The sequence below is a fragment of the Hevea brasiliensis genome, chromosome 6 (genome assembly GCF_030052815.1).
Source record: "Hevea brasiliensis isolate MT/VB/25A 57/8 chromosome 6, ASM3005281v1, whole genome shotgun sequence".
Lineage (NCBI taxonomy): Eukaryota > Viridiplantae > Streptophyta > Magnoliopsida > Malpighiales > Euphorbiaceae > Hevea > Hevea brasiliensis.
The window spans coordinates 2104032-2175827 of record NC_079498.1 but is presented as its reverse complement, the minus strand read 5'-3'; the positions used below and the strand labels follow the sequence as shown (position 1 = coordinate 2175827).

Below are 71796 nucleotides of genomic sequence, written 5' to 3'. Positions count from 1 at the left end.
ATTTTGGGGGAAATTAGGGTTAAGTACAAAGGAATCAAGCTTGAGATCAAGTTTTAATGGAGGAAATGCATGGAGGGAGAGAGTGAGGGAGTTTGGCCGAAGATGAGGGTGGAGAAGAGAGTGATTTTTCTTTTAATTTTTATGCCTTTTTATGTTTTATTAAGTCACATTTGACTTAGTCAAAATTTGGGTAATTTAAATTTTATTTATGATGTCATGGTGAGGTCACCAACATTGTGTAATAAGTCCCATTTTCATTCTTTTTCTTTTTCCTAAATTTTTTTAATAGTTCTTTAATTTAATTTTCCATTCCGAAATTTTCATTTCTCCAATTTTATTGGACAATTAGGTCAGGAGTCACCTCCAGGTGTGAATTGACCAAATTGCCCCTAGCCGGTTTGACCCGGTTTGCAAGTAATTTAATATTTCATCCGGATTTTTGACCTAATTATTTGGCCTACTTATCAACTCTTTTCTGTGATTTTCTCTTTTCCACTAGGTTCGCAATAGTCCTTAAGACCGCGGCGTCACATTTTCCGGTTCAAAAGTAGGGTTAGGACTGACCTCACAGTCACTTTCCGGTAAGGTCACCAATCGCTGACCCTTGGCTCATTTAACTTTTTATGCTTTATTTTTCTTGTTTATACTTAACTATCTAGTAATCACTATTTTTTTTCATTCAGGACTTTTCTAAGTATTTTAAATGTGATTCTAATTCCCTTAATTGTATGGACCGATACCGATCACCGGAATAGTGAAATATACGAGGATATGCATATAGGGGTATTACAATAAGAATTAACTATAGTGGTTTTTAAAATGTAGGTACCAACTAATTAGTTTTACTAAAATAGAGGGATAAATAGTAATTTGACAAAAAAATTAAATAATTTAATGAACTAAAAAAAATGAATAATATTTTTTTAAAATAGAGCATCTAAATTTCATTAAAATTCAAATTCATATTTTTTTAACCCTCCCAATCACAAACACAACATAAAAGAAAAATCAGCTGTTATTCATCTGTAATTTAGAATTTGACTTATGTTTGTCATAAATATTTTGCCAATCTTTGGTTTTCTTTTTTTTTTTTTTTCTCTTTTCAAAATAATAATATTATTTATAAGATTAAAAATTTTAATGCTATAATAAAATATAATTTAATTAAAAAATAAAAAATATGACTAATCTTTTAAAAAATAAGAATTGTATTTCTTAATACAATATTATCCTAACTTCATTATATGTGTTGGTTTGGTGAACTAGTATCTTGTCTAGATAGTTTAAGTTAACGCTTTGGTTATTAAGTTACAAGAAATTGAAGTCATGCCTTTATTAATAATTTCAGTTTTTAATACGGTGTTCAACACTCGATCTTATAATTGGTATCAAAACTAATGTATGAGTTCGAATCCCTAATAGGTGTTATGAGATTGTTGATAAGATGATATAACTGTCCTAGATCTACTATATCTTTTGTTTCATTTTATTCTGAATTTATATATTTCAATGCAACAACAAAATGTTATTCGTAACAATTAGTTTTGGTAGTTGATTAATTTATCACATTCTATTCATAAAATGGGTTGAATTTATATTATTCTGGATATAGTAAAATAATTCTATTAGATCTAATATGCATTTTCGATCTAATAAATACCTTGTGTCAAAATTGAGAAATTTTATGTCTCAAATTTTTAATATTCTCTTATTTATTATCTAATCTTTAATAAGAAACGGTTGGTAAGGTGATATAGACATGCATTAAAATAAAGTTAATTTAAATTTAACTCTATCGTGATAAAGAAATACTCTCATCACCTTACCTATTTATATCTACCGATGAGGTTCAAACTTGTCAACTAATATAAATACCCTTAAATTTTTATTAAATTGTATAAAATTAATTAAATATATAAATTGATTATTAAATGAAATTTATTAATATTCTATAATTTTGATTAAAATACAAAATGTATTTCTATATAAATAAAACTCTATATATAATTATTTTACTTTATAAATTATAATTTTCAAAAGTCACGTTTTTTCATGATTTTCCCTTCCATATGTAAAATATTTTCCATTTTTTCATTATTTACCTTTTAAAATAAATTTAAATAATATTTTATTATTAACTTTAGCATAACAATAAATGATTTAACATATCCACAATTAAATATTATTTACATACTTTAATATAATATTATAAATTAATATTTTTAGAATAATTTAAAATAAATAATAATAAAATTAAAGTTTAATAGATAAAATAAAAATAACAAGTATCTTTTTAAATGATAGAGGAATAATCTAACGATGATATTTATTATTCAAATATTTATTATAATATTTTTACATATATTATTTTTCTAATCTCATTTACTTTGATTTAATATTTTTTTATGATATCTTATTACTCCATCTACTCACAAATTCTAGACTAAAAAAAATTAACTTTATGCTATTATAATGTAACTTCCACACACTTATGGGAGGTTATTAATCAATGGAAAAATGCTATCTGCACCACCTGTTAGTCGAGTGGTTTATCTGGTCATTCCAAAGGATGCCTTATGAGGACCATTGCTGAGATTCATATGCATTTATAGTAGATAGAAATAACTTTGTTGGGAGCACTATAATTGTACAAGGAGAGAGAATCAATGCATGTGTTTTCTTTTTTTTTTTTTCCTTCTTCAAGTAAGTACATAGTTTGCATGGATTTTGAATGCAAGAAATTTTAAAAACTTGGGTTGTAAAGCGAAGTTTTTGTATCAGGTCACAATCTGAATCTATCAAGACATATCTAAAATTTAAGTTATATAAAATAACAACAAATTTAGATGAAATGGAATGAAAGCACCCATCATTAATTTACTTCTTTTAAGATGCTGATGACTCTCTTCTGTTTTGCTTGTGCTTGGTTAATCCTATGAATTGATGGATAGAGGGAGAAGGGATATTTTTTTCCTTTTAATGTGTATTCTTTTTTTTTTTCATTAAATTAGAAATGATTTGTTTATGAATGTGATGTTGAGACAGTGGGTGTAAAATTAGTTTTGAGTCGTGATGAATCGCTATCTTTAATGTATTAATTGTTCTCATTAGATTACTATAAGGTTATGGTAATATACCTCCAGGATATAATAAAATTTAAAATTTACAGATAACAATTTTTGATGAAAATTTTTCTTAAGAACTTTTTGTACGAATAAAATTTAGAGAGACTGTAAGAGAAAAAAGAAGAAAACAGAAGTAGTAAATTAGATAACAAAAAGTCAAGACACCATTTTAGACAGACACATCTATCTATTTTCAATAGATATGACTGTTTATTTTAAATTCACACATCTTCTAACAAGTGTGACTGTTTATGTGTAACAAATATGTCTATTTATCAACAGACACATCTGTTATGACATATTTCTCAGCAGTTGTGACTATTTGTGTGTAATAGATATATAAATTTATTAACAGACATATCTATTTGTTAATAAATATATTTTATTATAATTTAAATGACTATTTTATTTCACGCACGTATATAACAAGTGCCATCATAGAATAATATATATTTATTTAAATATATATAATTTTATATATTTCATTTCTTTTCTATATTTTTTCTCTTTGTATTTTAAATATGTGGAAATTCTCTCTCTCTATTATCTAACATACAAACTATTTAAAACAAGTGAGTGAGTTGACAATGTTCTGAAAATGCTCAAAATCTGTATATACCTATATATAAGTCAAGTCCAATTATTCCAGAAACTTGCATGTGGTATTTTAAAAAGATGTCACATGAGGTGCTTAGACGTATTTTAGTTCCTTGAACGAGAAATTTGTATTAATATTTAATTTTTTTATTATTTTTTAATTTTTTATTATATAGTTAATAAATGATTAATATTATTACTTTAGTTAATTTTAATTATGTTATATTGTTTTTATAATTATTTAAAAATTTATTATATATATTATTTTCATTGGTTATGTCACATATAATTGTGAAATTATGCCATGTGGTAATTTATGTATATAATATAATTTATTTAATTTCAATAGATTTTTTTTTCCTTTTTTTACTACCTTTATATATTTTAGGTTATTAATATTATTTTTAGAATAATATTAATATTACTAAATAAAGATAATATTTAATATATTATATTTTTCAATACATTAAGAGGATATAAAAGACTGATATTTTAAAATAGTGAAAATGATTATATGACTTAAGCAACATTAAATTATTCCATATCTGTAATTAATATTTTTATTATATTGATGTATATTTGTATTATTTTTATTATAAAATTTTTATTAAAAATTTTAAAAGAACTTTAATTTACATAAAAAAATAAAAATAATAGTTGAAATAACTTATAATAAATTTAAAATACTATTTTATTTTTATATATTAATGATAAAAAATTTATAAATTAAAATTATTTATGCTTTTAGAAATTAAATTCCTTAAATTATTTAAAAAATCGTAAAGATTCATTTGTAACAAATAATAATTAATTGAATACTGAATTACTCAAAAAATATTTGATTTAATATATTAATTAATGCAAATCCTATCTCTTTTATAATGATTAAAAAACAAATAAATATTGTAACCGCAAAAATATTAAATAATATAAAAAGACAAAATCAAATTAATAATTTTAACCATCATTCCATAAAAGCCAATGTAGTCACCTAGTCTACTTTGAAAGGGCATTCATGGTATAAAATAAAAAACAGTCAAGATTTCCTTTATGGCGTCTTTTCCATTCCCAAACTTGTATGTTCAAAACCCTTTCTTCCTCTCCTCACCTTTCTTTATACATATTGATTATAGAAAGATAAAGATTTATACTTTTTCTCTATCTCTCACTATATATGTGTATTTGAGTTTTATGTTTGTGTTTCTATGCATAATGGCAAGGGAAGCTGCTGTTGCATGCATGGAAGATAAAAACATGATACCCACAGCCTCACAGTTGTCTGTAATTGGCATAAAGCATGATACTCAGATGACCCAGGTGGTGCATGAGGAAGAAAAAGAGCCAAACCATGCTGGTGGTAGTGGTGATAGTAGTGGTGGTGCAGTGGTAGCAGGCTCAGAAATAACAGGTAAAAGGAAGAGAGGGAGGCCTAGGAAGTTTGATATGCATTCAGAAACAATATCGCGGTCGGTGTCTCCTCCTGACTTTCCTTGTTCCCTATCTAGGACTTGTGAGAAGCGGGGTAGAGGCCGTCCCCGTGGTTCCGGTCGGCTACAACTCTTGGCTTCCCTTGGTGAGATCTCTTTTTTTTGCTGTTTGATAATAGTGTTAGTGAAATTTTGACATATTTTGGCATTTGATTATAAAAGAAGGAAATTCAATTATGAGGGATTTGTTTATGCTTAATGTCTTGTATATATTTTCTTCATTGGAGAGCTAGCCTTCCCCCACGGTAATGCTTCCTTCATAACACAGAGAGAAGACTGCATACGATAGGCAACTATTTCTTGATCCTCACAATGTAGAGAGTCTTGTGCATTGGATACACCTCAACCCTCACAAAATTGAGATCCTTGTGTACTTGAATGTGGTTTTATCTTATTTTCTCACGATCTTTATTGCCTGAAATGGAAAATTGGTAATTCTCTGAGAAGTTGTCAATTAGTTTCGCCACGCTGAGATTGAATGAAATACCACCCCATTAAGTTTCTTAGGATTAGTAAGGCTGAATAAAAAAATGAAATTGCACAAGTGAAAAGGCTCAAGCAAATTTGCTTGATATATATATATATATATATATATATATATATATATATTGGTTAGTTTAGTTGCTATACAGATTTGCTTTATTCTTCTCCACAATTGGTCTAAAGAAATGAATTTTTCATCCAATTTATGAAGATTATTTTTGGGGTTAATGCATATAATTAAATAGGTCTATTTGATCCTCATGCCACAATATTCTGTTTGTTTAGGTGTTTTAGCTGCAGAAACTGCAGGAGGAAGCTTCATTCCTCATTTAATTCCTGTGAAAGCTGGAGAGGTATTGTAAGATATTGTTTTGTTGGTATTTTAACAAGCTAATTTTCCTTGCCATTATTTGTCTTTTTTATTCCTTCTGTTTGGCTTTCATTTAAAGTAGATCTCTTTTCTTCACTATGATCAGGATATTGTAAGTAAGATTTCATCATTCGCCGAAAGGGGTTCTCGAGCGATTTGCATTCTTTCGGCCACTGGTGCTGTCTCAAGTGTTATTATTAGTCAGCCTGGTTCTTCTGGTGGAATTTTGAGATATGAGGTTTGATCTCAATACTATTCTCTCTAGAACCTGCAATGCGAGAAGCCTGAACACACATTTATTTTTCATGTATAGTTTGCTGTTCTGGAAGGCTCCAATTTCTGTCTTTTTTTTTTTTGTATGTTATATAAATTTTTCTTGAAGATCCCTATCATTTATATACTAGATATATACTAATATCTGGTTTCCAATATATTTAGTTACGTCCGTCATGTTTTTGCTGTGTAGTACAGTAGGTAGGCAGATCCTCACCTAGCCATTCGTACAATTCTGCAGGGCCTCTTTGAAATTCTCTCCCTGTCTGGATCATTCACAGTTGATGAAACAAGCGGTGCACACTGCAAAACTGGCATGTTACATGTTTCCCTGGCAAAACCTGATGGCCGGGTTTTTGGTGGTGGTATTGTTGGGTCTTTGATAGCATCTGGTCCCATTCAAGTAGGTTCTGCCTTTCTTATATCTAATTCTCCAAGAAAGAAATGATCTTATCTGCACCTTTTTCTTGTGAGACTTAAATTGGTTTTCTTTCAATTTATCAGCTTATTATTGCCAGCTTCAAGCAGAATATCTGCAAAGAACTAAAACTGAGGCAATTGGCACGATCTGCAGCGGCAGCAGCAGCAGCTAGGAGAGTGCTTGGCAATTTAGAAATGGTAACCACACAAGCTGGAGGGCATTGCACATCACCAACATCTCATCTTTTAGAACGAACAAATCGTACTGCAGCATGTAACACATTCACAGTTGATCCTCAAAATGTCTTCAAGCCAACGGAGCCCATTTCAGACTCCAGAAATGAAGATATCTAGATGTTTGTCTGTGACTAGTTTAGTTGTTAATAACTGAAATATGGGACTCCTCTTGTCTGTGTAACGACTCTTATCACATTATCCCTTAATTTGGTCTTAAAGATGATCTTAGGGAAATCTTTTCCTCATGGAGACTTGAGTAAATATATCATTTTCTGAGATACTATGGGATGAATTCGTTTCGCAGGAAATGAAATGTAATTGCCTTCCCAATGTTTCTATGCCTACGTACAAGATTTTAAGATAGGCATGAAACAGAAAGACAATATAAGGTGAGCTCGGAAAAAGATCAGAGTATTATTTGCAATTGTAGTAAAGATTCCCTGCAGCACTAAATCACATACACTGGCGTGATCAAACATTAGCGAAGAACCGATAAGTTTTGGCGTCGAGACTTTTTTGTCTGACTGCTGCAATTGCTGCTATAACCCCCAAAACTGAGAAAACTGCTGCAATAGTTGTATTCAACCAGAAAACATAGCTCCTCTTCGATGGCTTAAATGTCAAGTTGAAGAAAACAACAGGCAAGATAAAGTCTAGAGGCATGAAACCGAAAGCTCCAATCAATGAATTGATGTCTCCAAAAAATGGAAGCATTGCTGCTATTGTAGTTGCTATGATCACGGACAATGACCTTGAGACGACCCTTGGGATAACATTACGAGCAGAGAATTCCTTGCTTTCAGGGTCTGCAAACGTTCGTTCCAGCACTTAATTTGTAGGCTGCAAGTAAACCTGTGTAACGGAAAGCGAACTCATAATTAAGATGACAATGTAGTACGATTTTAGAGGAAGAGGCAGAATAAAACAAACCATTTAGGCACCAAAGGCTTCCCATTACTTATAAAGTTGCTCAGGATGAGACCTTCAGCTTGGTTACCAAATGCCCAATATCCAGAAATGGCAACACTAAGGAATGTCACTAGAATTACTCTAACATACACACAGTCCTTTGAACATCTTCCCCTTCAGAGGTGCTGCTATGGTTGCCTGCAACCATCAATTATTTCATTAAATTGAACTTTTCATCTATTTATCATATAGTTGAAGGGAGATGGACTAACTCACACCTGAATTTCTGGGATTATCCCATTGCCATATGTTGTAGCAATTATGGCAATGGCATTAAACATACCAAAAATTCGGTCTTGGGTGTCTCCATTTAGAGAAAAACCCTTCGGTTCTTTCAACGAATTTCCTACGAAAAATAAGCCATGCTATATAAAAATGTAATCTCTAAAATAATATGAATCTATGTCGCTGCTCATTCTATGTTAAAGAACCACTAAAAGTCAAGTTTATACGTAGGATTTGATAGTACATATTAGGATAACAGGGTCAATTTGATTCTTGCTCTTGGCAAAGAATAACCCGAACGCATACCGATATGGACGGAACCGCCCGTGGCACAGGCACTATAAGCTAGGCAAAGAAGCAAGGATATCAAATTGATGTGCCTTAAAGACTGAAAAGATGGGACTTGTGCCAGTATCAACACTAGGCATCCAAATATGATTACAAACTCATAAAGCTTCATAGTCCCAGTTGGGTTTGACAGCAAGTAAATTGTTTGCAAGATCAAAGGTAAGTAAATAAAAAGGTTCAAGCTTCTGATTTTAGGTTCATTTGAAATAGATACAAACTTGAATTTTGTGTAATCAAAATCTTCTCACCTTCATGCATTGGCCTCCAAGAAGCGTACAACCAACAACAGCACCATAGCACACTATGAATTGAATAGGACCCACAAAATACAGTCCCCATCTTGGCCCTACTAAACCAAAAATAATTGAATCTTATTGTACATTAACAACATGGCAGCATAGTGGTTTGATTCCATGATTAATTCGTTTTGAAATAAGCAGAATTTTCATTAAAAGCCAGCAAAAGCATAAATAGTTAAAATTTTATAATACAATTATTATTTTTTAATGTATTTTTTAGGATTAACACGTGGCATTCTCTATTATATATAAATTATTTAATCATTACTCTCTCAGTGTTATAATAAATAGAGATTATTATAAGATTGGTTACAATAAATTAATATAAAATAATTACACATATTTGTATTTATTATATATATTTATATCTATATTATATATAAATAGATTTTAATTATTTTTATTATAAAATCTTTATTAAAAGGTTTGAGAGATGAAAAGTAATAAAAATAAAATATAAAATAATTAATAAAAATTTAAGATATTATATATATATATAAATTAAAATTATTAATAATTACATGCATTAATACGGATAATCTTAATTTTATTATAATCAAAAAATAAAATATATTTATTATTCATATAATTATTATATCGAATCATAAATACTGAAGTTGAAAATATCTTTTTTAACATTTTTTAAAAATATTTTCTCTTATTAATTGATTTATATGAATCTTTTTGAATTGAGTATTTTTATTCTTTTATTATCAAGATTTGAGCAAGTTAGTAGTCCATATATATATATATATATCATTTAGTGATTACAGACAATAAAAGATAATTGTCTTTTTTTTTTTAATTTAATAAAGTCAAAATTTTTGATAAAATTATCAAATCTTGGAGTGTCCAATAGCTGATAGGAACTGAACTTTGCGGCTGGTGGTGGTGTTTAATTCTCTCAATACTACACCCATCACCACAAATAGCAACAAGTGCAAGGTGGGGGAGAAGGGTCTCTATAATCCACCACCACCCCATAATTACCAAATTAAAAAGAGCACCGATCTTGAATCATGTTTCACGTGTATAATTGTGTATGCATAAGTGTACCAGAGAGTATAAGGGTCTCACGATTTGGTTTTAATCAAAATCAAATCGATTTAATTTAAAATTAAATTGATCAAAATTGATCTTGAGCTGAATCAAAATTAAATAGAAATTGATCATTTTATTTGGTTTGATTTCTATTAAACTAGACTTTTTCTTTTAAAAATATAAAATTTTCAATCATTAAATTTTATCAAAATTAAAATTGAACAATAATCGAATTGAAATCACAAAATTAAAACCTGAATTGAAAATATCTTGCAATTTAATTATAATCAACTTAAATCATGAATCGAAATCATTCGACCTGAAACAATCTGGTGACAACCATGCATATTTGTAGCCCTTTTAATTTAAAAAATGCACGCAGAACATCTGATATTCACTTGCATGATTTTGGTAATTTAAAAAATTTATAAAGATTTGGATTTTTTTTTTTGTTATTTTGCCTTTTATATTAGTAAAAGTATCTAAATAAACAATTATAAAGAAATAGTTAATAAAAGAGGAGAATTAAGAGGGTTACCCAAGATTTGATTAGCCATGTCTCTGAAGCGAAGTTGGCGATGACCCAATTGAGCATTGTGTTCAAGAACAAGAGACAACAAATTGTACGAATAGAAAGTGACCAGAGCTCCAATAACCAGACATGAAATTCCAGCAGCCCATCCAAGAAATGTGAAGGCATATGGGAGACTAAGGAGAGGCGGAGCTACTATTGATGTTGTCAAGTGATATCCACAATGGATCCACGATCCTATTCACATTATTTCATTTTTACTTTTATTAGCCTCCATTTCATTGGTAAAAAATAATTTATATATAAAAAATATTTTTTATTATTTAATCATCGTATTAAATTAATAATATATATTTATATTATATATATATAAATATTTTTAAAAAAATATTTATCAAACAAATGTTATCTTTCCTTTGTCTTTTATAAGCAATTGATTTAAAAGTCTAAACCACCTATCTTGTAGGTAAATAGTGAAAAGGTAATAGAATCAACCAATTAAAGGATGTACAAAGAAAGATGATAATTATTAATTATGTATTTTTATTGTGTTCAAGCAGCCATTATCATGGATATTTCCTCTCTAATTCGATAAAAAAATTGTTTATATCAAAATTAATGAGTTTATAAAAGAAATTCTTTATAATATAATTATAAAATTTAAATATTAATAAACATAAAAATAAATAAAATTGCTAACAAATACAATCAAAATTTTTTGATCAACTTCACCATATTAATAAGTTTTAATTTAAGGGTATTAAATTGGCTATTGCCAAAATTGACATGCACAACATTTTCCACTGAAAAGACTAACTAGAAAGAGATGTGATAAAGACAGATTATTTTTATTTTTATTTTTATTTATTTATTTGTTTATTTTACTAAAGAAAAGAGGAGCAAGGAAGAAGAAGATGAAAAATAACCAAAACGTTTATATTATATCAAATAAAAACAAGTTCTTGACTCTATATCATAGGAAACAAGAATTCAAATCTTGATATAGCAAAAGAAAGAAAGAAAGAAAGTGTGCGTGTGTGTGTGTATATATATATATATATATAATTGTTATACCTTCGGATTTGAGAACAAAAAGAGCACCAGCATCAAGCTCCTCCTTTTGAAGATGGAGAGGTTCTTGTTGTGGAGCTCTATAATTAGCATCCTCCTCTGCATGCACTACCATTATACTCTTCTCTCTCTGTCTCTCCCCAAGACTATAGAAAAACAGACACTAGAGAGGGAGAGAGAGGTGACGATGAATGAAAATTCAAGAGCAAAGGAAGGAAATATATAGTCAACAAGCTTGACCTGCCTTTCAAAATGATGACGATGAATAATAGTACTTACCAGTCCAACTTCTGAGTTTCACCAAAACTGGCAGAGAGCGAGAAGATATATAAATGGACATCAATGCCCCTTTGCCTTCCTGCCATTGCCAGCCACATTTTTTTGGAGTGGTACACGGCACTTTAGCGGCCAATGCAACAGTTGCAACTTGTATGAACAATAGCCCACTCCGTATATTAAAAAATTAAAAAGAAAAAGCAGCCAATACTCCAATGACGTCTGCCAAAGATTTTCAAATACAGTCGTTATAATCATTAATTATGATGATGATTCATATGTAAATCTCATAATAATTAATAATAAAAATATATTATTTATATATATATATATATATATATATAAAACTTTTGCATTGAATAAATTCTACACAATTACTTATATTTAAGTTTAAAAGAGCAGGCCTCGACTCCCTTATCCTCTCTCAAATATAATAATAATAATAAATACTCATTCTCAAGCTTAATTGACATGTGGATTTGCTTCTTATCTTATAGGCCAATATTTTATTATTATTATTATTATTGGTGAAGAATTATTTTTTTTGTCAAGAATTAATATTAATCTATTAAGCCTTAAACAGGCAAAGAAAATATTACATAGTTAAATTTTTTCAAAAGATTACAAGTAAAATAGTCCCTATAGAATATGTTTTGAGCAATGAAATAAGCTGCCTTATTACATTACCTATGCACAAAATGAAACTCGTTTACATTAAGATCATGAGTTAAAACAAAAATATCATTGAAGATACCCATAAGATCACAATAAGTGAATCCTCCCTTAGCCATGGATATGACCATATGAGAATCTCCTTTCAGAAGAACTGGATTAAAACCCTTATTCTGAGTAAGCAACATATCTTCCCTACGAGTTAAAGATTCCAAAGTTAAAGGATTTGTGAACCTGCTAGTATATCATCCAAGAGTATGTCCTAATGAACTTCGAGCAATAACAATAATGAATCTCATATTCTTGAGACTAGCATTCAAGAGATAATTTATTTTAATACACGAATAAAACATCGAGGATGCATTCTTAAACTTGCTTGAAAATAATCAATGAATAGTAAATGAGAAGTGATTAAAATGAAATTGATAATTAAAATTAAAATTTTCAGCAGTATAATATTGTATTGTAATTTTGAACCGTTTATATAAAAGTTATATTTATTAAACATTCGTGACTCGCTGTTGAAAGTCTAAAAGTTAAAAGTTGACTTTCAATTGCTCAATCAAATAAAATTCTTTCATTCTACTCTATTTTTTTTTTCATAAGCAATGATTATTTCATTATAATAATAAATTCCAAAAAAAAAACTTAGTATATAATGTTCATCTAAACCCGATGATCAGATTTTTCCAATATACGCAATCTAGAATAAAATATGTTAAGTGAAAAATTTAATATAAAAATATATGGTTTTTTTTTTAAATTTTCAAGAAAGAATGATGAATATTTAAAAATAAATTTTGACTGTTAGCTAGGCATATCTTATGGGATTCGATAAGTATATTTTATTTGGATTGATAATTAGTATAATAAATGAAATTAATTTACTTATAGACCTATAATCATATGAATAATTATTGTATTTTTCTTCTTTTTCTAAAAAAATTTAGGACTGAGCAATACTCTAACAGCTGTTCACACTATAAATCGAGTTCTTACTTTAGTCATCAATAATTTATCTCCCTTTGAGTGTATATACAGTAAATCTTTCGATTACTCAACTCTTGCTTGTTTTTTTATTGTACAATCGCATGGACATTAAAAATTAGAACCTAGAACTCGATCGTTAGTAGTGTTGTTTTCTTGGTCATTGGATAAAATATAAAGATTATCATCTGCTTAGGTGCAACCCCCCTCAGTTGTTAGAATGGTAGTCCATGCATGCTTGTATAGACACTGGCATCAAAGCAACCTACCATCTTGAGTGTGGAACCAAGTGTTGTACGAGACCAAGTGCCCTATCGCGGCAAGTAGGTGGAGTCACCTCTAGAACCTGTGGACCAAGATTTTGAGCTATTGTTCTACAATCTGGCCTTGAAGAGGACGTCAAAGAGTTGAGGTGAGGGAGTACATAACATCCTAGTCCCACATCAGAAAATGATTTCTGATTTCATTTATATGTAATTAAGAGCCTAGGTGGGTGTTTGTTGCTTCGGTATTGGGATTAACTTGATTCGTAAACAAGTTCCACCAAATTGTTAGGCCAGTAGTGCATTGTGGGCTTGGGTCGTTGCACATAAGCGGTTGGGTTATAAATGTTGGCCCTAATCCAAATTGGTGTACTGACCACTGATTTGCTTCCACTGAAGTGGGGACATTTGCTTGATACTCCTTGCAGTCTTCGAGCAGTGGGGCACCCCTACGAATATTATAAAATTTGTAAATTTTTTAATATTTCTTTTTTATCATTTTTTTTTTCTTCTAACTCTTTTTTATTTTATCACTTATAATAATAATAATAATAATAATAATAATAATAATAATAATATCCTTCAACCTCATTCAAGTTTCGTTTAAAATTGTAATAAAAAATTAAAATTTATTTTTTAAAAAAAACTTTTAAATATTATTTAAAAAATAATTTAAAAATTATTTTACTGTTTGAAAATTTTTATAATTAAAATATATGATAAATTAAAACTAAAATTTAAAAATCCTATTAATAGGAGATCTGCTGATTAAGAAGCTTGTAAGGACAAAGAAATTTGTACAAATTCCAGAGGTAGAGATTGACAACGCTATATTAGTTGTCCTCATTAATAATATATATATAAATTGGATCGAATCTTTTCTACAGTGTTTTATATATATATATATATTTCTCAAAATATTTCTTCGTATCATATAAAGCTCTCTAAACATATAGTTAGAACATATCTACACAATTGGTGATTTCTTTATTTTCTGGATCAATTTCAGTGTTTTCTTTCTCTTGTCAATTGTCATCTATACTTAGAAACAAAGCATGCTTTGTTCTGATTCTCAAACGTTGACACAGAATTTTCTCTAACAGAATCTTTCTTTAGAGGTTACTAAAATGAACATTAGGAAACTTGTTAATCCCAACGTACTAATAGGATTTCTTGTTCTGCTTGGAGTGGGGGCATGGAATAATGCAGTTCTTAGATCAACCAATTCCTTTCATAATTAGAACTAGTTGAAATCCTCTATATCACTCATAATCAGTATCTGAGGGATAATAGATAAAAACCTAGTGATGGACTATTATGTTACGTTTTGAGGATTCACTTTTTTTTTATACCTTTTTTTGATTAATCATGTAATATCTATGCATACGGATAGGATTAATTCATGTTCAAACTGAAAATAATATTCAGGTAAAATCCTCTCATAACTCCAAATTCGAACCTTTAACCTTGCTGTGGATCAGCTCCATGCCATTGATAAATGATAAACCATGTGTTTGGAAGCATGGGGCTGGGGCTTTTGAACCAATGTAGGATAGAACGAAGGCCTAATCTGGTGTGAAACGTTAGGTGGCTGGCTTCCAATTACATCTAAACAACACTCTTTGAAGAATATGGCACATGGATGTGGAGCCTGTGGGAAGCACCAAACTAAATGGCCTAATGGGACTCCAAATCCAAGCCCAACTTGTGCCCCAACCACCTTGGCCCGAGAATTCCAACAGTTTCATATTTGACAGCTGCTCAGCTCATACTGGCATCTACAAGGATCCTTAGCATAAGAAGATTCAGTGGATTGCAGGAATAAAATGGATTCAGATGCACTTGCATGGTGGGGAGAACTTCGGTTTTGAAAACCCAGCCTACAGACACTAGCCATAAAGGTTCTGAGTCAGGTTTCAACCGTTGCATTGTGTTGTGTCAAGAGATTTTGCAAACAAATGATATTAAATATTTTATGTCAAGAAGCAGCAAATAGGTTGGAGTGCAGACAGTGGAAAGATCTTCTTTTTGTTGGAAAAAATCTTAGGCTCCATTGCCAAAGAAATTGCAGTTTAATGTCCCGTCAGGGCCAGAGAAACGCTATTTCAAGTTCTTCTGGATTTTCCCATCTTGATCAAACAAATGCAATCTTGAATATCCATGAAAACTTGTGATACAGCCTCACTGCTTATTGCTGGAGGTTTTCAGGGTAGCAGTAGAGGCTTATGCTCTGTGTGCAACCAAACTCAAAACTACTCCCACTTGAGGCCTGATATCATGTAGTGTGCTTCAAGTGAGCGATGTGATCGCATTAGCCTTTGCCTAGGTGCTAATCAAGAGGATTATTTCTGGATTCATTGAGCTTAGTAATGTGTTTAGCTTACATTCAGAAAGAATTCTTTTACTTACAAGTGAGGATTAATTCTTTTGGCTGGGAACTGTGAGAGCTTGATAAAGCAGTTAATGGAGTTTATATTATACACTCACTCATGGGTTAGCAATTACAGTAGTGGCTTTATAATTGCTTGGTTGAGGGAGCAAGATAAAGTGTGTTGTCTGGAGTTAATAGGCACAAATGTAGTTGGTGCTTCGATGATGACAGCACAAAATTAAGAAGTGTTTATGCTACAGTTGCCTGAAAACCATAGCTTGTTGGTGCAGAAGCAGAACTGTTTTTACAAAGGCCCACTATCACTGTCAAGTATTAATGTGGGGCATTCATTGGCAGATATGATAATTGCTTCTATAGTGATCTAGTCCATCACCTTAAACTAAAGTAACTGCAAATCTTTCTCTGTCTCAATATGTTAATGACATGTGGGGGCTTTTGTGATGAATTATCATAAAAAATGTCAACACTAATGAAATTGATAAGCATTAAATGTTCCTCCTTAATCAATGTAATATTGTCTGGGTTTATGAATCAAGTGACTTCAAATTTGTTCATAATTGCTAATATAGTCATTGTTCCAATCATAAACAGTGAGCAATTTAGCGCCAAATCTATACTGGGCATGCATAATTTATGTGGGATTCACATTCAAATTAACTTTTACACTGATACTGATAGGCTGATGATATTTCAATCCCAAAGATGAAGACAAGTCTACACTAGGTCTCTCTAGCTCATACTCTATGAGATGGTTAAGCTGCATTAATACATCAATTTCATACCAGATTCGTAAAAGTAAAAGAATCCCTTTATTATAAGAAACTTATCAAGAAAATCTGTAATGGAAGCAGCATTTTTTAATTTGTTGGATTAAGAAGCATGTGGAAAATCTTTGACTATTGACCCTAATCATGCAATCAAAGCACAAATCCCGGTAACCTATAACATATTACTTGTTCTTTATTAAATTAAAAAGTTCAAACTCAAGACCTCACAGTTTTAAAAAGAATAATTATATCAGTAAGAGAAGCATTAGAGAACACGAAATCTTAAAGCAGTAATCAGCGGCCGACCGTCTAAGAACATGTAGGAGAAAATTTTGAAGAATTGAAAACTTGGGTTTTGCTCAGAAACAAAAAATGTGGAGATTTGGGGAAAAAAACAAATTAAAAAGATATCAATGAAGCATTAGATTTAGGAAATCAAAATCCGAGATTCAGTGGTTGTGTCTACACAGCAGAGACAAAAATAAGGTGTGGATAAAAGCGGTTGCAAATACCGAACTTTGCATTAACTTAATTCATGCAAAGTAAAGTGAACGCATTTGTAAAGTAGACAAATACAAGGCCGGAAATGGGCCAAAAAGCAGGGAAAAGAAAAGAAAAGAAAAGAAAAAAAAAAAGAAAAATTTGATTTTCCAAGAAAGATAGTCAACCAAGAGGTTTTCACTAAAATTTTTTCAATTTGCAGTACCTGTATAATGGAAATCCTGTGCCCTAGTTGATTTTGGAGCACGCCATTTCTTTTTTTTTTTTTAATTTTTGATTAAAATGTATTTTCAAATCTCTTAAATTCAAATTTCAATCAAAATCAATAATACAGAAAAAAAAGTATTTTCATATCAATTTTTATATTTTAAAATTAAATTCTTTTTCTCGAATAATTTTTAGATGTATTTTTCATATTAATTTAATACATTTAAAATAAATAATCTTAGAATGCTCACAATAGTATCAAATCTTAATTAATAATAATAAAAGCTATCATTCATACCATTGAAAATACTCTTTCTTTTTAATGGTTTTTTAAAATAAGTTATTATAATTAAAAAGAATATATAAGACATAGATAATCATATAATATTTATTTTCTAGATAATATTTAAATTTCGCTAAAAAGGTAAAAGAATCAAAAGAATATATAATTCATTTAATACCATTCAGTATGGTAATTTGGTGGTGATTAAATTAGTGAGATGGTTTTATTCCACCTTAATTTGACTCCCCACACTAGCAGAATAACTAAATATTGTCTTTATTTAGAACTTCATTGGGAGGCAATAATGGGCTGTCCAATGATTCATTTTACTGGATATTATCTTGGGTTTAATGATAGGTCTCTTCATATAGAATTGAGTTAAATTAAGAATCATCATACCTAGAAAGTTCTCATTTTTTATAATTAAAAAATATTATAATTCATTTAATACATTTGATTTATTTAAGGATTTAGAGGTGTTATATGATCTTATTTTTTAATTTTATTTATTTTTTATTTAAAAGTATAAGAAATTCTTACTTAAACTCGATCCATATTATTTTTAAAATATAAACATATAAAATTCATATATTTAATAGATTTACCCACGTACATTTTATTCTAATCACTCTTTGCTTTGCCACAATTTGATTTGCCACAATTTGATGTGCCCTAGTTGGGAAACTTTGACTTAAACAAAGTTAATTAAGCTCCATGTTTTCTATTGGAAGGAGGGTGAAATTTCTACTTCACTCTTTCATTCTCCAAATCCATAATTTTAAAAAGAAAATAAAAACTTTAATTAATTACAAGATTCAATTTTCAACATTGACAATTGCCAAGTAAGCCTGAAGAAGCAGTTGTAAGCTTAAACCCTAGAATTTATAATAGGGTTAGGTGTGTGCATCATTATCAGTAGTAAGACATTTTTATAGCTAAACAATTGTTTATACTCTTTAAATTTCCTCCTTCTTCATATCATTCTTCATTTATACAACGATGTTCTAACTTCTTCAATCATTACACTATATCAGCAATCGTGTTAGCTTTTGCATCATCAAACTACCCTCTTCATATATATATAATCAAACTAACCTCTTCATATATATATAATCAAACTACCCTCTTCATATATATATATATATATGTCAACATCAAAAGATAATAATTTTTTTGGATTACAAAATTACCATATTTTATGATGTAGAGTGTCTTATTTTGATGGTTAAGAAAAAGAATAAATTATTTTTTAAAAATTTTTGCATTGTATTATAATTAATATTTAAATATAAATATATTTTTAAATATTAATTTCGTCATATATTTTCATCCTTTTTATTTTTATTAATTTAGTTATTAATCGAGAAACTAAAATGTTAATAAAGATAAAAATATATAAAAGTAAAAGTATTTATAATGATAAATTAATTAATAAAAAGAAATTAATTAATAAAAAGGATTGTTAAATTTAACTTCAAACTTCTCATTTTTCTTTTTCTTTTACTTCAACTTCTTTCAAACATTAAGATTCTATTGGGCAATAAATTTTAAGTTTTATCTACTTTTCTTATTTATACTATTTGATACTATAATATTTATATTAATATTTAAAAGTTAAGATAATAGTTTATAAAAAATTATCATTTCTAATATAAAATTTAACATAATATTTTGATCAGAATTCAATAACTATTTTTATTAAATATTATTACTTTAAATCACTATATAAATAATTAATTATCGATAATTAATATTTAATAATTAATAACTATTTAAATAATTAATACTGTGGTAATTTTTTTTTTCTCCAACCAGTTTATTTTATTTGAAAAGAAAGCATAATATATATATATATATACAGAAAGGAAAATGGAATCCAAAGGTTGAAGAATCAACCGACCGACAATAATTGCAAACCATCAGAGACTTCCTTGCGTACGTTTATCATTATTATTAAAATTAGTATTAAAAATATCTTTATATATATTAATAAAAATAATATTAAATATGAAATTTAAAATTAAATTTAATACATATTTTAATAATGACAATTTTAAATAATTTTTAAAATTTAACTTTAATCACATTCAAAATAGTAATTTTCCAAAAAGTAATTTTTTTTTAATCTCCTAATCCTCTGTAATAGAAATCAATGTATGTAGAAGCAGCTTTTTAACTGCAAACACATTTTGTATTTTCATTGACTTAAAAAAAAAAAGTAATTTATCAATTTATTATCATTGAATCAATCGTCTAATATTATATTATAAAACCACTAATCTTATAAATCTTAATTAAAGAAACTTGACTATATATATGTATACACACATTATCAAATGATCTCATAAATAAGTACTTAGTGATGAAAAAACAAAAAGAAATTTGATATAAAAAGGACTGAAAGAAAAGGAAAAGAAATAGAAATTAGAAAATAAGAGGGAAATGAGATAAGAGGGCAAGAGGAGAAATAAATCTCTATTAGCATTTAGGGGTGAGTATTATTTGGTTTGAATTAAATAAATTAAATTGAATTGTCTTAATTTAGTAATTCGATTTGATTTTTAAGATAATTTGATTTGATTTGATTTTAAATTTTAAAAATTTCAGTTCAATTTTAAAGAAAAAAAATCAATTAAATCAAACTAAACCGAATTGCTTTATTATTATAGGGAATATATGTATTATATGTATTGTTATATATAGAAATTTGTTGATTTCATTGATTAATGGGTATTAGATTCAAATTGAAATTAAAATCAGACCAAATAACTTGAAATAAAATTTAAATAAAAAAAATCAAAGTTTAAAAACCAATCAGTTCAAACTAAACCAAATTAAGGTGATTTGATTTTTCATGCATTTCACTTCAGTTTTTAAAATATAATAATTTGATTAATTCAATTTTAACTATTCAATTCGATTTGACTTGAACCAAATGCTTAATCCTACTAGCTTCTAACGAGATAAGGGTTATTAACAAACTAAAATTCTATCTAGTTTGACTTAATTTTATGTGCAAAGACATATCATTTATTCGATAGATTCAAATTCAAATCCTCACCCTTCTAATTTCTATTAAATAAATCAAAACCCTAATGCAAAATACCCTTTGACCAATTTATCACAATCTGCATACTATTCTTTAATTTTTTCTTAAGTTAGGAGGGTGTTTTTTTTTTTTTTTAATTACCATCAATGGTATTTTTCACTTTAAAATTAATTATCATTTTTAGCCATTTTCAATTAAAAATATATTTTTCCATATTGACTTATTGAATTTAGAATTATTATTTTTAAAATACTCTTATTCAAAATAAAATCTTAATTAATTAAAAAAGTAAAGTTCTGTTCCTTATTAATTGAATAAATCTCATTAAATAGGTGGATGAATTAAATCCTAATTATTGAGACAGTTAACTCTGACATTGCAATTTAATTTATTATTATTATTTTATTAAAATTATTTCTAAATTCACTTAATATACGACAAATTTTATATGTTGGGATAATATTTTTTTTTTTAGTATAGTTAATTTTAAGTTGAATTCAAATTTAAGATTTTATAATTTAAAAAATAATTATTAGTGTGATAAAGATATTTATTAAAAATAATATGTATGGTATTATTGTGTTTTCACAAGTCAATGATTAGGCAATGACAAAATTAAGTATAGTGGAAACACTGTGACATCATGGATTTTGAGGAAGCATTAATTTGTTAACTTTGTAATGGAAATTAAAATATTCCAAAATTAATTTGACAAAATGACAGGAATGACCCTGAGATATTGGTCATTAATTAATTAAAGCTAAAGCCCTAAATTTCATGTCATTAGTGATTCACATGCTCTGATTACTGCTCTGAATTATATTATTTTTTATTTTACATAGTAATTAAAAAAATAATTAAATTATTAAAATTAAATAAATATATTTTAATTTAATTATTCTTTATCTCATACTATTTAAAAAAATATTAAAAAAATTATAAATAAAATAATTTTAAAAAATGAGATATAATATTCTATTAATTAAAGACTATGTAATATTTATCCAATTGAAAATATATATTAATTAACATATATAGTTATTTATTAAAAAGAAATTATGATGCCATTCCCCACTACAAAGAAAGCACAAGAAAAGATTGCAAGTGAGGGGTCCCTTTCTTATTTATTCAATAATAAATTAAAAATATGCTTGTTGGAGGGATAAAATTTCTCTGCAATTGCATGTTCCATTGTCTCTGAAAATTTCAAATTCACATGGGCTATGCATTTTGAACCAGTCCTCTACTTTGATTTTTCTTTTTTTTTTTTTTAAATATCTTTGGAGGAATTTACCAAAGAGGCTAATAAATTCCTTTGCATCATTCTTAATGACAAGAGAATTACTAGCCACCATACACTTGTTGTATTACTGATTCACATCATCTATATTTCCTTAATAGTCACCCCTTCAGCTCTTCCCAAGTGAGTGTGTCTAAATTAATAATTTAATTATTAAATAGTTATTTTATAATATAAGAGCTTTGAAATTTAAATTTAAATCATGAAATTCTCTATTTTTTTTTTAAATTAGTCCTCAAAAAATCTATCCATCCAGAGAGTTATAAAATAAATTTTAATTTAATATTATTAAAATTATCTTCAAGAGCTTTAAATCATAACTCATGGTCTAGAAACAATGTAGAGTGAGAGAACGACATGAAAAATTGAAAGATGGCGGGTGAAGGATTTGTAATTTAGTGGGTGTAGTCAAGTAAGCAGTGTAGAAGAGCTGAAGGGGTGGCATCATGTGCGGAGTGATTAATGTAAATCAAATGCTACAAACCAACAAAACTTTACTATTTCCTTTTTCTGCTCCGTTGATTCTATAATTTAAGATTTTAATTAGAAAATTATAAAATATTTTTAACATATATAAAATAGCACTCTCTTTCGTAGAAAAAGAAGTTCTCATTGTAATATAAAAAGTGAGTTCTATATTATTATAAAAAATAATATATATGCACCGACATATTTAATGATTTCTCTTTTATGAATATATACTTTCTCTTAAAAAAATAAGTATCATATTTAAAATTTAATTCATATGATTATTTCAACAGTTTTATAAAATATTATATTAAAATTAAAAAATTTTAAAATTTAATTTTACATATTTTAATCATTAAAATTTCAAAACAGTAAAATGATTTTTAAATTATTTTTTTAAATATATTTAAAATAATACTTTTAAAAAAAAAAATTTCAAATCCACCCTGTTTTTAACATTCTAATTACAATTTCATATGAAGCCTTATTTTCTAACATAAACATGACAAGTTTTTATTCCAATTTTAAAAAATTTAAAAATGTTCATTAAAATTAGGAAAAAAAATTACTAATTTATTTATTTTTCCAATTTAACTTAAGCTAATATTTATACATCCCACTTATTGATTTGATTAATTATTAATTAATATAGAGTCGAGTGCTCATCACCGTATAAAAAACCTATTAAAATTGTGAAGAATATTAGCCAATTGAGGGATTTGAACCCATAATCTTAACTCTGAGATCAATTATAAGATTATCTTTTAATAATGTAACAACTTAAATATCATGAGTAGAATGCTGGCTCACTGAATTATTTCACTTGTTGCCTACAACTAATATTATCTATTTAAAGAAAAATATGTAAGTGTAGACTCATTTAAATCTCAAGAATTATATTACAAAAATTAAACAATAAAAAATGTTATATGATTTACATTCTAAATTGAAAAAGGATATTTTTATTTTTATTCCAATTTTTTTTTTCAAAGTGGATTATTTGTTTTTAATATTTATTTGGATTTTGGGTTGCATTTTTCTCCAGTTGATTTTTCTAGTGTTTAGAAATAAAATGTTATCCTTCTATATATAGTTCATTGAAATTTTCAAAAGGAATTCTACATTGATTATATTCTTAAGAAAAAGAAAATGAAATTCCATCACTTATGCTTGAAAATTGAACTTCAAGGAAATGAAAGAGAGAGAATATTAAATCAAGAAGATAGATAAATCACAATTATAGTATTTATATGCATGAGTAGATTTTCCAACCATTTTTCAATTTTCTACCTTTCTCTAGTTTTAAATATGTTTCAAATTATAATTCACTACCATCAGCAGCAAGGTTCTAATTAAATATAATATTAACATTTGGTAGCATATTCTTGAGTGTCTTAGTTTCATTTAGAACTGTGTATGGGATATAAAAAATGTTTTTTTTTTTCAAAAAAATTATTTTAAATGATATTGAAAAAATATTATTTAATTATTTAAAAATTTTTATGGTTAAAATATACCAAATTTAATTTTAAATTTATTTTTAAATACTTTTAATTGATATATTTAAAAATTCTTTTACCAGTGACTATAACACTAATGTGAAACAGATCCTTTATCAGATAATATATACATAATATAAGAGATTCAAACTCTAATAATTATTTTCTCTATTAAAATTGTTGATTGGGGTTTTAATCCTAAAACATGTTAAATTTTTTATAAAAGTTAAATATATTATTAAATTTTTTTAATAAAATTTAGATGTAAAATAATATATTTTATTTTTTTTTTAATAAATTTTCATAAAGTGGAAAATATGTATTTCTCTGATCAGAAAAAAAATATTAAATTGCCTAAAACCTATCCCAAGACATCACTTGATAAAAAGAAAATGCAAAGAATAAAGATTAGCCAAAATGAGACAAAGTTGGCCCATATGATGCAAGAATCCATTCCTTTTCTAAATTTTGCCTGGCTCTCACCTCACTGCTTTTTTTTTTTTTCACTTGAGCATTTGACCCTGACAGATGTACTTTTAAGCTATATCAGGTACAGCCTCAGCCTGCTAACAACATGACCCTGAACCTGAAGTTCTCTAACCTAAAACTAAAAGTGAAAGTCCTCAAACTTTGGCTTGCATTGGATGGTTTTGTCCCAGGTCAACAAGAGTTAAATTTTTTGAAAGGCTATTGCAGTAATTGTGCAGATTTTTTCTTTCTTGAATGACAGTTTTACCCTTCCCAATAATTCCCAAGATTCTTTCTTTTTTATTTTGCCAATGAAAATATGTTTACCCATAGAGAGAGTAATTAAATTCCAAATAGCAACCAAAATTGGCTATAAAACACCATATTTCTCTCTCTATCTATTGCCCTTCTCTTTCGCATACAAGTCACACCTCTCTCTCTCTCTCTCTCTCTCTCTCTCTCTCTCTCTTCCTCTGCCTCAATACTGTTCTGCCTCTGGTTCATTTTGCTACAAAGAAACAGAAGTATTATTGCAGGGACAGATTGTGGGAGAGGAGCCTCTGAAAGAGTTGGAAAGTAGAGAATTTTTTTGTCGTCTTTCCTTGTTTTAGTTGAAAAGGAGAGAAGAAAAATGGAGATACTTGAATTGGGCTTTGCTATTCTGATCTCAGTTTCTATGTTAATCTAGGATTTGTACGAGTTATATACACCCTCATTTCATCCACATTGTTAACAATTCAATCCCCATATCAGAAACAGATTTATAGTTCTTATTTTGTAATCACCTTGTTTGTTTGCTAGTGAATTTAGCTAACTCATCATCACCTTATCTCCTATTTTCCTCTGTTTTATTCTGCTCTGTTGTTACACAGAAAAACAGATGGCTGAAGATTCACCAAAATTCATTATACCAGAAACATACCAGGTGTCGAGAGATGACATTGGAGCCCAAATTGGGCTCATTTGGGAGCTAATCAAAGCTCCATTGATAGTTCCTCTATTGAAACTTGGGGTCTATATCTGCTTAACCATGTCGCTCATGCTCTTCATGGAGAGGCTTTACATGGGAATTGTTATAATCATTGTTAAGCTGTTTTGGAAGAAACCAGAAAAACGTTACAAGTGGGAACCCTTGCAAGAAGATTTGGAATCAGGCAATTCGAATTTCCCTGTTGTTCTCGTTCAAATCCCAATGTTCAATGAAAAAGAGGTCTCTGCTTCTTTCTGTCTATGTTTCTTGTTCTGTGTTTATTCAGTTCGCTCCTTCTGGGTATTTTACAGGAGAGTCTGAACAAGCTTGACGGCTTTTCTTTCTTCTTGTTAACCTGTATTTATCAGTGCGGTTTTGTGACAGGTTTACAAGCTCTCAATTGGGGCAGCATGTAGTCTTTCTTGGCCAGCGGATCGTCTGGTGATCCAAGTCCTCGATGATTCAACAGACCCAGAGATCAAGGTCCTCATTAACTTTATTTTTCACATTTTCTGCACTTATGAAGCTTGGGGGTTATATATCACTTTTGCCGGTTCTGATCTGGGTTTTTCCAAAAAAGCTCAAATGAATCACATGATTGTTATTTTTAGTCTGGCTAATGAATAGATGATGATGATGTTTGGGTTGCAGCAAATGGTGGAGCTAGAGTGCCAGAGACGGGCAAGCAAAGGAATAAACATAACATACCAAATCAGAGAGAACAGAGTAGGTTATAAAGCTGGAGCTTTAAAAGAAGGGCTTAAGAGAAGCTATGTTAAACATTGCGAGTACGTTGCTATCTTTGATGCTGATTTCCAGCCTGAACCTGACTATCTCAGACGTGCCATTCCTTTCTTGGTCCACAATCCTGACATTGCCCTTGTTCAAGCTCGCTGGAGATTTGGTAAGCTCATAATCTTATTACATCAACACATAACAACTTAAATGTTTCATCCTGTTTAGTGTATCTTAATCCCATTAAGATCCATTAAATTCTAACAGAATCGAGTGTCGGTGGTCTCTGCATAATTTGGTCTTTGTAAAATTTCTGTTTGTTTTGGACAGCAGACTACTACTACTCGGCACTTGCATGAGGTTTATGTGGGGTCCATTAGAAACACACCAATCACGGGTTGGTGGTCACTTTTGCCCTGACTCCCTTGGCCCCCTTAATGGCAAAATAGGAAATTTGTAAATCACACCACCAACTATAGCAACTCCTATGAGCATGTTAACGTGATTAGTTGGGAGGAATTATGGTTCCTAATCCTAAATTCTATCCCTTGATTACTTTACCTACCAATACTAATAATGACATTTATGTATTAATTGGTCAAAATAATTATAGGGTCAAAATAAATTAGCGAATTAAATCAAATTTATAGATCAAAATAAGTTAATAAATTACAAATCAATACATAATATAAATAATAAAGTGTATTATAAATATATATTAAATTAAATTGACAAATTAATCTATAACAAAAGATAAATATTTATGTATTATAAATGGGTTAACATGATTTTAATATAAATATAAATAAGCTAAACTAAAATCTTCTTTTTTTCATATTATATTTGTGTTGTATTTGCTTGTCATTTTTTAAAATTGCCCCTTAGGTTTTAGGGGCAATATTGTCATTTGGTGTTACTAAAGTTCCAGTGGCATCAGCTACCGCCACTTCTTGGTCAGGTGCCGCTTTATAGAAGCCCATGGGTGGGACCCCCTACCCTAATTGCCGACACTTCGATTTGTACATTTTATAGTACATTAATTAAAAAAATTAAATTAAATAAAAAAAATGAAATTAAAGTCCGTTACGTTGCATAAAGAGACTCGCTCATGCTCTCTCTCCTTGACGTGGCAAAATCTAATTTGAGTCACATGAGGACAAAATGTCTAATTAGTCTCATTAGCCCCTAATAATATGGGTAAATTTGATTATTTTTGATAGTTGATTTTGATTTCTAGGAATGCTAATGCTAATAATTGGTGGAAAATTTGTGCAGTGAATGCAGATGAATGCTTATTGACAAGAATGCAAGAGATGTCATTGGATTATCATTTCACTGTGGAGCAAGAAGTTGGGTCATCAACTCATGCATTCTTTGGCTTCAATGGTAATTACCAAGCAAGGGTAGCGTGTAATGTGCATTGCTTAACTAAATTGCTCATGCTTATTTTAATGGCTACCCATAACTCCCACTAGGATGACCTGTGCTAGAACTGGTTCAAAGTCTTTACTATGTGAGAGTGACTACTGACTGGTATACAAAATTTTTGAATAAGTGACTCAGTCTCTTCACCTTTAATGGTGATGATGATTGTTTTTATTACTACTTGAGAATTTTCTTTATTTTTTAAGTTCAAACTTGGAAAATTTCAGCACAAATTTGAACCATTAAAAGCTTGTATTTAGAAGATTAAGTGAAGTTTCAATGAAGGAGACTGTTAACAACCTGTCTAAAATTTCCAGTGACTTGTGACATTACTTGCATTAGTTTAGAAATAATAAAATTTCAAGTGGGATTTCACATGTGTACCTTGTCAACCAATATGCTGCATGAATTGTCTTTGTACTCTTATGGTGATAATGAAGAATTTTAATTATGAAAAATTTACTGTAATACAGGTACTGCTGGGGTATGGAGAATTGCTGCAATTAATGAGGCTGGTGGTTGGAAGGACAGAACCACCGTGGAAGATATGGATCTTGCTGTCCGAGCTAGTCTCAGGGGATGGAAATTTGTTTACCTTGGTGACCTACAAGTATATAATTACTGATTAACTAATTGTCATTATTAATATTGGCTAATTGCAATTATTGTCATTACTGATTAACTAAGTGTTTTTTTGTTCTTTTATTTTTTGGGGTAGGTGAAAAGTGAACTGCCAAGCACTTTCAAGGCCTTCAGGTTCCAGCAGCACAGGTGGTCTTGTGGTCCTGCCAACCTGTTCAGGAAAATGGTGATGGAAATAGTTAGAAATAAGGTTAGTTCATAAGAAGAATTTTATAGCACTTCTGATTTGTTTCCAATTTCAGTAACTATTTTTCTAATTTAAGCTCATTTGAACATTTCAGAAAGTTAAATTCTGGAAGAAGGTCTATGTGATCTACAGCTTCTTCTTCGTTCGCAAGATCATTGCTCATATGGTCACTTTCTGGTTCTACTGTGTTGTTCTTCCATTGACCATTTTGGTTCCTGAGGTTAAAGTTCCAATCTGGGGAGCTGTTTACATCCCTTCCATTATTACCATTCTAAACTCAGTAGGAACTCCAAGGTATGGTCATTTGATTCATTTACAATCTCCCTGCTTCAGCTGAAAGTCTACTGTTAACATATTCTTCAACTTGCAGGTCAATTCACTTACTGTTCTATTGGATCCTGTTTGAGAATGTGATGTCCTTGCACCGAACGAAAGCAACATTTATCGGTCTGCTAGAAGCAGGAAGAGCTAATGAGTGGGTCGTCACTGAAAAACTGGGAAATACACTTCAGAAAAATGCAGATGCTTCCAAGAACAAGACCAACGTCAAAACACTTAAAAGACCTCGATTCAAATTTACTGACAGGTAAACATTCTTGAACATTACTGATCTTGTCACACTTTTTATGATCAGTTCATATAATTATCATTTTAGGTGAATGTCTCATTTTTATGACATTTATTAAATAGCTTTTCTGTTAAGAGAGGTATGTCAGTTTCTGAATGGTGGAGCAAATGACCAAACTACCAAATCCACATAACATAAAGAAATAATGTTTGTCAATACAACCAAATCCCACTAATTTATAGCAGTAATTGAGAATCTTTATACATTTTTTTATATAATTAAGAAGATTTGTTTAAAGTTTCAGTTGCAAGCAGACAGGGTTCCTGCCATATCTAATTTCAGACTATTTAATAGTTCATATATAAGACAATAGATATGTTTAAGAATCTATTCATGTAGAGATGTTATACCAGCATCTATTCAGCATAACGAATGCAATATTCCGGTAATACCTGGCAAGAGGATCATCCATTTTAATTTCTTTTTTTATCATCTTGATCTTAGATTAAATATATGGTTAGATTCTTTTAACAAGTATTTTGTTTTTCTTGCTGTTTTAACAGGCTCAACACATTGGAGCTGGGATTTGCAGCATTCCTTTTCTTGTGTGGATGTTATGATTTTGTTCATGGCAAGAACAACTACTTTGTATATCTCTTCCTCCAAACTATCACCTTCTTTATCACCGGAATCGGCTATGTTGGCACCATCATCCCCAGCTAGTGACATGGAAAAATCGTCGCAGCAGATTTGGGGTTTTTCATGTTTGTGTTAATGTTTTTTCTCTTCTGCACACAATATATAAGTGGGGATCTATTAGCAGCATTTGATTGCAATTCCTACAATTTCATTTCATGCCATCCTGGAAAAAATTAAACCTGAATCATTCAAGTAAAAAGTAGAAAAGAAGAAATACTCAGAGAAAATGCTGTTGTTTTGCATACACACCATACAGATTCAAGGACATAGAAGGCAGCAGAAACAGCATATGCTTTAGGAAACAGCAATGATATTTCATTTAAATAGATTGCTTGTAATTGTGAGATTTTGTTATTATTTTTTTCTTTTTTTGGTCCCCAGTTGTTAGTTTTCCATAGTTATATTTGCAATAAAAGTTAATTTATTATTTCTACATATCATATACTTCTTTTTTTTTTCCTCTTTAGATTGTATTGCAAATCTGATGAAATGAAAAAGACTTCTTCTGCTAAAATCAATATTAAATTGATGCCACACAATTATATAAATCCTGTGAAGGAGCTTGTCCATCAATGCACAAGACTTTCTGCCAAATCACAAGGGGCTTACCCCAGTTATGCAAGTACCTGGCAAAAACCTTCTTGGAATGCCACTCCCATTTTGCAATTGAACATATCATTAAATGCTTCAGCCTCTTGCATTATATTTTATATTTGTAATAATTGAATCAGAACACAAGCTCTCTCATTGACAGGCTTTTAGCAAGGGAATTAAAGTTAACTAGTCTTGGAAGCCAAGTATTTGGAAATGGATAAAAACACACTTAATCATTCCTAATCTTCATTTGATTTCAGAAATGCTTTGCAAGTATTGGTAAGACATTGGAACGGAAGACATCCTTATGCTCACTTTTCATGTCATGTTCCCAATTATTTGTAGCCTGTGACATGAATGATGTCCTGTAATACTATCCAATCTGGACTTGTATTTCAGTGCTTCTTATTTTATGGGATTTGTGTTGCCCTTTTGGCAGCAAAAGGGTAATCTTTTATTTTGAGGAATCAACTTTTAAAATTAAGATAGGACTTAAAAGATGCTCAAATGGTTTCTTCAAGAACAAGCGTCAATTATCTATGCTTAACCCTTTTTACACTTCAATCAAAGAGAAAGAAAGGGAGGACATCATCATAATCATCTACAATGGAGTAACAATCATAATATGTAACTACAGCCAATGTATACAAATAAACTAAAGTTTGCTTGAGAGCTTTGGGAAGGTAAAAAAAAAATTGTTTTTCTCTCTTTCTTTATTAATTTTCTTGGGAATCAAAACAATAATTAGCCTCTTTAAAAAAATAGTTAATAATTTCAAGTCATAGATTATGGAAACTTCTAAAGCAACTTGTTATGATAGGTTTAGAATAAGAAAATGGGTGAAAACAATGGACTGAATGCTCATAGCATTAGCATCTGCCATTCATCATCTCAACCTTTCTGTGACTGTTAGATCTGATTTGAAGCCCCTTTAACGCACATGTCTTCCACAGCATTAGAACATTCAAGATAATGCACTACCTTATTGTAGATGAGCTTTGTTTTCTTTTCAAAGAATTATTGATATATGTTTATTGAGAAAATAGATCAGGTTTAACTCCACCCTAAAAGTTAGCTCAAAGGGAGATGAGATTTATTTCACGTTCCAAATATTCATACTTGAGTATGAAGGGATGTGTTAGGCCCAATCAATTTTCTCTATAATGCTTAAGCATACATGGAGAAAAGCTTCTGTGGCTTGAAATGGATACAAATTTCTAGTTTCCAATGTTAATTAGAAATTAGTAGAACTCTATACTCAAGACCAACATGTTATCTGCCTGCCCATCCCTTTCTCCAGCTGGCTATATAAAATCACATTCTCCAAATTATTGTGCTTTTGCATAGAATATATCCTAACTTTGCCTTTATGATTTTGATATGCATCTATTTCCAACCACATTTTTGTTAACGTATAGATAGAGGTGGACAAGGGTTAGGTTTTGGTTCAAGGGGATTGGAACTAAATCGCAAAACCCTCTTGATTTAAGTTTTGGTTTCGATTCGAATTTGATTTTAGTTTTGATTAAATTCAACAATTGAATTCAACAATTGCATAGAACATATCTTTGCCTTTATGATCTTGATATGCATCTATTTCCAACCACATTTTTGTTCAGTATAGATAGAGGTAGAGACCGGGCAGGTTTTGGTTCAAGGAGATCAGAATTAAATAGCAAATCCCTTTTGATTTAAGTTTCGATTTGGATTCGGATTTGATTCTAATTTTAATTAAATTCAATAATTGAAATTTTTAGAAAAAAAAAATTCAATTTTGATATAAGAACTAGACTGAACCAAATCAATTATTTCAAGTCTCGTTCAAAGCTGGTTTTGATCCATTTGATTTTAATTGATTTCAAGCCAACTATGCAAAAGGAAAAACCAACCAAAATAAATGGAGTAAAAAAGAAGAAGAAGAAAGAGTTACATTATAAATGTGGCAACCAAGTTCATCTCCTATATCTTTGTTCAATTATTGTGGGAAGAGAATCCTATACTTTATTGAGACAAACAGAGACTACGCTTATGTTGGCATTAGGTTCAAACAAAAAACAGCCCCTTGTAAGGACCCCAATTGGCCAAACTAGATGTCAATTTTCAATTTGTATGGTTACAATGAAATGGTTTAAGGGACAATTGCTTAAATCTTTGATGGCATACACCCCACTTAGACAAAAGAAAAGCCTTAAAAGTAAGAAGTTATCGCTCAAAGACTTTAATAAAAGATAAAGATGGAACCAGCTGCACCCGGCCACCGACTTGGTTAATGTCAATTTCGGCCGCTCAAATTGAGAAAGAAAATGAATTGAAATCGGATTGGTTTTAAGTAATTCCAATTGATTTCGATTCAATGTTGGTTTTGATGTGATTTAATAATGGTTTTTATTTTAATTTTAAGCGATTTAATTTAATTCGATTTATGCAATGTCTTCTCATATATGAAATATTATATTTTAAAAAATAATTTTTTTATAGCAATTTTAATAACAATATCAAACATGTTCTTAAATTGATTTTAAGTATGATTTGAGGGATTTCAGCTTGATTTAAGGCCTAAATCGGCCCTAGCCTGGTCTAAACCCAGCATGAGCTGTGATATTTTTCTTGCCATGGAGTTGCCTTGTCAATGTTGCTTATTAATGCCAGCTTGTCTTTTTCAATTCCATGCCATTTTTAGATTGAAATACTTGAAATTCACAGCTCACATGCTAGTAAATTATTGAGCTAACGCTCCATTTATTTTTTAAAAATATTTTTCAAATTTTTAATATTAAAAATTCAAGTCAATAAAAATTTTTTTAATAAAAAAATTAAAATATTTTTTTAAAAAATAACTTCTCCTTTTTAAAAAAAAAATCATTTTTATTTCATAGCCTTTAATAATTTAATCACACATAAATATATATTATTAATTTAATATTATAATTAAATAATAAAAAATATTTTTATAAAAAAATTATATATATATAAATTATTTTTCGTAAATGAAACGTAAAATATATGTTATTAATCAGGTAAAAAGGAAAAAGAATGGAAGGCACTGACAATGGTCACGTGATGTGGGGTTTTACAAGGAACACATGTAAGAATAATAAAGTGAAACTGAAATTTTCCATGCCTAATTGGTCCACTTGTAAGATAGCCGACAGCCAAAATTCAGCTAATGCACATGCAATTAGCATTTTCATATGGATCCTTGACAAATGTAACAGGCACTGCTTTGTCCATAAGGAAAAATCTTTAATTAAAATATTAATTATTATTTTCTGAGGAAATTAAGACAAGTTTTTAGTTTTACTTATTGGCCCATTGGACTAATGCCCCATTTCTATTTAATATTATTGTTAAAATTATAAAAAAAAATCTTAAATATTTAATTTCTTTCTTGGATTTATAAAAACAAAGTTTAATTTAATTTATTTTTAATTTTTTATTTAAAATAATTTAAAGTTTTTAATTTAAACTCAATTTAATTTAAAAAAAGTTTTTTGAGATAAATTTTTAATTTAAATAAAAAATTAATAAGTTTAATTTTTTAATTTTTAGACTAAATTTTTTAATTTAGCCCTAAAATTAAGAAACTCAATTTCTTAATTTTTTTTGTTTTTAACTAAATTGAATTTAAATTAAAAATTAATTTTAGACTAATTTAAATAAAAAATTAAAAATAAACTAAATTAAACATCTGACATTAAGCTGAAAAATAATCCTTAAATATATTGGATAAAAAATATTAAAATTAATTTAAAGTTAAGTGTAAAATATTTTAATTTTTAAAATTTTAAAATAATTAAATAATTTTTTAAAATATTTTTTTAATAATATTTAGAATAATACTTTTTCTAAAAAAATATATTTTTTTACCTCTCAACTTTAATTCCGAATAGGACTAATGTTTTATTGTTGAATCAATCAAAACGACAATATATATATATATTTTTTTTTAATTTATAACCCAATTGTGTAATATAATAATAGGATTAAAAATATTATAAGAATTAAACCTTTGAGGAGGGATTGAAAGCAAGTCTCTTTCAATTGTCTATTTTGAGGGATCTATGTAAGTGTTAGTTGAGTTATCTTCTCTTTTTGCTGTCTCTGTGTTTTTGGGAGTAGCATTGTCTTCTTCCAACCCATTACTCCAACAATAACAATAATGTGACTTATCAATTGAAACATTGATTCATTGGGTTCTCTTCCTCAAGGTTGCCCTTTGTTTTGGAACTCTTTGGCCCCATTTTCATGTCACATGGGGTCACCTCTTTCTAGCTGCAACATGCTCACCATCTTTGGTTGTATTCTCTGCTCACTATTTGTTGGTAATTAATTTCTTATTTACCCCAACTTGATTGTTTGGATCCATTTGCCATTAATTTTGATAACCCCAATTGAAAAATGGAATGCTAGTGTTCTTGCATGGGCATTCGATTATGTTATAGAGAGAGGCCCAAACTGATTAAATTCAGGACTTAAATGAGGCCAGAACTTAATAGGCCCGTCCATGTTTGAAGAAAAGTTTAGGCTCTTAATAAACCACCCACTTCTCCTTTTCCTTCCTAGTTATAATAAGAGGTGCACGATTTTAGTTTTAGGTCATGATTGATCTAGAAATTAAAATTAAATCGAAATTTTAGTAAGATTTAATTTAATTTTTAATTGGGGTTTTAATTCAGTTTAATTTAGTGTGATTTTAATTTAATTAATTATTTATTTTATATTAATATGATTATTTTTTATTATTATTAATAAATAATTTTTTAAATAATTATTTAATTTTATTCATGAAAAATGTTATAGTATAATTTTTGCTATATAAAAGTTATTATTTTTTATTTGAAAAATAATTAAAAAAATATGACATTTATTACAAAGAAAAATAATTTAAAGTTAATATTTAAAATTTTAATTAAATTTAAAAAAAATGAAAAACTAATAAATTGTAATATATAATCATCTTAGTTAAACAAGTCACCTCGTGCTTCAGCTTGGTCAAACTGTAGCAATCTGATAGATGCAAATCCCATCATATTAAAAAAAAAAAAATTGCAAACTTGGTCTTGAGAATCATAAAATATAATAAATTATAATAACTTATTCCATGCAATAAAATTGGATTTTTTTTTTTCATATAAGTAGAATTATTATTAAAATAATATTAAAATTTTATTTGATATTAATAATAATATTAATGTTATTATTTGCTACTAAAATATATTATTACCACAGAATTAATATATTTGTCGCTGCAAATAATTTTTATTAATATTTTTATAATAATATAAATAAAGGGTATTTTTAAAAATTTTAATATTCCCCAACTTTCTACTTTTATATATATTATAAATAGATAATAGATAGATTATAAATTAATAATATATACATAAAAGTAATTTTTTATTTATAATTTATAAAACTTATGGTGCGAAGCCGGAAAATACATTTAGTGTGCACAATTTGTCGCTAATCACTTTTAGCGATAATATATTTATCGCTAACACCTTCAGCCATAAGAAGCTTTTTATATAAATTTGTTACTAATAATTTTTAACAAAATCTGTCTGTCTCTAATCCTTTAGTAACGAGAAGCTATTCTATATAAATTCATCACTAATAATATTTAGTGATAACTTATTAATCGGTATATTTATAAATAATTTTAATATTTAATATTACTATAATTAATATAAATTAAAATTTTAATATTATTTTAATATTAATTCTATCTACACAAAAAATTCTATTATAATTTTATATTCTTTATTTCATAAGTATTATTAATTTATTAAAAATTATTTAATTTATCATAATCAAATTAATAAATAACCTTAAACATTGAATTTCATTTTCACTAATTTATTCTTTTAATTATTTTAAATATTTACAAACATAAAATTTTAAATTATAAAATTATAACTAAAAAATTAACTACTTTGTTAACATAATTATAAAATTATTATTAAAATTTAATTATTTAATTAAATAAAAGATTTATGTTTATATAATTAGATATAAAATTCTAATCCATTCAATAAAAATATTTTATTTATTACAGCTTTGTAGTTTTTTTTTTTAAAATATTAACTAGCAATAGATAAGTTTTTACACTTAAACACTATTTTTTTAATATGATCGAAGCCTAATTAATTTTAATGTATAATATATATTTTTTTCTTTTTTCACTATATTTTTGTGTGTGTTTTTTTTTCTCTGCAATTGACAAAATTTATTTATAAATCTTTAAATTTTTTAGTATTTTATTATTATTGTCAATATATCAAATGAAGCTAGGGATGCGGGCAAGGTATTTGCAAAAAGTACATTACCCGAATCCGATTAATATTCTTGATACGCAAACTTGTCATCAATTTAATTAAAATTTATTCTCAATTATCTGAACCTGTTCCAAATCTGATTACTGTTACCCGAAAAATACATAAACTTGTTTAATTTTATTTTATTTTTAATTTATAATTGTAACACCCCAAAATTTTAAATTTTATTATTTTATGAGTATTATTGATATTTTAATTTTATTTAAATTTTAAGAAATTATTTGAGATTTTTTTTTAAAATGGGGTTTTTTCAAAATATAAATTTAATTTGATTTTTTTAAAAAAAAAAATTTAAAATTTTGTACTCCTAAATAATTCTTTTTCTTCCTCCTCCTCCCTCCTCCATTTATCTTTATGTTGATATGGGGCTCCCCAATTGATGTTATATTTTGTTCTGTGAGTCAAAAGTTGATTTTGATATTGGGCCCAAATGGAGCCTTAGAGTTGAGTTAAGTGAATAGTTAGGCTTACTACTGTGTCCTAGTGTCGGTCCGGCCCATAGGTTCGGTCGTGACAATAATCTACATAAAATTTTTTATTGATAATTTATATTTTAAAAATTTAAAAATTCTATAAATATTTAAATTTTATTTATTTAATATATAATATATAAAATTTATAAATATTATAATTAAAAACATATATTTTATATTTAATTCATTATTTAAATAAGTCAATTCAGGTAACAGATATCCAACATGTAAACCCTAAACCCAAACTGAACTCGACACGGGTTTATTTCTCAAACCAAACCCATCATGAACTTAATTATATATTACTCAAATTCATTCTATTAGGATTTAGTTGGGTCAAGTAACCATAAATACTTGACCCGTTATCATCCCGAAACATAAAATACATTTTAGATGTAATTGTATGAGATTTTAATTTTCTTAGATTTACTTAGCGTAAATATAAATTAATTATAATTTGTTAATATCCTTATGTGCATGAATATATTTTTTATTTTTTAATTTATTAGTGAATCTTAACTAAATTGTTGATTTTGACTATGAGGTTATGAGAAAGTTTAATTATATTTTTTCATATATTTATGTGAGAAGTTGTGCTCCAATTAATATTAATTTTAAGTTGTTAGGTTTTGGATTTTTAAAATAATAAAAACGAGAAGTAGATATGAAAATGAAAAGAAGAAAAAAATTGACTACCTGAGAGTATTAATTATATAATTATTATGAAATATTTAAAATTTCATAATTAAATTTATATTTATATTTTAATCTATAATAGATTTATAATCTATATAATATAATCTATGATCTAAAAAATAAAATATTTATTAATATATTAAATAAATAATAAATTAAATAAGTTTTAATATTATTCATATTAAACAATATGATAATATAAAATTTCAATATGTTAATTTAATGAAAATGAAAATTTTATACTAATAATGCACAAAGCTACAAAATACATTTTAAAAGTTATCTAGTTTTCTAATTTTATAAATCATTTTCTTTCACATTATTCTAACCATGCAACTAGGGGTAAGCAGATTTCGGTTCAAACTGAAAAATCGAATCGAACCGAGTCAATTTGGTTTAATCGGTTCAGTTTTAAAATTTAATCGGTTCGGTTCGATTTTACATTATATAAATTTTGGTTCGGTTCGGTTTTAAAGAGAAAAAAATCGGTTAAACCGAACAGAATAGAATAGTAATTTATATGTTCAAATAGAATTAAATCGAATCGAATCGATTTTTGAATTGATTTATTTTTATGAGTAATTTATGAATTATATTTAATTTTATATATATTAATTATTTAATTTCATTGATTAATGGTTATTAGGTTCAAACCAATGTCAAAATTAGATCAAATAATTTGAAAATCAAGTCTAAATTAAAAATCAATTAAATATAAAAACTGATCGATTTAAATCGAACCGAATCAAAATAGAATGGTTCGGTTCGATTCGATTTTTTACCTATTTCGGCTCGATTCAATTTTTAAAATACATAATTCGATTTTTATAATTTAATTTGATTCGTTTCGGTTCGAACCGAATGCTCACCCCTATATGCAACTTCATAATGCAACATGCAGCCTCTTTATATAAATTAATATTATTTTAAATTAAAAAAATAAAATATATGCAAATCAATTTTTTTTAAAAGTAAAATAATAGAATTTGAATGACTTTAATTTAATGAGTTAACTTGCATTTATTATTAATTTATTTTAATTTTTAAACATGTTCCCCATTTATATTTTTAGAACTTGTTATTATATATTTTTATTATATTACATATAAGTTTATAATTAAGTTAATATTATATATTATTAATATAACACAAAACTTTATAAAAATATAATCCAATAAAAATTTTTTCTTAAATTGATAGATATTTTTATTTATATAAATAATTAAAATTACATTAAAGTTAATACTTTAATTAAATAATTAAATATAATGTTTATAATACTATAATAATATTATATCATTTATAAAAAAATTATCAGAAAATTATATATATATATAAAATCATGAGTTGTACAATGAGTATAATAAAGTGCAGTTACAGAAAATATTAGTATTTATTAATAAAAGGGAAAGAAAAAGAGGGATCAATTACATTTACTATTAAACATAAAATTATTCAATGCATTCTGATATATTAAAAAGTAATTCTCTAAAATCACATATATAGGTGACTTTCTACTAAATAATCACGAGAGATATATTCATGTTTATGTGAGGGGATAACATGCTTGTAAGAGTCTTTTGACTGAGCTGGGGAATTCTGTGTAGAAATCTGCACTGATCAATTCTACACAACATTTTTTTATCAAAGTGCCAGCCCCAGCGTGAACAGAAAATTCTAATTCTTCTCCGCCTTCCACTGCAAATGGAAGCTTATTAATTGGTATATATCTCGAAAAAGTATGATCTCCACCAGAGTTGAAGACAAATGCCATCTTCCATGAATAAGATGCGTTCCTATTTCTGTTGTTTCTGATGACTATATTTGCATGCTTATACAAATCTCTCACGTCAACGATTGCATAACTAATCCAAAACGATATCCCCTCGATACCACCTGGTGAAACCTTTGGTACGTAAAATGATAACGAAAATCCACTTCCGTAATAGTTCACCACATGTGCCAGTGAGGGGAACTCGCCCCCAGGGAAACAAATGCCCAAAGGCTTACACTTGGACAGTGCCTGTTTCAAGAAAAACTTATTAAATCTAATTATCTGTGTGTGTGTGTGTGAAAGAGAGAGAGAGAGAGAGAGAGAGAGAGAACCTGCCAAAGTGATCTACTAGAATTCTCTTCCCAAAATTGGTACCCTTCCGTTCCTCCTACATGAATGATTGGATTACTTTCCAAACCCTCCAGACCTTGAATGTCAACTAGTTTTGGGCAGTTCAGCAGTGACAATCCCAGCAATTCTTTTGATTGGAGTGATACTCTTTCCAATGATGTGCAATTGGCTGCAAGCAACTGCTTTAAACTCGACGGAATCTCAGAGATTGATCTGAGATTTCTGCAGTCATGCAGCCACAATGTCTTGAGCATAGGAAGGCGGCCAATACCAGCAGGCAGATTAAAAAAATTGTTTCCTCTTAAATCCAAATCTACGAGTGAGGATAAACACCCAAGATCAATGCAAACTGCATCTTCAGTTAAACCACAGTTAGCAATAACTAGTCTCGTCAATGAGGTTAAGCCAGCAAAGGAAGCTGGCAACAAAGCTTTGGAGTTTCATAATCTAGATGAAAATTGTGGAAAACAAGAGATAGATTGCATGCCATCTTCCAATCCACCCAGTGATAATTTTGCAAGCTTCTTCAGATGTCCAATGGAAGAGGGAAGCTGTTTAATGTCAGTTTTCTCTGCCACAAGTTCAGCTAAGGCTTCCATATTCCCCAAGTGGTCTGGCAATCTACCAAGTTTTGAGCAGCCTGAAATGTTCAGAATTTCAAGAGATTTCAAGTTAAAAATGTTGTGAAAGGAACGTAAGATGGCTCACTAGAACTCACAAATGCTGCAAAATAAAGTAATCACAGCAAGCAATAAAGTGAGGACAGCAAAGAGATAACTAGTTCTCAAAGAGAAATTTAATCAAACATATGGTGGGCACAAATCTGCAGAAAGCTTTGACATACTAAGACATTTTATTCATGAATCAAAGTGGCCTTTAAATAGGCTTAACACAATAACTGAAAACAATAAAATAGCAGAATTAATTGGCACTAAATAAAAAATGCTCCCACTACTAACAAACAACCAGAATTTTAGGAAGAAAAACAAAACGTGCCTAAGACAAAGTCAGAAAATAAAACAACTGTCACTTTGAATCAATCTCTAATACTCCCCCTTGATTCAAAGTTGCAAACTCCAAGCTGATTTCAAGTAGACATGCTTGTCCGTGGAAGTGATTTTGTGAAGATATCAGCAACTTGTTCATTTGTGCTACAATACTGTAATTTGATTTCTCCATCTGCCACAAGATCTCTAATAAAATGAACACGAATGTCCACATGCTTTGTTCTTCCATGGTACACTGGATTTTTTGTCATGGCAATTGCTGCTTGATTGTCACAAAAAATTTCAGTTGCTCAGTTGTTCTTGTGAGATCGGTAAGAATTCTCCTTAGCCATACTCCTTGACATCTTGTGATGTTGCCGCTGCGTATTCCGCCGATGAAGACAAAGGTCGTGCTCTGTTTCTTTGAACTCCAATAAATAGCACGGACCAAGATTAAAAATATATCTGAAGTGCTCCTTCTATCTTCCAAGCATCCATTAATTTGTCGGTGAACCCACTTAACTTGAAAAATGATACTTTTTCATACCACCATAATCAATGGTTCGGCTACATAACGAATTCTTTTCTTGCTCCAAGATGATGCGTTGAAGGATTATGCATGAACCTGGAAATTACACCATCTGAAAATGCAATGTCTGGCCGTGAGTGTGTTAAGTAAATCAAGCCACCAACCAAGCTTCTAAAGTGACTTGCATTGGCTTGTTCAGTCCCATCATCAACCTGTAACTTATCATTTAAGTTCATAGGAGTGGCTGCAACTTTGCAGTTTAACATGCTGAATCTTTTAAGTAAATCAGTTGCATATTTCCTTTGTGACACAAAAATACCATCTTCAACTTGCTTAACCTCTAACCCAAGAAAATAATGCAACACACCTAAATCTGACATTTCAAACTTCTTTTTCATGCAGACTTTGAATTCATCAATAAGAGAAGGAGAAGAGCCCATATAAATCATATCATCAACATAAAGGCAAATAATTAGAAGATCATTTTTACCTTGCCTTTTTGTATAGAGAGTGGGCTCATTCTTACTTCTCTCAAAGCCATTCTGATGGAAATAAGAGTCGATTTTGCTGTACCATGCTCGTGGAGCCTGCTTCAATCCGTAAAGTGCCTTTCGCAGCTTGTAGACTTGGTCTTCTTTTCCACGAACAACAAAACCTTCAGGCTGAGAAACATACACCTCTTCTTCTAACTCCCCATTTAGGAACACCGATTTAACATCAAATTGGTAGATGGGCCAATTTAATTGAGCAGCCAAGGCTATTACAATTCTCACCATTTCAAACCGTGCAACCGGAGAGAAGGTGTCGTCATAATCTACACCTTGTTGTTGTGAATAGCCTTTCACTACGAGTCGTGCCTTGTATTTTTGAATGCTGTCATCTGCATGAAACTTTGTTCTAAAGACCCATTTAACTCCAATGGCTTTCTTATCTTGAGGAAGATCTACAAATTCCCATGTTTCATTCTTCTGGATTGCTTCAAGCTCATCTAACATTGCATTGCGCCATTCTTCTTTTTCTGCTGCTTCTTCAAATGTTGTTGGATCAGCTACAAATAAGGCTTGTGTGCCTTCATAAATTTCAGCCAATGATCTGAATTTTCTTGGAGGAGTTTCACCTTGGATGCACTCATTCTTTGGAACTTGCAGTAGTGCTTGGTGAGGTTGATGAGAATGGACTAGGAGTGTTTGGAGGGTTGCTTCTGTCTAATGGTTGGTGATCCTTCATTTTCTGCTGGAATCTTGAACTGAATGTCATCTGATTTCTCCTGCCAACACCAGCTTGCCTCTTCATCAAACACAACATTCCTACTAACAATCACCTTGCCACTCACAGGATTGTAAAGCCTATATGCTTTGGATTGAGTACAATAACCAACAAAAACATATTTCACAGATTTTTCATCAAGTTTGCTGCGATTATGTGAATCTACCAATGAATAGGCAATACAACCAAATATTTTTAAGTGGCTTACCCAAGGCCTTCTTCCACTCCATGCTTCATACGGTGTTTGGTTTTGGACAGCCTTTGTTGGTGACAAATTCAACAAATATACAGCAACTGCAACACCTTCAGCCCAAAAATGATCAGGCATTCCCTTAGCCTTTAACAAACTTCTTGCCATTTCAACAATAGTGCAATTTTTGCGCTCAGCCACTCCGTTTTGCTCCGGTGTATATGGTGCTATTAGTTCTCTGTGCAGGCCTTGTTCATCACAAAATTGATTGAATTCTTGAGACACGAACTCTCCTCCTCTATTGGTGCGAAGGACCTTTATGCTTTTTCCACTTTGCTTCTCAACAAGTGCCTTGAACTTCTTGAAAGTGTCAAAAGTTTTTGATTTGAATTGCAAGAAGTAAACCCAGCTCATGCGACTATAGTCATCTGTGAACAACAGAAAATAACGACTCCCACCCAACGATTGTGTTTTCATGGGGCCGCATAAATCAGCATGTACAACCTCAAGACATTCAGATGCTCTTCTAGACTTTCCTATAGGAAATGGTTTTTTACATTGTTTCCCATATACACACCTTTCACACAAATCTAATGACTCAATTCTAGGTAACCCAAAAACCATTTCCTTTTGACTCAATAATTTCAGACCCTTTACATTCAAATGCCCATACCATAAATGCCATAATCTAGACTCTCTATTTTCATTGACAATAAGAGCATGTTTTTCAACACTGGAAATTTCAAGTGGAAAAAGCTTGTTTGGTGCCATGTGAACATCTACAATAATCTGTTCTGATTTTTTTTTCTCTAATCACACATGAGCCATCATCAAACATAATTGAATATCCACTAGACACAAGTTGTCCGACACTTAACAAATTTTGTGATAGACAAGGAATAAAATAAACATTGTAAAGGAGCTTCACATTACCGTGGCCTTTGCTTATTGCCACCGTGCCTTTGCCTTCACCTTGCACTTGTTTGTCATCACCAAGTCTCACTTTCAGTTTGTATGACTTGTCAAGCTCCTTAAACAAAGATTTTATTCCAGTCATATGATTGGAACACCCACTGTCCAGAAACCAGATGTCACTTGAGGCTTTGTTGTCATCTTGAGAGGCCATAAATAGCTTGAGCTCTTCCTCATCTTCTGCAAAATTTGCTTGCTTTTCTTTCCTCCAGCATTCTGCCTTCACATGCTCATACTGCTTGCAATTATAGCACTGGATATTGCTCTTGTAATTTTTCTGCCTCTCTGTTGTTGGCCCTTGCTCATCTTGTCCACCAATTTTGCCTCTACCTCTACCACCTCTGCCACCACCTCTGCCGCGATATCCTCCTCTACCACGTCCTCTGGTTAATGCCTTCCTTGAGTCATCTTGTTGTTAAATGACTCCCCCATCACTTGAAAAGCCTTTTCATCATTCTTTTCATTTGCCCTGTTCAACCTTGCCTCATGGGATTGTAAAGATCCCATTAGTTCATCAAACGAGTAAGTAGCCAAGTTTTTCGACTCCTCAATAGCTGCCACTACATGATCAAACTTTGGAGTTAAACTGCGCAACACTTTTGCAACAACAGTCACATCAGTAACTACTTCTCCATAAGACCTCATTTGATTAACTATTACAGATACTCTAGACAGAAAATCCTGCACTGATTCTCCGCTTTTCATTTGCAAGGTCTCAAAATCACGGCGAAGTGATTGGAGTTTTACTGTGATTACCTTTGAGGAACCTTGGAACGCCGTCTGCAAGGTCATCCATGCTTCTTTGGCTATATTTGCTGCCGCTATTTTTGAAAAAATTGACTCATCCACTGCTTGCTGGATGAAGAACAGTTCTTTGGAGTCCCTTTTCTTCTTTTCTTTAAGTCTAGCCTCTTCATCTCGTTCAGGATACCCGTTCTCAACCAAGTCCCACAAATCTTGAGACTTGAACAATGTCTTCATTTTGATGCTCCAGAATTCATAGCATTCACCTTTGAAGATTGGAATTGATGGTTGAGAAATATTCATTGCATTGCCGTTAGATGCCATGAGTCGTACACCCGGTTACAATCGAACGAGGCTCTGATACCACTTCTGTTGTGAAAGGAACGTAAGATGGCTCACTAGAACTCACAAATGCTGCAAAATAAAGTAATCACAGCAAGCAATAAAGTGAGGAAAGCAAAGAGATAACTAGTTCTCAAAGAGAAATTTAATCAAACATATGGTGGGCACAAATCTGCAGAAAGCTTTGACATACTAAGACATTTTATTCATGAATCAAAGTGGCCTTTAAATAGGCTTAACACAATAACTGAAAACAATAAAATAGCAGAATTAATTGGCACTAAATAAAAAATGCTCCCACTACTAACAAACAACCAGAATTTTAGGAAGAAAAACAAAACGTGCCTAAGACAAAGTCAGAAAATAAAACAACTGTCACTTTGAATCAATCTCTAATAAAAAATGCTTTCAGGAAGATTCTTTAGGTTCCTACAGCCCTCCAAATTCAAGAAAACGAGTCTCTTCAAATGTCCAATAGATTGGTGAACGTTAACTAAACTCGTGCATCTTCCAAGTATTAATCTCTCCAAACTAGGAAGTCCTGAGAAGTTTGATATTTTTGCAAGGTGCACAGAATGGCTGAGATCAAGGATCTGCAGCTTCTTGAGAACCTATTTAAGAAGGGATAAATATAAGAAACAGATAATGTCAACCTGGAAAAACTGAAATCATGTAAATTTGCACAATTCAACTTAAGGAAAATTTGGGGCTTATTATATATTGATACCTTCACCTCCTTGGAGAATTTTCTGATGTTGCTGAACTGCATTTCAAGAACAACCAGGTTGTCTAGTCGTAAATTTGGTGGTATAGACTTCAAAGTGCACTCAGGCCAACAAAACCACCTCAAATCATCGAAAAGATTCCGATAGGCTCCAGTAAGATGTACTGCATTGATTTGGAGCAATCTCAAATATCTCATCTTTGCAAATGACTCCGTGCTCACAAATACATCTTTTGATGCTCTTGCATCTAGCATAAGACCCTCAATCATATCCGTTCCCTTAAAGCAACAAAATTGAATGGTTAGCAATCCAGTCAAGTCAATATTATTAAGTTTTTGGCAAGCATAGAATTAAGCCTCTTCCTTGTGCTTTTTAAGTACATCAAAAACATCCTCATGAAACCAAAGTCTGCTGCGTTTTCCAGGATCGTTAGGTGATATTTCTCGAATGATCTCCCTTCCCATATCTCGTAATAGATGATGCATCGCTAACTTATTTTGGGAATCAATCGTCATTAGGGACCTACTGATGAGGACACTGATACCAATTTCTGGAAAAAAGCCACATCCATCTAGTATTTTTACTACATAATCTTTATCCATACCGGTAAAGAAGATCGCAATATCAAGAAATATATCCTTTATTTTATCATCATCTAATGTATCAAAACTTATTCTAAGCTTTTTCTGAATTTGGTGGTGAGGAATTTTTCTCAATTTCTCTACAGCACTTCTCCATTCAGGTATGCTTCTTTTGCACAAATAAGAACCTAAAACTTCCAGGGCTAGTGGGAGACCTCCAACATAATCCACCACATCTTTTGAAATCTCCTCATATCCTTCTATTGGACGTATTTCCTTAAAAGCATGCCAACTGAAAAGTTCAAGGGACTCTTCACTATTCAGTTCTTTGACCTCATATTGTAAGACCACTTGGAGTTGATCTAGCAAATGAGCATCTCTCGTTGTAATGATGATTCGACTTCCAGGGCCAAACCAATTTCGGTCTCCCACCAATGCATACACTTGTTTCAATTGAACCAAATCATCAAGAACAACAAGCACTCTTTTGTAACGAAGTTTTTCTTTGATCAAATGGATTCCACTATCAATACTACGTATATTCTTGAAATTTTTTATTTTCAAGGTATCATGAAGCAGTTGTTTTTGCAATTGAACTAAACCATAAGGCTGTTCTGAGACTTCTCTGACATTGGAAAGAAAACTGCAGCTACCTTCAAATCCATGACGAAGTTGGTTAAATACAGCTTTTGCTATAGTAGTCTTACCGATTCCTCCCATCCCACGGATGCCCACGATGTTAAAATCACTTGCATCAAGACTCAGCAAGAGAATCATATCTTTGACCCGCAAATCAATGCCTACAGGGTTTTTGGCAACATTCAGGTAATTGCAATTCAATTTCCTCAGAACATCTTCCACTACCTTTTGTATAAAGTTTGATTCATACCTGTTCACTCACAGCAAAAGTTGCTGATAAACAAGCACCTAAGAGTAAATTTGTTAGACTACTTCAATACTAATAACCAATATCAACCAGAGCAATTTTAAACTTATGTGATTTAGTAATTTAAGGAATTATTTGTTTTGTGAAAAATAATTTATATATGAAAAATATTTTCAGAAAATATATTTTTTATAAAAATATTTTATGTTATTTGATTCTGATGTTCAATTAATGGTATGGTATGTATTTATGTTATATATGTATAAGCGTTTTTATATTTTTAATAAGATTATCAAAGTACAAAAAATTAAAAATAAGTTCTTGTTTCAAAAAGAGAATACTATTTTCTTTATAAATAACTTAATTTTTTTCTTTAATTAGAAAAATATTTTTTATTAATTTATTTTTTTATATCTCAAACACTAAGAAATGTATAAAATATTTTCAAAAATATTTTTTTAAATAAATGAGCCTAAAATTATAATTATAATAGAATAACAATTATATAATGTAATCAATTATATTTAAAGTAACGTAATGATCATTGTATATAAAAATGAATGTAATCATTATTATTTGTTTTGATTTTTTTTATTTATTGTCAATATTATCACCATCACTACTTGGCTACAACTGCTATTGCCACTACTACTCCTATCCTATTGCTACTAACACCGTCATTTGACTACCTCTATCACTACTTAATTACCACTACCATCTAACTATCATTACTATCGTTTCTACCACCATCACTAATTCACCTTGTTGCCACCACCGCAATTAAACTATCGTTATCACCGCTGTCGCCGCCACCACCACCACCACCACCATTACTTAGCTACCATTATCACTCAACTACTAATCATTGTAACTATTATCACTTATTATTAATATTATAAATAAATTAAATATTAAAATAAAAAAATTATAATTACATTACCCTATTTATATTTTATTTTGCAACCCAATATAGGAATATAATGATAATTACATTACAACTTTGATTGCATTACGTAATTGATTCCATTGCATTACATTACGCTCTAGCAAACATAAATTAAGGTTAATAAAGTAAATCTCAATTAAGCCAGAAAATTTTTATTAAGAAAAGAATAAAGATAGAGAGAGGGTATAAATAATAAAATGATATTAAAATTGATTTTAAAGTTGAAATTGAGATATTTTAATTACAAAAGTCTTTAAATAATTTTTTTAAATTTTTTAAATAATATTTAAAATAATTAAAAAAAAAATGCTTCTTTCGTCCTTAAACCACAACTCTGAATGGGGCTTTAGTGCTTTTTTTTTTTTTTTTTCCGTCTTTCACATGGAAAGTAGTGGGTTAATAATTTTTGGACTTTTGGGTATTAACAAAATTAATGTTTAAATTTGCTAAAAGAAAATTTAGCTAGTCTTTAATTTTTTTTCTTATAATAATAATAATAATATTATTATTATTATTATTGTAGACCCTTATTTTGTGATGAGTATGTGCATTGAGGCCGTGGAAAACCCGATGATGAAAAATTGTATGACTGTAAGATATAATTGAAGGCATGGAGCTGAATTATTAATTCCGTGGTATGATCTTGAAAAAAAAAAAAAAAAAAAAAAATAATAATAATAAAGTTTTGGGAAAATTAATTTAATTAAATTTAAATAAAATTTTATTTTGTTTAAATTTAATATAGGTAGTTCTTAAATGAATCTAATTAAGTTTAATTGGGCTCCATGGGCCTAAGAAAGCCTAGTTAGGAATTTTAAATGGGACCCATTTAATTATTTTCTGAAAATTAAAATAACAAAATATCTCTCTCCTCCTTGGCCCCACTCTCTTCCTCACTCCCTATTGGTGTCACCCCCTTTCCCTCTCTTTCTATTGGTTGGAACACCTCACCCATATTCCAGTCTCATCCAAATTAATCAATCCTAGTCATTTAAGTTATCTGAACTTTATCACACTAGGACTCCAAACCCTACTACACCTATTCCTCACTCCCTATTGGTGCCTTCCATTTTTTTCTGTCTTCCTATTGGTTGAAACACCTCACCCATATCCCAGTCTTATTCGAATTCTGCAATCGTAGTTGTTTAAGTCATCTAAACTTTATCACCCTAAGACTCCAAACCTTATCACACCTCTCTCCCAAAACCCTATAAATACCCTACTAGAGAAGGGAAGAAAGGATGATGAGAGGAAAGAAGAAGAGAAAATTCAGAGCTATAGGAAATTTAGAGATATTCAAGACTCTTTGAGTTCTTCCTTATTTTTTCTTTTCTTCAAGAAGATTTTCATACAAGATTTCTGGAAGGTCAGTTTTTATTGTTTTCTTTTCAAGATCTATGCCACACAATATTTTAATTCTATGCTCTTTGTCTTCAATTTATTTTATGTGTTCATATAGATCATGTAATCATGTTTAATTTGAGGGGATACACAACTCTGCACATGTTTAGTTTCTATCTCTCGTATTTTTATTATTTTTCTTTATTTTCTGAATCTGTAAAAAATTTGTAAAAATTATATTCATATTCTACACGAAATTCTATTAATTTTAGGCTCAAGAATCACTAAAAAAGTTTTAATATTTTGTAAGTTATGGCTGTTTGAAGTTAGGGTTCCTGTAAAATCTGATTTGCAGGATATCTGACTTGTGGAGCCCATATCTCTCTTGTTCCTTAATATTTTTGTGCAAATCTAGTGTCTAAAATTAACTTCAGAATCTTATGAATCTTTTCCAATTGGTTTTGCATTCATATCTTTTGTGGTTAATGAGTTATGAATTTTACAAAAAAGTAGTACGATTCTGTCACTTAGAAGAGTTACGATTTATGTAGATCATTCGGCTAGGGTTTTGTTTGATTTATAAATTTTATGTTATTGTATGATATGTAGGCTGTCTTCTGTAATTTTTTTTATGATTTTTAGGCATGTTTAACTATTTTTAAAAAATCGAATTTCTTACTACTATTAATCTACCAGAATTTGAAAATTGTATATTTATGCATGTTCTTGTATTTTCTTAGGTTTTAATTGATATTTGATCTATTTTCTGTATTCTTTTAATTCAAGAAGTGTTATAAAGTGTTTAGATCATGTTAGAAGACTTAGACCATTAGGTAGTTGTAACTAATTAGGAATCTTACCCCTTTAGGAGACTAGAGTTAGAATCCAATGTAAATTGTTATTAATATTTTCTTTATTTCTTTTATTTTCTTTAGTTTCTTTATTTTTTTTTATTACAAACAAAATTGGTAAGTAGCCCTAAAGTAAGTACCAAAGAGGGCATTTGCGTGGAGCTTATATGGAGCTAAACGGGAGTAAGCCAGGGACATCATTGCCATACTAGAAGAGAAGACCCTTTTTTAAGGGTAGCTTGCCCCAATGGCAACTGCATTTACCAACAGGTAAGTAGCTCTAAATTTCTCGAATAACCATTGATATGAAATTGTAGTAATAATAGAACATTTATTTGGTAAATTAAAATTAACTTTATTTTTAATTTAACTGACTTTTGCATGTAATTAATTTAAATAAATACTTTGTAAATTAAAATTAATCTTGTTTGTAAATTAAACTAACATTGGCATGTAAATAAATTTAATTTAATACTTAGTAATTGTAAAATAAATTTGCATGTTAGAAATCTTTGTAACACCCCAAAGTTCGGTAGTGCGTTCTGCTGCTCCGGTGACCAGTGTTGTCCGGACAGCTAGGATGCCTAGAACCACACTTTAATATGAGTGAGGAGACATAAAATAATGAAATACAAGAAAAGAAAATACAAGAAAAACAAAGGAAAAATAATAGCAAAGAAATGTGATCAAGTTAAACGAGCCGGGAAACCTAACGATGGGTGATCCTTTGGGAAGTCACGGCGTGGACCGTTGACTAGCGATACTGCGGAAACCACGGAAAACTTTTTAGGACTTAAATAGAACCTTATTGAAGAATAAATATCATTAGAAAGATCAAAGAAAAATTAAATAATTAGTACAAAGAAAAGTGAGAAATCGAAAAACAGACAAAACCCGGTAATACCGAAAAATCGGGAATGCCACCCGAACAGGGGCATTATGGTCATTTGACATCCCGAAGTGTCTTTTGACCTAAATGCCCATTAAAAATAAATAATATTACACTTAGAAAATAAAATGAAAAATTAGTTTAGTGGTACCTAAAGTAAATAGCTAAAATAATGGGTTAAATGTGGAATAAGTGGGAGTTAAGTTTATAATATGATTAAGTGACTAAGTGGACCACTAAGGGGATTAATTAAATACATAGTGGGACATGTGTACACTTAAAATGCAGCTGAATAATTCATCTTCCCCATTTGGATTCAAAGTTGCCGAATTTAAAGAAAGGAGAAAGCCACCATTAACGTTTTTCTTCCAAGCTTCATCCTCTCCCTCATTTCAACTCCATTCACCTAGGGTTCTTCATGAAAAATGGTCTACACATCACAAGGAAGATATTAATAACAATTTTGAGAAGTTTGGTGAAGGTTTAGCAAATTACAATTAAAGGTAAGTTTGCATTTTTGAGAAGTTCTTTGTTAAAGTTTATGTTTATGTTATGGGTGTTAGTTTGGTGGAGGAAAATTTTGAGTTTGAAGGGTTATTATTGTTTCCATTTTGGACAGCCATGGGGTCACGTTTTTGATGATTTAATATGCATGTAATTGATGAGAAATAATGTTGATCATGGTGAATTAGTAACCTAGTGATTTACTTCATGTTATATGGTGATTTATGCACTTGGATGGGAAATTGTATATTGGTACGGCAATGGGATGTTGAAGAATGGTTTGTGGCAGCTTGGGGGCACTTGAGAAATGGTATATATTGAAGTATGTATGGGCAGAATATTGACCTAGAAGGATTGATGATATGTATGTAAATTAATGTTGTAAAGTGTATGTAAAGTTTGTAATGTTTAGGTGTGGTTGTAATGGTACTTAGAAATTGTAATTGTGAATGAATATTGGTGTGTTGAAGGTGATTGGAATCTGCCCAAAATAATGCTAATGTAATGTAGAAAATGTTTTTGGTAATGTGCCAAAACAGTTTGGTAGGGTATGGAAGTAAACCTTGCAAGGTAAATAATGTGTTTTAAGTTGGGGTGTGAAAAGCATATTGAGGGCAGCACATATTTTAGCCTATAACCTTGAATGTGTAACCTCAATTGGTATGAGACCAATTTGAGGTGAAACTAGGCACAAAATGTGCCAACTTTCATTGAGGAACCATGCCAAAATTCTGCTTGCAAGATGACCTAAAAAAAATGACCAATTCGGATTAGGTGCAATTAGGACCTGAAAAATGACCAATTGGGCAGCAGTGAGTGTTTAGGCCATAACTCACTCAAACCAGGTCCAATTGACCTGAAATTTTGACCAAGAATAGTTAAGACCCATACCTACAAGTCTTATGAAGACACCAAAGCCCAGAAATGACCATAAGCAAGTCAAACAACTTGCACAAGTTCGGGTCCAAAAACTGGCCGAACCAGAATTGACCAATTTGACCTAAAATGGTACCATTTGACTAGCAATAGTATAATGACCATAACTCGGTCTACTTAACTCGGATTGACCTAAAATTTTGCACCGCGGTCCATAAGACCTAAATCTACAAGTTTGTAGTTTCGACCGAGACCCGAAAACCGAGGGAACTAGATCGTCCGGTTAGGTCAAACCAGTGTTCCGGAATCCAGCAAATTGCATTAAAGTGCACTAAGCAAGGAAATGACTTTGGTAAAACATACCAAACCTAAAACCCTATCAAATGTGACATATTAACGACACTAAAACCTAATTTACCTAAAACACAACGAGGGTCGGTATATTAGGTGATTAAGTGAATAATTGAGTTCAGTGCATTATTTACCAAATACCATCGATAGAGACAGTTTAATTTGGTACTGAAACACTTCAAATTGTGTTTCTCAGTTAACAAGAACTCAGCAAAAGGGAAAGAAATACTGAGTCAAGACCAGGAGACAAATATCAGAGGTTTGTGCACAACAACTGTTTCTTTTGAATTATTTTCAATTGAAATAAATATTGACTATTTGGATATTATTGTTTTAAATTGTGAAAATGTGTTTGATGGACACTTATTGATTGAAAAATACTGTGAATGGTTTGAAACTGTGAAAAATTGTTTGAATGACATTGATGGATACTTATTGATTGAAAAGCACTGTAAATGGTTTTTGTGGAAATTGAAGTGAATTACGAATTGTGTTGCCATTTTGTGAATGAAATTATAACTTTGGAAATTTATTGGATTCTTACGGATCATTTGAATAAAATGTTTGGAATTGTTTTGACTCACAATTGGCATGACACTGATACTATGTTCCTCCTCCATTTATGGGGTGAGTGTGATATTCCTCCCTCTTTGACTTATCAGTCTGGGGTGAGTATGATTATGTTCCTCCCTCTTTGACTTGTTAGTCAGAGGTGAGTGTGGATGAGTTCTCATTATATAGCTAGCTTCCTCCCTCATTGATTTCGATTATTGGGGTGAGCATGTCTTGTCGTGGTGTACAACACGGCATATATGGAAAAATTTGTGTCATGACCTAAATTGTGTTATCGATTGGCAACACTGTATTCTTCAGTTATTTGATCGAATTGTGTTATTGATTTGCAAAATGGTATTATTCAGTTATTTGATCAAATTGTGTCATTGATTGGAAAAACTGTGTTATTCAGTAATTTGATCAAATTGTGTATGAATTGGCAATATGGTATTCTTAAACTATTTGACTAAATTGTGTTATTATGAATTTTGATAATTTGTGAATTGGAGTTTAAATTCCTTATGACATTCATTGTCTTGAATTTAACTATGGTTTTAAGTATCCACTATTGATATGATTTATGAATTGTGATTTAAAATTTGTATTTGGTTAATGTTGTGCACCACTGAGACATTGTCTCAGCGATAGCTTTTATTCTTGTCGCAGTAGAGAGACAGCAGGCAGCCAGACTAGGTGCTAGTACACTTGTGAGAGATTTTGGGTATAGTGAGTATACCACATGTGGCATTTTATCTTGTAATGTATATTCCTTTGTATGTATATTTTGTTTTTGGTTTTGAGCGATTGTAAATTTAAGTTGTACAGTAAAGTTGTAAAATAATTATGAGTTATTTGGCTTGTAAAAATTGTGTTATATTTTTGTATCTTAGTCTTTGAAAATCACTGTGGATTTGACTTGAGAAATGTGTTGTGTTGATAAAAATGTTGGAGTTGAGATTTGAAAATATATTGAAGTGCTTTTACGAGTTTTAAGAACTGTTTTGTCCACAATACAAATGGTACCTTGCCAAAATTTTTACAGAAATTCCAAATAAATCAAATGAGTTAGTTGTTTCATTTCAATTCACCAAAGTTTTTAATACCCGTAAATAGTGCTCACCACTGTAAAAGAAGTAAGAAAAGTTTTTAAAATCCCTTGTAGTGTATTTAATGGGTTATCAGTAGACGGAGTTGGTAATTCATTAGGTATACTACGGGATCATGTTATGCCTTACAGAGGGGTAGGGTGTGACATGTTTTAGTGGTATCAGAGCAAAGTTTTTAAATTCTGTTTTCACATGTTATTTGAATGTTCTTTCTTCATAGTACAACTGCTCAATATCATTGTTTGATACATACAGTACATTACAGTATAAATATACACTAACGGGAGGAAATCTCCTTGTGTTATTTGTTCAGGAGATCTAGAATCCTCGCATTGACTATGGAAGAGGGTGATCGTTCAGTCGATCAATCTATAGAGGCTGAGGTGCAAAGGGATGCCCCAGCCGTACATAATGTTAGTGGTTCAGCAGCACCAGCCCCTACAGTACCGCAGTTCTCTGCTCAGTTCGCTCAGCAGACGGCTGCAATGTTCCAACAAATGGCTGGTAATGTGCCTACTCAAGTCCCAATACAGACACCAGTGGTACAACCACAGTCTCCTACCAGGCAGTATGATAAATTGATGAAGTATGGGGCTATAGAGTTCAAGGGGACAGTAGATCCTCTAGAGGCAGAACAATGGTTAGAGAGGATGGATAGGGTATTCAAGAAACTGCATTGCCTGGAGGAGCTTAGATTTGAATACTCGGTATCTTTGCTCTGAGGATGCTTATGACTGGTGGAAAACCATTCCCCACGATCGATAGAACTGCAGTGCTAACATGGAATGACTTCCTCGGGAATTCGGGCAAAATATGTCCACGATGCTTATGTAGACCGGAAAGTGCAAGAATTCCTAAGTCCAAAGCAGGCGGATCGGTGGTGAGTATGAAAGGAATTCTCCCGCCTAAGCCATTATGCGATGAAGTCTACTTTCTACCGGTAGGGAGAGATGTAAGAGGTTTGAAACCGGCTTGAAGCCTAGTATCAGTTACAAGTGGTCGGATTCAAACATAATAACTTCTGAACTTATTTCTCAAGCACTAGAATTAGAAAGAATTGAATCTGAGCGGCTCTTGAGAAAAAGAAATCGGAGAAGGCGAGAAAAAGAGGAAAGTCGTGAGCGAGTTCTAGTGGTCCCTCTTGGAAGAGGAAAAACTTTGGGGATCTGACAGAGATAGTAAGAAGTCCGATAGAGATAGATCTTATGGACAGAAACCACCTCTATCCGATTAGCAAACTCAACAGAAACCCAGAAATGCGGTGTCAGATCGACTTTGTGAAACTTGTGGTAAACCACATAGTGGGGTATGTTATAGAGCCGTAGGAGCATGTTTTAACTGTGGAGAGACTGGCCATTTTGCTAGGGATTGTGTAAATCCAGGTCGTTCTGGATCATTTACTACACCAAAGGGATCAACCCAAGTTTCTACCCCAAATAGTTCACCATCAGTTAGTAGAGGCAAAGGTAGAGGTAGGGGTAGTACACCTAGAAGTCAGACTACTGTGAATCAGCCAAAACAGGGTGATGCTTCAACTAGAGTATACGCTATCTGACGAGAAAAGAGCGAGGCTTTTGACATCATTGCTGGTACTTTCTCAATTAGCAACTAAGATATATATATGTATTGTTTGACCTGGAGTTTGCATACTTTTATATTAATGTCAGAACTATATGTTTTGTTGTTATTCCTTTACAGGGGAATAAATTTTTATGCATTAGTGATTAGTCCTTAAGATAAGGATTGTGATAATAAGTGAAATTGGTTTTGGAAGAGTTTATCGGCGAAAAGTATTTTCTGACACACCATAAATTATAAAGCTAATTGGCGAGCCTACTTAATGTAAGGCAAGAGGACGTAAAAGTAAGATGCAGTAATGGAATTGCTCTAGATGAGGGCAAAGAGGTTACTGTTAGAAACTGCTAATAGATATTGTAATCAGAATAAGATTCGAATATCAGTGAATTCAAAAAGGATAAAAGATAGGAAAGTTTGATCTATTGGGATGTATCGTAGTAACTATGCAATGTTCTTGATGTTTATCTTTGTAGCTGCGATTCTGATCGACTTGAGATTATTGTGTAGAACTACGTACTACCCGATAGTATACCTAGATAAGAATAGTTACCAACGGTATCTGTTTTGGTATAGTTATGCCACGACAGAATTTAATTGTTAGAAATAAGTTTGAAAATCCTACTTAGGGATCTAAAACTCAAAAGTTAAAATATCGAAAGGTTATAGTTCAGTACAAAAGGAAGTAAGTTATAGAATATTGACAGATAAAAAGAGTTATGAAAGTAGAGAATTGAACAGTTGATTCATGTGTAACAAAGAAATATTACAAATGTGAAAAAGACTATGGATTAGAATGGTCAAAGGACCAATGACTGATGAATAATTCTAACATGACCTCAAGGGTCATTCAAGAAGCAACGTGAACCAAAATATTAGACAGCATAATAGTAAGAAGAGATTGGTGTTATCCAAACAAAGTAAACATTGTATTAGATTGTTAAAAGTCTTACGATCATATAGAAAGGAGAAATAAACGTATGACTATTGTAAGATGGCTACTGGGTAAAAAATTTCGTGGACGAAATTTATTTAAGGGGGGGAGAATTGTAACACCCCAAAGTTCGGTAGTGCGTTCTGCTGCTCCGGTGACCAGTGTTGTCCGGACAGCTAGGATGCCTAGAACCACACTTTAATATGAGTGAGGAGATATAAAATAATGAAATACAAGAAAAGAAAATACAAGAAAAACAAAGGAAAAATAATAGCAAAGAAATGTGATCAAGTTAAACGAGCCGGGAAACCTAACGATGGGTGACCGCACTGGGAAGTCACGGCGTGGACCGTTGACTAGCCCTCGGATGCGGAAACCACGGAAAACATTTTAGGACTTAAATAGAACCTTATTGAAGAATAAATATCATTAGAAAGATCAAAGAAAAATTAAATAATTAGTACAAAGAAAAGTGAGAAATCGAAAAAGCAGACAAAACCCAGTGTCTAGAAAAATCGGGAATGCCACCCGAACAGGGGCATTATGGTCATTTGACATCCCGAAGTGTCTTTTGACCTAAATGCCCATTAAAAATAAATAATATTACACTTAGAAAATAAAATGAAAAATTAGTTTAGTGGTACCTAAAGTAAATAGCTAAAATAATGGGTTAAATGTGGAATAAGTGGGAGTTAAGTTTATAATATGATTAAGTGACTAAGTGGACCACTAAGGGGATTAATTAAATACATAGTGGGACATGTGTACACTTAAAATGCAGCTGAATAATTCATCTTCCCCATTTGGATTCAAAGTTGCCGAATTTAAAGAAAGGAGAAAGCCACCATTAACGTTTTTCTTCCAAGCTTCATCCTCTCCCTCATTTCAACTCCATTCACCTAGGGTTCTTCATGAAAAATGGTCTACACATCACAAGGAAGATATTGATAACAATTTTGAGAAGTTTGGTGAAGGTTTAGCAAATTACAATTAAAGGTAAGTTTGCATTTTTGAGAAGTTCTTTGTTAAAGTTTATGTTTATGTTATGGGTGTTAGTTTGGTGGAGGAAAATTTTGAGTTTGAAGGGTTATTATTGTTTCCATTTTGGACAGCCATGGGGTCACGTTTTTGATGATTTAATATGCATGTAATTGATGAGAAATAATGTTGATCATGGTGAATTAGTAACCTAGTGATTTACTTCATGTTATATGGTGATTTATGCACTTGGATGGGAAATTGTATATTGGTACGGCAATGGGATGTTGAAGAATGGTTTGTGGTAGCTTGGGGGCACTTGAGAAATGGTATATATTGAAGTATGTATGGGCAGAATATTAACCTAGAAGGATTGATGATATGTATGTAAATTAATGTTGTAAAGTGTATGTAAAGTTTGTAATGTTTAGGTGTGGTTGTAATGGTACTTAGAAATTGTAATTGTGAATGAATATTGGTGTGTTGAAGGTGATTGGAATCTGCCCAAAATAATGCTAATGTAATGTAGAAAATGTTTTTGGTAATGTGCCAAAACAGTTTGGTAGGGTATGGAAGTAAACCTTGCAAGGTAAATAATGTGTTTGAAGTTGGGGTGTGAAAAGCATATTGAGGGCAGCACATATTTTAGCCTATAACCTTGAATGTGTAACCTCAATTGGTATGAGACCAATTTGAGGTGAAACTAGGCACAAAATGTGCCAACTTTCATTGAGGAACCATGCCAAAATTCTGCTTGCAAGATGACCTAAAAAAATGACCAATTCGGATTAGGTGCAATTAGGACCTGAAAAATGACCAATTGGGCAGCAGTGAGTGTTTAGGCCATAACTCACTCAAACCAGGTCCAATTGACCTGAAATTTTGACCAAGAATAGTTAAGACCCATACCTACAAGTCTTATGAAGACACCAAAGCCCAGAAATGACCATAAGCAAGTCAAACAACTTGCACAAGTTCGGGTCCAAAAACTGGCCGAACCAGAATTGACCAATTTGACCTAAAATGGTACCATTTGACTAGCAATAGTATAATGACCATAACTCGGTCTACTTAACTCGGATTGACCTAAAATTTTGCACCGCGGTCCATAAGACCTAAATCTACAAGTTTGTAGTTTCGACCGAGACCCGAAAACCGAGGGAACTAGATCGTCCGGTTAGGTCAAACCAGTGTTCCGGAATCCAGCAAATTGCATTAAAGTGCACTAAGCAAGGAAATGACTTTGGTAAAACATACCAAACCTAAAACCCTATCAAATGTGACATATTAACGACACTAAAACCTAATTTACCTAAAACACAACGAGGGTCGGTATATTAGGTGATTAAGTGAATAATTGAGTTCAGTGCATTATTTACCAAATACCATCGATAGAGACAGTTTAATTTGGTACTGAAACACTTCAAATTGTGTTTCTTAGTTAACAAGAACTCAGCAAAAGGGAAAGAAATACTGAGTCAAGACCAGGAGACAAATATCAGAGGTTTGTGCACAACAACTGTTTCTTTTGAATTATTTTCAATTGAAATAAATATTGACTATTTGGATATTATTGTTTTAAATTGTGAAAATGTGTTTGATGGACACTTATTGATTGAAAAATCATGAATGGTTTGAAAGCGTGAAAAATTGTTTGAATGACATTGATGGATACTTATTGATTGAAAAGCACTGTAAATGGTTTTTGTGGAAATTGAAGTGAATTACGAATTGTGTTGCCATTTTGTGAATGAAATTATAACTTTGGAAATTTATTGGATTCTTACGGATCATTTGAATAAAATGTTTGGAATTGTTTTGACTCACAATTGGCATGACACTGATACTATGTTCCTCCTCCATTTATGGGGTGAGTGTGATATTCCTCCCTCTTTGACTTATCAGTCTGGGGTGAGTATGATTATGTTCCTCCCTCTTTGACTTGTTAGTCAGAGGTGAGTGTGGATGAGTTCTCATTATATAGCTAGCTTCCTCCCTCATTGATTTCGATTATTGGGGTGAGCATGTCTTGTCGTGGTGTACAACACGGCATATATGGAAAAATTTGTGTCATGACCTAAATTGTGTTATCGATTGGCAACCTTTGTATTCTTGATTATTTGATCGAATTGTGTTATTGATTTGCAAAATGGTATTATTCGATTATTTGATCAAATTGTGTCATTGATTGGAAAAACTGTGTTATTCAGTAATTTGATCAAATTGTGTATGAATTGGCAATATGGTATTCTTAAACTATTTGACTAAATTGTGTTATTATGAATTTTGATAATTTGTGAATTGGAGTTTAAATTCCTTATGACATTCATTGTCTTGAATTTAACTATGGTTTTAAGTATCCACTATTGATATGATTTATGAATTGTGATTTAAAATTTGTATTTGGTTAATGTTGTGCACCACTGAGACATTGTCTCGTGATAGCTTTATTCTTGTCGCGGTAGAGAGGCAGAGCAGGCGTGCAGACTAGGCTGCTAGTACCGCCATGAGATTTTTGGGTATAGTGAGTATACCACATGTGGCATTTTGTCTTGTAATGTATATTCAGTATGTATATTTTGTTCTTGGTTTTGAGCGATTGTAAATTTAAGTTGTCTAAGAAAGTTGTAAAATAATTATGAGTTATTTGGCTTGTAAAAATTGTGTTATATTTTTGTATCTTAGTCTTTGAAAATCACTGTGGATTTGACTTGAGAAATGTGTTGTGTTGATAAAAATGTTGGAGTTGAGATTTGAAAATACATTGAAGTGCTTTTTACAGGTTTTCTGAAGAACTGTTTTGTCCACAATACAAATGGTACCTTGCCAAAATTTTTACAGAAATTCCAAATAAATCAAATGAGTTAGTTGTTTCATTTCAATTCACCAAAGTTTTTAATACCCGTAAATAGTGCTCACCACTGTAAAAGAAGTAAGAAAAGTTTTTAAAATCCCTTGTAGTGTATTTAATGGGTTATCAGTAGACGGAGTTGGTAATTCATTAGGTATACTACGGGATCATGTTATGCCTTACAGAGGGTAGGGTGTGACAATCTTTATTAGGTTGTGATTGTTTGGGCCTTATGTGATATTAGAATAACTTACACATGTACATAATTAACTTAGTTCAATTATCCTTAGGGTAACATGGTGAAAATTAATTAATTAGGTTAAATAGAAACGTAGGGTTATTTGAAATTGAATTTGTTTGTAAATTAAATTCTCAATAATAAATTAATTTTAGTCATCTGGTAAATATCATTTAAATAATTAGCAACCCCATAGATAGGAATTACTTGTGCATGAAAATTGTGTGTAAACAACAATCCTTTTGTGAATTACTTGCATGTGTAGGATTAGAATTGCATTTTCTAGGATAAAGTTTAATAAAGGAATAATAAACAAGACTTCTAGAAACATTAGTAGAGGACTGGCACTCGAATCAACGAGGTTAGACCAGGCGTAAGGGGTGCCTAACACCTTCACCTTACGTACCCACTATCCCGAACCTAGACATTGGGCTATGGTAATGACGGTTGTGGAAACTCTGCAAGGAGTAAGTTGCCATCCATGACCCTCGAAAGAAACACTGAATATGTCTCGGTTATTACCCGGGTGGCGACTCCTGTCTATCTATGCCTTTGTGGCATAAATCCTTAGTACCGTGTTAGTGTTATGGGAAGACGGTACTTACCAGTGATTTGATTCTATTAAGATTGTATGAAGTGCATGTCTAGGAAATGCTGTCTAAGGAGGTGGTACTTAAGTGAGACCATTGTGACTCCACTATCTTTTCTGGGTATTACCTGGTGCATTTTATATAATTCTAATGGATGATATTTCGCCTCCCTTGCCCCTACAATTATTAATCGCAAAAGCGCGTAAACAATAAAAAAAATGAAGCAAACAATTACAATAACAAAATTTATGTGATTCACTCTTTAAACATAGAGTTACATTCATGGGCATACTATCTTTCATTATCTTCAATAATAACTAATAACTCATTATTCCAATTACACCTAAGAGAATCCCCATAAAAATTGTAACGCCCCTCTCCAACCACTAGAGAAATTATCCGCTTTGGCCCATCCTATTCTAAGCCTCACGGTTTTGTTCCAAAGGTGGAATGGAGAACTTCCCAAGAGATCAACCATCTAGAATTTCTCTCAAGCGAGCATGCTTAACTCAGGAGTTCTTTCAACTCTCTAGACCATTCCACCAAAAGGCGCCTTTAGTGATTAGTTTTCCCCATTTTAATGTATGATTCGGTTCATTCCTGCCCCCCATTTGAGCAAGGACACTAGCAAGCCTTTCCCTCCCAGAGGACCGCTCCAGACGAGACTTTCCTTTTCCGCATGGGATGTTACAAGCCTACCAGCTTTCGCCTGGTTCATTCCCGAACCACACATCTACTAGCCGGGGTCCGGCTCCGATACCATCTGTAGCGCCCCTCTCCAATCACTGGAGGAATTATCCGCTTTGGCCCACCCATCCCGAGTCTCACGGTTTTGTCCCATAGGTAGAATGGAGAACTTCCTAGGAGGTCACTTATCCTAAGATTTCTCTCAAGCAAGCATGCTTAACCCCGAAATTCTTCCAACTCTCCAGACCATTCTACCAAAAGGTGCCTCTAGTGAGTAGTTTTCTCCATTTTAATGTATGATTCGATTCATTCCTGCCTTCCATTTGGACAAGGGCACTAGTGAGCCTTGCCCTCCAAGAGGACCGCTTCAGTCAAGACCTTTCTTTTTCGCACGGGATGTTACAAGTGCTCATACTAAATACATTAGTTAGTGCCTTTCATTCTCCTATAAACATAACTTAATATATTTATTACTTTAACTGTCTTATACACCATAAATGGTGCCTTTAACTCCAATGGATAATAGTCACTTTCTCTTGGACTATGCCTTTCTCTATCTTAGGTCAAAGGCTCTCTCAATAGGCAAGAGTCACTCTTTGCAATGGGCGAAAGCCACTCTCTCCTCAATGAGCAAAAGCCCCTCTCTGTAATAGGTGAAAGCCAAAAAGGTTTTTCCCATAATGTTCCTATTTATAGTGTTATCTTAGTTAAATTAGGAATTTAACTCAATTTAAAAATAACAATATAATAATAGTTCTACCTTATTAAGGAATATTTCTCCCTCAAATGAGGAAAAAAGTCTCTTTTGCATCCTATTAGGATTTTGAGTCAACAATCTCAACCTTGAGTCAAAATCTCTAAACTATTGTATACCTCAAAATTATTGGGTGTATTCTATATCAAATCTCCATATTTAAACTTGAACCCTTCAAATATTCAACTTTCAATCTTAATCTTGAGTGTAACTTGCTTCTTTTTTCAAAAACTCTTGGGTTCATGGTGGACCGATCTAGGTAAGAAAAATTCCCTCTTTGAGAAATTTTTGCCTAAACCGGATCCATCATGGACCCAAGACACAAGCATTTAGATCCATATATTTAATAGGTGGGTCTCACCAAGCATCTTATGTCTTAGGTTCATGATAGATCAGGTCTAGATAAAAAAAATCTCTCTATCCTTTCTATAATACTCTTATTTATAATGTTAGATCTTTTAATCTTAATCTTATTAAAAATTTCACCCAAATAATAATAATAATAAAAGTTTAAAAATTTCACTATAATAATAATAATAAAAAATAGAATAAAAGTTCTCCTCCATTCAACTGAGAAATATTTCTATTTAACACTAATATTCCCATGTGCTAACATGTGCAACCTCAAACATTGATATACTATTTTCACAAGTTATATCATGCATTTACCACCCAAATACATGTGTAAAAGGGTGATGAGCTTGCTGAGGAGAACTCATGATCGACTCGTGAATCATGATAATATTCCCTTGGCAACGATCAAGTTCACGTGGGGTGCACGTGACTTTTGAATTATGGCTAAAACCGCGTTTAATTTGGCCAGACAATTGCCATGATCATTACTTGTATTAATGATAGCTAAAAGCTAACATAGTTAGGAGAAGAATGAAGAGAGTTTTGCTAGAATTAGACAAATTTACAGGTGCGATGTCAATCGTATGGTCATTGTTAGCGCACTGTGAAGATTTCTTGTCCCTCACAATGCCTGCAATATCCCAGTGGAGCATTCTTGAACCTCATAACCAAAAAATTTTGTTCTTTTGTTATTTGCATGAAAACGATAATATAATTTTCTTGTTATTATTTGTCGTTTTGGTCCAAAACAAAATTGTCGTTTTGGTCCAAAACAAGTTTGGAGAAAGAAGATTTAAATATAACCACGGCTTCTTTAACGACTAATGCATAATGGATGGATTTGTTCCGCATTACTGTTTAAGTTTTCAAACTTTTTTTTTCCATATTGATATGATTTGAAATCGATAAGTCCTGAAGACATACCATGTGGAGCCTGGTCAAGGTGAAGAGATACAAAGGAATAGATTACGTATATACTCATTTCTCTAAGGAATGGGTTTTTTACCAAAAAGGGGTAATAAAAAATGAAATTTTACTAAAACAGGTGAGTTTAAAATTAATTACCAAAAAGAGATGAATTGTACTGAGTTGGACGGGGTGAGTGCGAGACTCTAACTATAATAGCGTTTTTAAAGTCCGGACGCTATTATAAACAACGTCAGGGTGAAAGTTTGAAAGGAAAGCTAGACGCTATTCAAAATAGCGTCCAGCTTTCTTTTAAATAATAAAAAATAATTAAAAAAAAATTAAAAGGTTGGACGCTACTTAAAATAGCTTCCAGATTTCTTTTAAATAATAAAAAATTAATTAAAAAAAATTAAAAGGTTGGATAAGTAGCGTACAACCTTTTTTTTTTAAGTTTTAATTATTTTATTTTATATTTTAAATAAAATATAAATATTATTTTAATAAATAAAATTATAATATTTAATAATATGTATTATAATATTTTTATTATAAATATTATTTTTTAATTTAAAATTAAATAAAAATTTAATAAAATAAAAAATTAAAATTAAAAAAATAAATAATTAAAAAGTTTAAGAAAAATTGGACGCTATTATAAGCAGCGTCCAATTTTTCTTTAAATTTTTAATTATTTTATTTTATATTTTAAATAAATTAAAAATATTATTTTAATAAATAAAATTATAATATTTAATATTATATATTTTAAATTTTTATTATAAATATTAATTTTAATTTAAAATTAAATTAAAATTTAATAAAATAAAAAATAAATAATTAAAAAAATTTTAAAAAAATTGAACGCTTTTTTAAATTTTTAATTATTTTATTATTAATAATATTTATTATTTATTTTTTTAATTTTTTATTTCATTAAATTTTAATTTAATTTTAAATTAAGAAATAATATTTATAATAAAAATATTATAATATTAAATATTATGATTTTATTTATTAAAATAATATTTTTAAATTATTTAAAATATAAATTAAAAAATAATATTTATAATAAATTTTATTATAAATATTATTTATAATAAATAATAAATATTATGTCTTCATAAGAATTGTAGATATTATTTATAATATTTATAATATATTTATTATAAATATTATTTTTTAATTTATATTTTAAATAAATTAAAATATTATTTTAATAAATAAAATCATAATATTTAATATTATATATAATAATATTTTTATTATAAATATTATTTTTTAATTTAAAATTAAATTAAAATTTAATGAAATAAAAAATTAAAATTAAAAAAATAAATAATAAATATTATTAATAATAAAATAATTAAAAATTTAAAAAAGCATTCAATTTTTTTAAAATTTTTTAATTTTAATTTTTTATTTTATTAAATTTTAATTTAATTTTAAATTAAAAAATAATATTTATAATAAAAATTTAAAATATATAATATTAAATATTATATTTTTATTTATTAAAATAATATTTTTAATTTATTTAAAATATAAATAAAATAATTAAAAATTTAAAGAAAAATTAGACGTAGCGTCCAATTTTTCTTAAATTTTTTAATTATTTATTTTTTTTATTTTTTATTTTATTAAATTTTAAATTAAAAAATAATATTTATAATAAAAATATTATAATATATATTATTAAATATTATAATTTTATTTATTAAAAAAATATTTATATTTTATTTAAAATATAAAATAAAATAATTAAAACTAAAAAAAAAGGTTGGACGCTATTACCTTTTAATTTTTTTTAATTAATTTTTTATTATTTAAAAAAATATCGGATGCTATTTTAAAGAGCGTCCAGCTTTTCTTTCAAACTTTTCACCTCAATACTGTTTATATTAGCGTCCGGAATTTAAAAATGCTATTATAGTTAGCGTCTCACATTCACCCCATTCAACTCAGCATAATTCACCTCTTTTTGATAATTAATTTCAAACTCATCTATTTTAATAAATTTTTGTTTTTGATTACTTTTTTTATAATTAACCCCTAAGGAATAGATTATGTATTCAAGAAAAAAGAAACTGCAGAGGCCGATTTGGTACGGAATCTTTTGCTTTAAAGGTCAAACTGCTGTTCAAATTAGTCCACATTAAAGAACCAGCTCCTAGTCTTAGATAAATATATAAATATAATTGTTTTTCAATTCTTCCAATAAAAATTATTCAAGCCAAGAATTGATCTGCTATAAATTTCAAAGAAAGTATATGCTATCTCTCCAATCAAACTGGTTAGTGGGTTGATGTCATTTTAAGTAAAAGATTGGATCACCATAGAAAAGCATAAATCAAGAGATGGTCAAAAGCTAGTTTGATAAGGCATTGCTGAAACATCAATTTTTAAGTAATGATAGTAGGTGACCATAAAGTAATTGCTTTGATTTAGATTCAGTAAACAGTAGAGAGTAAACCACAATTAGACTGAAAATAAAGGCATCTTCTTTCATTTTCTCTCCTAATTTATATAGAAAATTAAAGATTACATGGAGGAAATTCAAAGCCCAATCTACTTTGCCTAGCTTTAACAAAGAGATTAGATCCTAGAGCTTACACTTAATTCCCCTCCCAGATGATCATCACACTTAATTACCTATAAACCTAGCTATTATAATTAAGTTAATTAAAATTTATTAAAATTAATGTCCTTGGATTTCTCCTTCTCATTTAGCGAGCCACTCTTGAGTTAGCTCTGTGGGGTGCTAATGAAGTTGTCGACTGATTGTTCCGACGATTGTTGAGGAGATTGTGCCATTTCCATGCAAAGTAAGCCACAAGATTAGCTTGCTGGCATTGCATTTTAACAAGCTCAGCTTGCGCTTTAGCTAATTGTGCTTGGAGCTCATTAACCTGTTTCTGAAAATGGCAAATCGCCCCAGCACAGCCATAAACAGGATCTCTGATCCTTGCACTTGCCTCATAAACCATGCTGCTCACTGCATCAGCTCTTTGAGATTCTGGTAGTTCCTGAAATTTTAATAAAATGGGTTTTCTATTTTAGTAATTTATCATTCATAAAGTTGGGAAATTTAATTAATTAAAATAACGAATAGATTGTGACATCAAGGGCTACAGATCTCTGAAAGTGAAAGATAAAAAACTAGAAAGTCAACATGACCAAATTCTATCTCAATTAAGCTAAAAGAAAATCTCTAATCTTTTTTTATAAAAAACAGAGTTAGTGCTGTTTTGCTTTCAAACTTTGGGGCTCTCTAGAAATTTTGTCAATTCGGTTTCGGTGTGTCTCAACAGTCCACAGTTTGAGAGACTTTCAAAATTTGAAAGCAAGCTAAGCTAGCCTAAGTATTGCACCTGCCCTGCCCTTCCCTTCCAACTACGTACATACACTTTTTTCCACATTTGTGTTCTCTGTTTTCATTCTTAACTAACTCCAGCTAGGCTTGAACTTGAGATTCGATTTCTCAATGGAAAATTTCACATTTGGATTCTAGCTAACTTTTCTTTTTATAATTTTTTTTATTGATCTATGATATATCGATCGGAAACTTACCAAGCAGAGAAAATATGGAATTTGAACATTTAAACCATGGGCCAACATGAAAATTCATATTCTTGGAAAATTACTCTCCTAATAAACTAATCACAATGTCAAATCAAGCAATCATTAGTTAAGTTCCAAAGTAGTCTTCTGAAAATTGATTATTTTACGAATTTTTAACTAATCAATTATCCTCCAAGAAAATGATCAATGTAGTAGTCATACCTGTAAGAACTTAATGATTTTGGTAGCACCGAACACGCGATGAGCAATTGTGAACTTTGCCGGTTCAGTCGGAGGAAAATACGGAGCCAAGACGCATTTCTCAGCGCATCTTCGCCTGAGAATCTTACAAGCCGCGCAAGGCCTAAGAACCACCGCTGGTGGCAGTGGAGGCGGCGGGGAAGATGAAGAAGAAGGAGAAGTTGAGTTACTGTTAGAATTGGCTGCCTCAGTATGATCCATTTTCTTTCTTATTGGCTCTTCTTCAGAGAGAAAGAGAGAGGAGAAAGAGTGAGAGAGAGAGGAGGTGGGGATTTTTGCAGTGTGATAACGAAGTATATATAGAGAAGGAGCTTCGCGTGGTGACGCGTCATCTAGATAGAGGCTGATGTCATCCCGTTGAAAATCTTCTATTGGCGCGCATCTCTCTCTCTCTCTCTCTCTCTCTTAAGTTCGTTAGGTTTGTGTTGTTTTGGATTTTTCGTACGAATGGTCTGCTGGTTTGAAAATAGAATGGAGGGTAAATTCTATAATCATTTTATTTATTCTCTGCTATTTTCATATTTATTCCCTAATTTTCATAATTTTGCTTAATATTAAAACTCAAATTCAACACTCTACGATGATGAAAATGATTATAATATCATTAAAGAATTATTTTTGCTTAATTAAATTGAATCTACATAAATTTAAAATACATGATATATGATGAGATTCATTTATTAAATAAGTGAGTATCACATATTTATATTTTGAATCTATAATAGACTCCGTCTAGATAAAAATTTTCTTATCATTAAATTAAAATTTATTGATATTATTAAATTAAGTATTAAAATACTATCTTTTTTTTTTTAAATTAAAAAAAATAAATTTAATAATCTAATTTAATTTAATAACTAAAAATATATCACTCATTTGATAAAATTATGTTTGAATTCTTACTGAGTGAATTTAATTTGTGATTAAGAAATTAGAAAGAAGAAAAAAAGAAGGTGACTAATTTCAATGCAGGTTGGCTTGCTTCTTTTGGTTTTTCCTTTTAAAACTATATTATTTACAAGATTTTTCATGGGAATTAATGTTTCAAAGGTTGATTATCTCAATATAAAATTTGTTTTTAGGTACAAAATTTCCCAGTGCACTGCCTAATAACTACGATGGACAAAATTATATTCCTTTTAAACTATACTCTTCTTCATCTTAAACCAAAGCCTTTCTCAATTGGTAAAAGCCTCTCTCCATAATAAGCAGAAGCCGCTCTCCTTAACAGGTAAAAGTGAAAATAGGTGAAAGCTAAAAAAAACTTTCTATAATACTTTTATTTACAGTGTTAATCCCATCAATCCTAATCTAATTAGAAATTCAAATCAATTTAGGAATAACATTATAATAGGAGTTCTATGTAACATAGGAAATAATTCTTCTGAATAATATTTTTTCCACTCAAATTAAAAAAACAAAAAAATCTCTTCCAAATCCCACCAAGATTTTGAGTCACAAAGCTAATAACAATGATAACAATAATGACGACAACGACAACGACAACGACAATAACAACAATAATAAGAATAATAATAATAATAATAATAATAATAATAAAGGTGGAAGAAGTGACTTCTTGCAAAATATATTGGAAAAAAAAATGGACAAGAGAGAAATACCCATTTGCGACTTGCTGGATGTCCCATCCGTCTAGCTCTGTTGCCTCCATAAGTGCCTCTCTCCATTTCTTCAATTTGTCATTTTCTTCCTTAAATTCTTTATATCTATCAAAAGCTTCCTCGAAACCACCAGTTTGTTTCCGCATGTCTGAGGGATCAATATGGCAAAATATGGGAATTACAATCTGGTCGATTGTATTCTTAAACTTAATGATCTCTGTAAGTTCAGTGAGGCACCACTGAGAGGAAGCATAGCCTTTGGAGAAGACTAGTATAGAAATTTTTGATTGATGAATTGCTTCAAGGAGCTCTAAGGAGATGTTTTCTCCTTTTAAAATATGATTATCTCGAAATATAAGTATTCCTGCTTGAATTAGAGAAGCATAGAGATGATCGGCAAAGTTTTTACGGGTGTCTTCACCTCTAAAATTCAAAAACACGTCATGATTCCATCGAGGTTTAGAGGAGGAAGAGGAAGAGGAATCTGAGAAGATATTGGAAGCAGCCATTGAAACAAGGACAATTTAAGCAGGAAGGAAAGGGTTTGCTGAATGAGTTGCTTAATTACTAAAGAGGGGACTCCTTGGCCCATACATAAAAGAAGAAAATGCACTGTGGTAGAAAAAAATTAATTTATAATTTGAAGTATGATTTGGGTAAATTGATAGTTAGTGGTCCTTAGACAACGAACACTTGACAAGAAAATTAAGTGAAGAATAAGATTTTCTTACTAAACCGATATTACCTTGCATTCAAAATATAAGATATTTGATGAGACTTATTTATCAAATTAACGGGCGCTACATAATTATGTCATGATAGATAAGTTCTAAGAAAAGATTTCCCATGGTCTTGCATTTCAAATTCCGCAATATATTAAGAGTCTATTTGGTTTAACTGTTGAATACAGCTGGTGAATGTTAGCTAATAGTTGTTACTGTTAGGTAGCTGATGATAGCTAATTTATGTTAAGTGTTTAGTAAAATTATATTTAACTGTTACTGTTAATATGTAAAATGACTAATAAGGGTATATATTATATAATTTATTTTATTATTGAAATAAGTATAAAATTATAAATTTATTATATTATATTATTTATTTTATTATTAAATTAAATATACAATTATTAAATTAATATATAATTATTAATCTATTATATTATATCATTTATTTTATTATTGGAATAAGAAAATAATTAATTTTTTTAAATAATTAAATAATTTTAAAAATATAGATAAAATAATAAAGTCATTATTATTGTTGATAAACAAAAAAATTATAATTAATTTTAAATTTTTAGATATAAATAAATATTTTATATTTTATGTTATTAATAAAAAATATTTTAACAAAGTTAAAATGTGTTAATTAAAATGTTAAATTATAAATAAAAAAATATAAAAATATTAATAATATTAAATTTTAAGATAAATAAAAAAAGATAATATGATTAAAATAAAAAATTAAATTAAATTAATAAAAATAGAATAAATATAAACTATAGTCGATTAATATTATATCAACTGCTCATTAACTATCAATTTTATTTTTTTAAATTTATTAAATATTTTAATTTATTAATTTAAATATTTGTTGATTATCTTTTGAATATCTTTTTATCAAAAGATAGGCGGAATGCCCACCTGGAGATCAGTCTTTTGACGGAGAGGACAACGAGCTATTTAATAAATAAAAAATTAAAATAAAATTAAAATAAACAGTCTCTTGACTGCAATCCCTGATTTTTTTTTTATTTCTATTCTTTAATTTCTTTCAAAGCCTCT

The 71796-nt window shown here is 30.1% G+C and overlaps 3 protein-coding genes and 2 pseudogenes across 3 annotated transcripts; 2 read left to right on the top strand and 3 right to left on the bottom strand.

Moving 5' to 3' along the window:
• The first annotated feature begins 4914 nt into the window (after positions 1–4914).
• Positions 4915–7285, top strand: LOC110654712 (AT-hook motif nuclear-localized protein 11-like). Its single transcript, XM_058149262.1, has 5 exons — positions 4915–5295; positions 5978–6045; positions 6169–6300; positions 6577–6738; positions 6840–7285. Exons 1-5 carry the CDS (start codon positions 4935–4937, stop codon positions 7107–7109), a joined length of 993 nt encoding a protein of 330 aa, XP_058005245.1. The 5' UTR covers positions 4915–4934; the 3' UTR covers positions 7110–7285.
• On the bottom strand, positions 7285–11653 carry LOC110654709 (GABA transporter 1-like; annotated as a pseudogene).
• A 13361-nt stretch (positions 11654–25014) lies between these two features.
• On the top strand, positions 25015–30270 carry LOC110665576 (glucomannan 4-beta-mannosyltransferase 2). Its single transcript, XM_021825775.2, has 9 exons — positions 25015–25819; positions 25964–26062; positions 26231–26483; positions 27590–27700; positions 28213–28349; positions 28458–28571; positions 28663–28862; positions 28939–29154; positions 29700–30270. Exons 1-9 carry the CDS (start codon positions 25490–25492, stop codon positions 29857–29859), a joined length of 1620 nt encoding a protein of 539 aa, XP_021681467.2. The 5' UTR covers positions 25015–25489; the 3' UTR covers positions 29860–30270.
• A 9209-nt stretch (positions 30271–39479) lies between these two features.
• Positions 39480–70518, bottom strand: LOC110665596 (disease resistance protein RUN1-like; annotated as a pseudogene).
• Positions 67311–68651, bottom strand: LOC110634677 (LOB domain-containing protein 1). Its single transcript, XM_021783768.2, is given in 3 exon segments — positions 67311–67393; positions 67396–67591; positions 68349–68651. Coding segments are annotated over 3 exon segments (519 nt in total). The 5' UTR covers positions 68589–68651.
• Positions 70519–71796: the final 1278 nt, after the last annotated feature.

Excerpts from the sequence above, each read along its gene's own strand:
- LOC110654712 (XM_058149262.1), top strand. The coding sequence starts at position 4,935 with ATGGCAAGGGAAGCTGCTGTTGCATGCATGGAAGATAAAAACATGATA. Across the intron at positions 6,301-6,576 it reads GTGGAATTTTGAGATATGAG|GGCCTCTTTGAAATTCTCTC; the intron begins GTTTGATCTCAA and ends ACAATTCTGCAG. Across the intron at positions 6,739-6,839 it reads TAGCATCTGGTCCCATTCAA|CTTATTATTGCCAGCTTCAA; the intron begins GTAGGTTCTGCC and ends TCAATTTATCAG.
- LOC110665576 (XM_021825775.2), top strand. The coding sequence starts at position 25,490 with ATGGCTGAAGATTCACCAAAATTCATTATACCAGAAACATACCAGGTG. Across the intron at positions 27,701-28,212 it reads TGCATTCTTTGGCTTCAATG|GTACTGCTGGGGTATGGAGA; the intron begins GTAATTACCAAG and ends ACTGTAATACAG. Across the intron at positions 28,350-28,457 it reads TTTACCTTGGTGACCTACAA|GTGAAAAGTGAACTGCCAAG; the intron begins GTATATAATTAC and ends TTTTTGGGGTAG.